Source organism: Leptidea sinapis, chromosome 2 (assembly GCF_905404315.1).
Source record: "Leptidea sinapis chromosome 2, ilLepSina1.1, whole genome shotgun sequence".
Taxonomy (NCBI): domain Eukaryota; kingdom Metazoa; phylum Arthropoda; class Insecta; order Lepidoptera; family Pieridae; genus Leptidea; species Leptidea sinapis.
The window spans coordinates 9,697,279-9,769,367 of NC_066266.1; the positions used below are offsets into that span (position 1 = coordinate 9,697,279).

Here is a 72,089-nt window from a genome sequence, read left to right on the forward strand (position 1 = left end):
CTACCGACTAAAAACCTCCTCTGTGCTCTGAAGGCTTTTACAGCGAAGCCGGGCGGGGGCCTTGGAGGCCGAAAATGTAGCTCACAGGCGCGGGGCGTCTCGGAAGGAGCCTCGAACCTCGGACCGCCTTCTCACTAGGCTGGATGGAGAGATGATCACTAACGATCTAATATATCTGTTAGTCCAGTGGACTCTAGGTTTGAAGAGACTTCGCACTCGCCGGCGAGTGCGGTGATATATGTATGTAAATATGTGTTAGTGCGTGACTATTTGTGTGTAGTGTTATTGTAGGTGTGTATACATGACTACTCACTAAATATTGATTATTATTACACATTGGTATTTTTTTTTCGAGAGGATTAAATTACATTTACCTATTGAAGACCCCGAAACGGGGCCCATATGTCAGGCTCGGGTGTAAACACCCTCTACCGACTTAAAACCTCCACTGTGCTGATAGCCCTGAAGGCTTTTACAGCGAAGCCGGGCGGGGGCCTTGGAGGCCGAAAATGTAGCTCACAGGCGCGGGGCGTCTCGGACGGAGACTCGAACCTCGGACCGCCTGCTCACTAGGCTGGATGGAGAGAAGATCACTAACGATCTAATATATCTGTTCGTTCAGTGGACTCTTGGTTTGACGAGACTTCGCACTCGCCGGCGAGTGCGGTGATATATTATGTATGTAAGTATGTGTGAGTGTGTGACTATTTGTGTGTGGTGTTATTGTAAGTGTGTGATTTATGATGTGAGTGTGAGTGGTGTTAAACGATTACAGGACGAGGACTATCTCGTCGGGCTTCTATCAAAGTGTGTATTATATTAGGTTGTGGCCGCTGGAAATCGTCAAAGTGACGAGTGGCAGCGGTTTGATGCACACGGCCGCGCCTACGTCTTCGAGGGCGGTGTGGTTGGTTTGGTGTCGGTGTTGGTGATGGTGCTGGTGTCGCGTTCGCGATCGTAATATAGTCGTCCGGGTCGACTAGTACGTGTCGAGGTCGCCTCTGTTTGTTCAGACTGTGGTCTAGAGGAGCGTAAGCACATGCTTCCCTCACCAAGATATTAGGGTGCTCGGCCACCTTATCAAAGTAGCGTCGCGATATCTCGTTGAAATATTGAGCGATGGTCGGCAGCTCAAGATCGCGATTGAGATCTATGTTACGGACGAACCACGGTGCTCCGGTGGCCGTGCGCGTGAATCTATTCTGAACCACTTGCAAACGCCGCAAGTGGCTCGGCGGCGCGTGGGCAAACACGATGCTTGCGTACGACATAATGGGATGTACGATGGTCTTGTACAATGTCACCTTGTGTCTGAGCGGTAGTTTGCTTCGCTTGCACACAAGTGGATACAGGCGGCTAAGGACAAACCGCGCTCTATTGCAAACCGTGCTGATATGTTTTGCGAAGTTCTTGTTACTGTTGAACGTAACACCTAAATATTTATAATGTTGGACCCACGGAATAAGGGTCCCATATAATTTAACAATAGGTATAGGGGACAAAGATTTTATTTTATTAGTATTACCAAAGAGTACCGCTGCGCTCTTTGAGGGATTGACTTCAATCCGCCATTTTCTGAACCAGTCTCCTAGTTCATTGACGGCGGCCTGAAGCACTCTTATATGACTCGCGAGGCGCCCCCTGGCGCCATAATAAAGAGCCGTGTCGTCCGCGTATTGTGTGATTTGCACTTTCTGAGGCTTTGGGAGGTCACTCGTGAAGAGTGAGAAGAGGGTCGGGGACAGAACTGAGCCCTGAGGCACTCCCGACCTGATGGGTCGGGGCGTGGATAACGTGCCTTCTACTCAATAGCGGAAGCTTCCATCAGTAAGGTAGGCTCGTATGATGCGTACGAGCCTGTCTGGTATACCCAGTTCATACAGCTTAAAGATTAAGCCGTTATGCCATACCTTGTCGAAAGCTTTCGCTACATCGAGAAATACGGCCGCTGTAACTGTACGGTATTGGATTCGTTTGAGAATATACTCAGTGAGTCGGTGGGCTTGTTGGGGACATGAGTGAGCAGTCCTGAAACCAAACTGATGGTCGGGTATCATGTTCTGCTCCGCGATATAATATTTGAGGCGCGCGAGAATCAGACGTTCGTATAGTTTACCTAAAGAGTTAATTAAACTAATGGGTCTATAACTACTGTATGGATTCTTTCCATTGTTCGGGGAACGCGCAATGAAATAGCAGTATATTAAAAACGGTTACTAATAAATTAATGAGTGTGGGAGGCAGGATTTTAAGAACCCTGTTATTTATAGAGTCGGCCCCGGGGCCTTTTTGGAGTGAAGCTCCCTAATAATTCCTTTCACCTCTATACTAGAGGTTGGTTGTATTGGCTCGCCTGATGGGCTAACAGAGATGCGACTTTCAACTTCACAGTTTACTTCATTAACATGGGCTGGGTCGATAGCTGCGTTCGGGGTGCACTGACTCTCGAGACTGTCGGCAAGGCACTCCGCTTGTCCTCGTCATCGAGGGCCGGCAGCAGTCCCGGTCTGTCCAAAGGAGGCATTACTGTAGGCGGTTCCTGTTTGAACGCGCGAGGCAGCTTCCAGAACGCCACGTGCGTCGGCTTCAGGTCGCTGAGCAAGCTGTCCCAACGATCGCCGCGGAGTTCCGCAATCCATTCCTTTACCACTCGCTGTAGATGGCGGAGGTGACGCCTATTCTCGAGTGTTTGATACCTATCATATGCTCTAGTGGCTCTGCGCTTCTCAGTGAGCAGCTCTCTGACTTCAGTAGTAGCCGATGCGGTTGCATTGTAGGCACCTGCCTGGTGCAGGCCTCCATCTTGTAGTGGATGTGAGATGTCACACAGGATAGCACTCTGGGCTACGTCAACCGAGTCAATGACGTCAGGTATTGAATCCAGGTGCTCGGGCGTTGTGGTCTCGAGTTCCTTCTCCAACCGTTGCCAGTCGATCACTGTGTTAGTGGGTGACTGGTAATTAACGGACGGGCCTAGGTTTATAATGACCGGCCGGTGGTCTGAGTCTAGATCGTGAACTACTTCTATTGAATTTACATTAAGTGTTACATTTTTAAATAAAGCAACATCAAGTATGTCGGGTCTGTGTTCTACGTTATGTGGGTATCGAGTTGGCTCGGAACTAATTGTAGTGATATCAGCGAATTGAAACCAAAATCATTTTGATTTTATTACTTTGCACTGACACCTGTGTTTGCTACGAAGCATTACAATGGTAAACATTTGTAGAGCAAAACAGCCCATGTATCTCTTCCAGCTCACCTTTAAATTGAAATAACGCTAATTCATTCCGCTAGGTGGCGGTAAGGGTCGTTATTCTGCTAAATTATGTTAAAATCAAACTTTATTCGTTAATCTGCTTTTGTGTTAAAATAAAACTTGATGCACGACGATTATTGAAGGGTGTTCAATTTATTCTCTTTTTACCTTAAAAATATATACCTTATAACTTTTTATTCCTCGTGCTATTTTGCGTTTGTAGAAGGAACAATTATAGTTATACTAGCTGACCCAGCAAACGTTGTATTGCCGATATTAAAATCGCGATACAAAAGTAACTGTTGATCGTAGAAGGGTGAAAATTAGAAGTCGTATGTATTTTTTAATGCTGACTCATAATCAAACAAATTTACAAAATTATGTCAAAAAATATTTAAAAAAAAGCTTTAGCGTGGACCACCCTTAACATTTAGGGGGATGAAAAATAGATGTTGTCCGATTCTCAGACCTACCCAATATGCACTCAAAATTTCATGAGAATCGGTCAAGCCGTTTCGAAGGAGTTTAACTACAAACACCGCGACATAAGTACTTCAGTTATGATTTATAAGGCCGAACCTTAATTGTACCGAACCATAAGCAATGAACAAGAATTACTGATATTTTGATAATTTTACTGGTCGACTGGTGGTTTTTGACAATTTATTGTATCCTCATTATTATTTCAACTAACTGTTATCTAAGCGATAATAGAATATGCAATCACTTGCTAGAAGTATTTTTTTTAATTCAATAATTTCCGTATAGCTGTTCTATCCCTTCTTTCTTGCTGCAGTTATGTTAAGTCTAGGCACATGTTCCCATTCCATCGCATATTGACTTCTTACTGAATTTTGTGCATCATATAATTTTTGACCAGCGCATATATATTCCTTTATCGCGATGAATACTGCAATGTAAAAGTAATATGAGTTTGTACAAACTTTTTAACTGTAGACTTTTAAACTCGTAATAGTATATTTTATTTTATCGGTGTGGTTACCGACTAGTTTCGGACCATTCGTAAGTCCTTCATCAGGGTGAGTGTAGTTTTGCGATAACGTCTCGTTTGTTACCGCGGACTTGTGATCGTAATGCGCGGCTGGACATGACAAGCGCGGGTTGCACCGGTGGTGATGACGAGCACGGTATCACTGACACTATGTCACTATTAGTGTCCACGGGTACACACAATTGTACTCACATTGTCCACTACGTCGGCACTATAGGTCTTATTGCGAGACGCGTTTTGTAACACTGGTTTCCAAGTTGGTTGCAGAGCGTTGTCTCTATTAAAATTAGGTTGACGGTCAATTTCTATGGCTTCCAGCAGATTGCGAGACACAAAGGTTTTACTGCGAGCCAATACTTTTCATTTGTGCTCAGTGAGCCTGGTTTTTACGTTGCGTCCCGTTTCACCAATGTAGCTTTTGCCGCACTCGCATGGAATTTCGTAGACGCCAGGACTCTCCGGACTACTAGTCGGTACCCACCCACACCGATAAAACGTGAGTAAAGCCGTATTAATAAATAAGTTAATAATGACTCACGAATGTTTAAATAACGTAAAAGTATACTTACGTGTTTTTTTTTCATTGCTGCTAATACTCCACCCATACCATTGCAAAACAGTTGCTGTGGTATGGGTAAAGTATTTTTAAAAAATTAACCTCGAGGTCATTTAAACACAATTTATCGAATAAGTGACATGGTCTTCAAATAAACATGATACTAGTGATCATTAAATTAAGATGCTACTGGGGACATTTTAACGGAAATTATACGGTAGTCATTTAATCAACATGTACTTGGATCATAGAATTATGATGCTACTACTACCGTGGTCTTTTAATTAGGATGATACAAGGTTTATGATCACTGACCTGTATAAATACCACTTGAGAGGCTGTTCCATATGTTTATATTTGTGCCTGTATGAAGCGCCACTCGCGAGCGTTTAGAGAACTAATTTTGACGTATAATACAAATGGCTGCGAAGAAACGTACAATACAGTGAAGTATTTTTGCATTTTGAATTCATTTCGTTCGTTTTCCGTGTTATTTATACTTCAAGAATCAACGTAGTAAAGTACACAATAGTTTTTTTGTAAATAGTTTCCCACCATCAATCGATGTTTGCTGAGTTTGTCATCACTAGTTTTACTACCGCAGACTCTCGCTACATGGCCTACAGCGCCAAAATGGCGAATATCAAACAGGCACAAAAGCACTTTGACAGCCGTCAGTCCAGTGGTATATATAGTAGCGGACAGTGGTTGTCATATTAAAATGGTACTGCAAGAGTCATTTATATAGAATGGTACTGGGTCGTTTGATTAAAATAATACTAGGGTTATCAAAGTAAGACGGTAGTGCGGTCATCAGATTAGATTGATACTGGCTTCATACAATCAAGGAGATGGGGTTATCAAAGAGGTACTGGGTCAGATAGATTAAGATTATACTAGGGTCATCCATTCAACAATCTGAAAATAATAACCAGTGCGAGGCTCCTTTGCACAGGTTGCCGGCTAGATTATGTGTACCACAACGGCGCCTATTGCTGCAGTGAAGCAGTAATGTGTTAGCATTACTGTGTTTTGGTCTGAAGGAAGCCGTAGCTAGTGAAATTACTGGGCAAATGTCTCAAGGTGACGAGCGCAATTGTAGTGCCGCTCAGAATTTTTGGGCTTTTCAAGAATTCGGAACGGCACTGCATGGTAATGGCCAGGGCGAATCAATTACCATCAGCTGAACGTCCTGCTCGTCTCGTCCCCTAATTTTCATTATAAAAATGCATAAAATGTACAAGTAAAAAAATTCAATCAGAATTTTGTAGTAGGTCTAACTTACGTCCTTTTCTATTGCAGTTGGCTCTATATAGAATACACAAATCTTCAAATTCAGCCAACACTGAATTTTTTTTATCGAAGCCACACACTCTATCACCGCCAGGTGTACATGTCTTCTCTTTGAAGCAATAGAACTGAGCAAACCTCTCTCTTGTTATTGGGTCATCGTATGGCTAAAGGGATAAAGAGTCTTTATACTTTACAGACATATAATTACGCCTCTTTCCCGTAGGGGTAGGCAGAGACCACTTCTTTCCACTTGCTACGATCCTTACATACTTGTTTCGCTTCGTCCACTTTCATTATTCCTTTCATAAATGCTCTTCGGTTTAGGGTACTCTTGACTTGGGCATTTTTCAAGATGTCCCTGATTTGATATCAAAACGTCCGCCTAGGTCCTACTCCTTCCAACACTTTCATTCACACTGACCTTATACACTTTCTTCGTCAATCGTTCTTCATTCATTCTCTCGACATGGCAAAACCATCTAAGCGTACCTTTCTCAATTGTTGTTACAACATCTTCTTTCAGACCACAATGTTTTCTTATCCTGTCACTCAGTTTTACTCCTATCATACTTCTCAGCGCTCTCATCTCATTGCTGCATGCTCTCTGCAATTATTCTGCTTTCATGTTTCTTCTGCCATACCCAACTTTCACTTCCTTTAAACTTTATACCTTAAAACGCTTTTATTAGCTTCATACGTATGTTAGTATCTATGTACGTCAAAGAGCATCATGTAAATCTTATCATAAATCCTTAAACGAGCAACTTTTGTATATAAATATATATAATCTGAATCTCCGAAAACAGCTCCAACGACTCTAAAGAAATTTAGTAGTTTCGGGGCCGAAAAATTGATCTAGCTAGTGTAATAATGAGAAACTGCTACAATAACATTAGAATACAAAGGTAAATTTCGCCATTATATAAAGGAATAAAATAGCTCAGATGGGACATTGGGTGATCCGGAAAGCAGAAGACCCCGGTTCTAATCCAGATGTCGTATATCCACAATAACACACTAATGACCGAAACACAATTATGCTTCACAGCAGAAAAAGGCGTCGTTGTGGTGTAGCCGCCCACATTCTAGCCGCTATTGCAACGGAGCCTCCCACTGGTTGTCTTTATTAGAAGAAGGTACACCTTCGGTGATCACTTATCACTGGGCAATAAAGGATCTAATTGGTTATCATCTTATAGTTCCTTGTTTCGATCTAATTTCAAATTGAATACATAATTATTACATACCTAACACATATTACCAACAATAAACATACTCACATCAACATCGCCTTTAAGACAAATTCCGTTTATTATAAAGGTATAGAAGTACGAAAGTGCTAAAAAAACAAGTATAGTGTCAAGTAAAATACAAATAAATTAACTTAAAGCTATCTAATAACTAGCTTGTAATGATAGAAACCTACTGTAAGTGTTCTGTTCCAATTTTCTTTCGTGTTCTATGGTTATATTCTATGTTTCTATTGGCGGGCACAAAAAATACCTACATACGGCCGTTCGTAATATTCAGTCTATCTTCGATTGTGGCCTACTTGAGATAAAAATCGTAAATATCGTTGACTTTTCTATGCCAATAAACTTATATACGGTAACTCATCTTATCCGTAAACGCTGTCTGTCAATGGGAGGACGTATGACCAGCGATAGAAGTTTGTATGGAAATTGCAATTCATGCGTCCTAATATAAGGCGATAAGAATGACTTATCGGGTATATTGGGAAAGCTTCAGAGTATTGACAGTCTTCTTAGTCGGACACTTTTGTCAGAGTGGTCGTGGTTGCGCTGACGAGGTACATGGTGGAGTGTTAGGTGGGTCAACATCCTTTCTGAGGGTAGATCTCCTGGCGATGTGCTTCCATTTCTGACGGTTAGAGGCGTTGCGAGTACACTGGACTATGGTGGACTCAGTAGCCTTTGTGATGGCGTCTATCCAGCGGGTTGGCGATCGACCGCGTGCTCTCTTGCCTTCCACCTGGCCCTGAACTACCAGTCTCTCCATCGAGTTCTCATTTCTAGAGACGTGACCAAAGAACTTCAGTATTCTTAGTTGCACAATTGACGATAGTCTGTCTTTAATACGAAGCTCTTTGAGGATGGATACATTGGTGCGAAATGCCGTCCACGGGATCTTTAGGAGGCGTCTCCAGCACCACATCTCTAATGCATCGATTTTACAGCGGTCCTGCAGTCTCAGAGACCAAGTTTCAAGTTTCGGCTCCATAGAGAAAGATTGGAAACACAAGGCATTTCATCAATCTGACTTTAGTCTTCTTGGTAATCCTCCTGTCCCTCCAAATCTTTCCCAGTTGTTCCACTGCAGACCTGGTGATGGCGCACCGTCGTCTGATCTCGTCGCCACATCCTCCAGTACTTGATATAGTAGATATTGTATTGACAGTAGAAGATAGTAATTTATCTCTATCTCAAGATAGTATATTGGGAAAAGCCGTTACATTGTCCAGTATAATCATCGGCACTATGAGCGGACTCAGGCCATCCGCCAAAACGGAGAGGAGAGGAGACGTATTTGAAAACCAATCAGAATTCGTTATTTCCGCATCTCCTCTCCTTTAAGCTTCGGTGGAAATAGATCAAGAGGAGAAAAGAGATGTCTTATTTGTCTATAGAATTTTGTACTGCGTCAAGTGATCTCTTTTTTTTATGAAAACAAACGAGATAAGCCGATCGTTCAGCTGATGGTAATTGATACGCCCTGCCCATTACAATGCAGTGCCGCTCAGGATTCATGAAAGACCCAAAAATTTTGAGCGGCACTACAACTGCGCTCGTCACCTTGAGACATTAGATGTTAAGTCTCATTTGCCCACTATCTACGGCGCCCTTCAGACCGGTACACAGTAATGCTTACACTTTACTGCTTCACAGTAGAAATAGGCGCCGTTGTGGTACCCATAATCTAGCCGGCATGCTGTGCAAAGGAGCCTCCCACTGGTGGTGGCCACGCGCGCCCCTTTCCCTGCTGTCTTCTCCCCGCGCCTCGCATACCTGAAAGGGTTGTTATAAAGAACATTTCACATCTCCTCTCCGCTTTGGTGCAAACCAGCCGTTATTGATGTCGGATTTTATAATATTTTCAGTTAAGTTTGTTTGTTTTTTCTTGCTCAAGCAAATTAAAATATAACTTTTGTAACGACATTACGTCTTCTTTCTCCCACAGCTCACATCTTCGCTATTCAGAGCTCACATCTCCTCCCCGCTAGACCTATGAATAGTCCGAAACTAGTAGGTACCAACATCGGGAGTAAAGTTGATTTAAATAAATAAAGTTAATAATGTCCCACGAAAATTGTAATAATTAAACAAATAAATTACTTTAAAACACACCCATAATTTTTTTTTTCATATAAAGACTCATCTATTTACGAATAAAAATAATTTAATATCTGATTTAAATAATATTTTCAAATGTATAACCACAAACAGTAACACACCCAACTTCCTTTAATATAAAAAGACTTGTCTACTTACAAATAAAAAATGATGTTATATGTGATTTAAATAACATTTTCAAATAAATAATTTATAATCACAAACGGTAATAATAAATCACAAGTTAAGTTTAATTAAAAATATCAATATTCAATGCATCTACTCATGTTTGTTGCAGTAAAACCTGAAACATATTAATTATAATTCGTTTTAGTATGAAAACAATATTGGCAAAATATTGTGTTAGTAAGCGCGTTTCCTCAATCAGTTTTTTAGTTAGTCATTCGAATGTTTATTTTTAACTAAAGCAGAATTTTTAAAATTCGAATCAATTATTTCATATTACTAATTATGACAGTAATCACGACCATCCTGCTTACTAAGTATCGTGACACAAACAATGAATTCAATATCTAAGACTATAAGTCGTCGTGACAGCTGTGAACACTTCGAAAAAAATAGCGGCTTACAGTTAGCCTCTATTTTCAGCAACACACGTATAATAAAACCATGTGACACGTATTGCGAGTGTAAGACGTAGCTGTCACTTTTTATTACGGTTTAAAATGTATGTATGTTTGTCTGTGTATTGAACAATATTGACCCAATATCTTACCGTATCTTCGTAAACAATTAACTTTATACATAGCACACGTATTAACGAAATATTTCCTCGCTTTGTTGCGCAAATCTCTTCCACATACAACAGTTCCTGTGTTTGTGCAATGCTTTGCTCTCCAGCACCAGTATTTGTTGATAATGGATGCCACATCCGAGAATTCAGAGCGTGCTGTTTTCTGTTTATTAAAAAAAAAAAATCTTTGCCAATTATTTTTTTATGTTATCAATGTAAACTAATTCTAAAGCTTTTTCTAGTTCACGTGATTGAGCAGATTTGAACATTATTATGTCGAAGGGAGCTCGTGTATATTACAAACACAAATTGTAAATTGATTCAATTTAGCAGCATGCATTCATGCATGTGTTTCAGTTTAAAAGGAGCTGTAACTAGTGAAAATATTGTTACTAGTGAAAATATTTTAATAAGAAATAAAACATATTTTAATCTAAAATTATCAATTCCTCCTCCCATAGATTGATTTAAATATATATCAAATAACGAGTCATATATATACATTATATAGATAACAGCAGAGGTATACCATAACCGGAAATCACGTCAAAATGCAAAATTTCATCCGCATTATGTTGACCTCTGGCATTATACACCCTCGTGTCTTACGAGAAATCCCTCGCCTCGCACAACCACTTTGTCGAATCAATTACCGGCTACTGTTTTCTCAATACACCAATACCCACCACGTGACCCTCTTGCCCGTTTGCCCCTTCGTATACAAAAAATATCAGTTATTGAAAATACTAGTGGTAACCCCAGTTGTCCAATTAACACACATGCTATTCCTGAACCCCTTACACCTTTATCCTAGCAACTTAGCCGGTGCAACTTAAGAATAAGCCGCGAGCCGCGACATCTATAGCTGCATGGCGAAAACACAGATTCGTAAAGTAACCGCACAACACCGGAACATTTAATTATAAATCCAGGAAATCCTAGTATTCCTGTTGATATGCCGCGGTGAGATAATAGTGATTTCATCGTTAAGTGTCCTCCGAAATATATATTTTGCCAGCACGCTCAGGCGAATTTAGAAGAACCCAGAATCTTGCAGAAAAGGTGAGTACCGGCTATTCCCTTATTCCAACGATTCCTGTTCTGTTCACCAGAGTACCTTTATAAATACATTCCACTTTAAATTCCCTGGCGCAACGAAAAAAAACTTCATCAACATTTCATCGAGTTTAATAAAAAACTAATTTATAATACTTTCTTCTTTTTTCGCATTTGTACTATTCTGGTCATTGATTGGTAAAGGGCTGGTTTCTCTTTCGTTCCGTTCTAGTGACGATTCTTCGGAGCTAAGTGGAGGCAATGAATCACATTTTTCATTATCCGTTACTCGATATGCTAAAATTAAACATAACAATAATTCTCTATAACTGTTAATAACTGTTAATTATCTCGTAATGATTATGAAATTACATTTTTTTATGATAGAGGAGGATAAACGAGCGTACGGTAACCTGTTGATAAGTGATCACCGCTGCCTTTTTTATGAAAATAAGTGACGAGACGAGCCGGACGTTCAGCTGATGGTAATTGATACGCCTGCCCATAACAATGCAGTGCCGCTCAGGATTCTTGAAAGATCCAAAAATTCTGAGTGGCACTACAACTGCGCTCGTCACGTTAACACATAAGTTGTTAAGTCTCATTTACCCAGTAATTTCACTAGCTACGGCGCCCTTCAGACCGAAATACAGTAATGCTTACACATTACTGCTTCGCGGCAGAAATAGGCGCCGTTCTGGTACCCATAATCTAGCCGGCATCCTGTGCAAAGGATGCTCCCACTGCCTTCATTATCTTTCAATACCAGAAGAATCACAGAAGCGTTGGCCTCTTAAAAAGGAGTACGCACTTTTTTGAAGGTACCAATGTCAAATCGCGTTGGAAACACTTCACAAGGAAGTTCATCCTACGTCTCGGTAGTACGTGGAAGAAAGTTTCTGAAAAACCGCACTGCAATGGAATGCCTGACATCCAGATGGTGAGGATGATATTCTAATTTGTAGGGTGTAGTAGATGGAATTTGACGGCAGGAATCAGGTGAAGCAGCTCTTCGGCACACTCCCCGTGATAAATGTGATGGAAGACACACAAAGTAGCGCAGTGATCTTACATTTTTATTGTTCAATAAAAATTATCTATCTAGATCATGTTATCAGGGTAACAGGAAATGCCAGATAAACTAAAATAATAATAAAAAAAGTGTGTGTGTGCTTATGTGTGCACGCAACAAGTTATACTTCTTTGGTCTAACGAAGCAAAAATCATTAAAATGATTTATTCCTCATGCTATTCTACGTTTTAAGAAAGAACAATTTTGTAAAAATCGCTTTTAAAAATTGCAAAGATGGCTTTGATGCATGAATTATTAAATAATGAATACGGCTGTATGGGCTTGAACCCTTTGCCAATAATGGTCGAAGAAACCAATAAAAACTAACGAATGACGGAAACGTCAGAAAATTTTGTGTTACAGTGATGCGCGCACATCTTAAATTTTTACCCTCATTATTTTTTCATAACGCGCCTAAAGAGGTATAACTTAAAAAAATTACTTTTACACAAAATCTAATGTAAAAACACAGTTACAATCAGCGTTTTAATCCTTCAGAATATTTAATTCTGTTTTATTTAAACGTGAAACACTCGCGATATTAAAAAAAAATACAATTACAAAACTTTCGAGTGTCCCTAGGCGTACTACTTTTTTTTCCATGAACAACAATCCATGATGATTTCGTTTAAGTCATTAATGATATTACTTATGGAAATAATTGAAATAAAAAAGTATTATTATTATTTTATGATTTAATTTGACGACCGATATTGCCGAATGGTTCACTAACCAGGGTCACTACCCTGACTACTAAGATAGAGGTCCCGGTTTCAAATCCCGGTGGGTGCAATCATTTATATGTCGAATATGGAAGTTTGATTCCGAGTCATGTATATATATATATATATATGTGTATTTATGTATGTTTAAGTAAGTATATTGTGTTAAATTTATCGTTGTCTTGTACCCATAGTACATGCAGGGCGCAGGCTTTGTCTAGTTTGGGGCAAGATAATATGCTAAAAAATGTGTCAATATTATCATTATTAATTACTTAATTTTTGCATACTATAAAGTAAAAAACATTACCGGTTTTGTGCAAGCAATTATATTCCTTAAGGTCACATGAATCAATAAATCTCCGTACTTCCCTCTTATCAGTAACACCACATTTCTCAACGTTATTGTGAATACATACTCTTGCGGAATAACAAACCTTAAAAAAATTATAAAAATAAGAAAAAGAAGTGAGAATGACTGGTGAGATACTAATTATAATGGAGTGCTACAACCATTTAATATTATTTCACTAAATTTACAATTAAGAGTTCGATTTTATCATATTAATATTCGAAGTAATTTTATTATTATATTTTAACTTTACAGTTTACAGTATATGCAGTATACACCTTATAAATTATATGTTATTTATTTTATGAATAGATACTACATAGATTAGATTCACGTGATATAAAGTGAAAACTGTTGCCATTTAAAATCGGCATAAAGCAGTGCTCTTACCGCCGTTCCCAATATACTATCTACAGATTAAGATAGATTGCTACCTCATACTGTCAGTAATTAGCTATCCATCTTTTGAAGCTGACCCAATATTCCCAATTAGAGATTCTAATTGCCAGTTCAGTGTAGATAAGCTGCCTATCTGCCCTCCCATGCGTTCGAGCTAACGGAAAATAACGGAGGGAATTTAGGGAGGAATTCGTCATCTCAATATTTTTTCTTTTCTATCAAAAGTTTTTTTTTACAACAAAAATACTAAATATAATAATTCAACTTACTTTATGTTATGTTTAAATATAAACAAAATATACAGATGTTATGACAAACGAACGTTTTTCTAATGACAGTAATTCTTGATATTCGACATTGACGTTTCATGTTAATTTGTCGGATACTTTTTGCATTGTAGACGATAATTTTTGGAGCATGTGATCAAACAGCAAGATTACACATTTTGACTTAATATCGAAAAAGAACCCTTAATTTTTAATTTAAACTTCTCACGTCAAAAGTTCAGCTTTTTTTTTAAAAAAGTGGGTGGGCTTTTTATTCATTCAAATCTTTACTTTTTGATAAAAATATAAATAAATTATATATATTTTTATCAAAAAGTAGAGGAAAATATTCGCCAAAGTTATAAGTTTTTATATTTTTGTGTAGATACTTTATAAAGTTATTTAGATAGTAAGTAAACAAGGAATATGTCTTATTTTAATAATGTTATTAAGTACTTGTAATTTAATTATATAATTTATATAATTGCCTTTAATGTTATTTATTTTTTAATCGTGATATTTTACATTGAAATTAATAAAATACAAAATACTTACTGATGTTATGTGATCACAGTGTCTTTCTTGTTTCTTTTTTACAAAGTTTTACTATGCAAAAAAAATGTTCACGAGTTTATGTTGTGTTTTTATGAATTATTGACAAAATTGAAAAAATTTAAAAAATAATAACGGATTGTAGAGCGATTCGTATTAACAACTTAGATCGTTAGAAAACTACGTATTAACATAAATCTCAATAATTTTTTAACCTCTATTAATATAGAAATTATAATGAAGATCTTGACCATGTGACCGGCCATGTGCCATGTGTGTGCGCCGCTGTTGTAATACTCTAGTGAAGTGGCGAGCGAGTATATACGTGGGTAATACTGAGAATGTTTAGAACTGGCCAGTTAGAAACATTGCTAATGAAAACTTTTTTGAATTTCAATTTTAAAACTCTTTAATAACCTAATGTAGTATATTGCATTCATTTGTAATTTGTTTTTGTGAATTGGCGGAAAATATAAAACTCTTGTTACACGTGAACATGAACCTAACGCGAGAAAATGTTTGGTCAATGATTTGCTATGACTTTCATTGTGGGCTTACTCAACTACAAAGCTATGATAGGCTGAGATTAGCATTTCTTAATGAAGCCCCATCTCGTGCCACTATTTACCATTGGTTTAACGAGCTTAAGCGTGGACGTAGCAATCTCAATGAAGATCCGCGTGAGGGACGTCCTTTAACAGTGACTACTGAAGAAAACATCAGTGCTGTGCGACGCATGATAGAGGAAGTGAAGAGAGTGAACTATCAGCAGATACGGGCAAGCCTAGGCAAGTGCATGAGTCAAGTTCAAAAATATTACACGAACATTTAGGCGTCAGGAAGCTTTGTACCCGATGGATTCCCCATAATTTAGCCGACGACCAGAAACACCTTCGCTTGGACTGGTGTCGCCAAATGTTAGATAAGTTCAACGGCGGTGACTCAAATGCTGTATTTGACATCGTCACAGGTGATGAAAGCTGGATATATTGCTATGAACCTCAAACCAAAAGATAATCAGCTCAGTGGGTGTTTCCTTTCGAGGATCGGCCAACTAAGGTTTACCTTAGAAAGAAAGAAGTCAAGGAAAAAAGATGATTGCCTCATCCTTTGGTCGGAAAGGTCATTTCGCGACAGTTGTGCTAGACGATGGAAGGACAATTGCTGCAGACTGGTATGTCAATCGCTGTTTGCCTGTTGTCTTGGAAAAAATTCGACAGCAGCGCCCTCGAAGCAGGGTCCTCCTCCACCACGACAATGCTTCAGCGCACTCCGTAAAACGGACTGTTGAATATTTGCCAATGGAGGTGTCGAGATAATGAGTCATCCGCCATACAGTCCTGACCTGCGAATTTTACTTATTCCCAAGAACTAAAGATAAAATTCGACTCGGCATCGGGTTCACTTGTCATTTGTGTTCCCAACTACGATCAATTTCTTCAGGCTCTCATTACCCCTTCGCATTATGTAGCCAAAATACGAAAGAATTCGTTGGTGGGATATCGTGGACAGACAGGTTTATCTTAAGCTGCTTAGAGGATCGACACATTTGTTCGCTTGGTCCAAGGTGTCCTCAACATACGCCTGCAATATCACATCTCCAAGACATCAATCCTCTGCCCCTCTCAAGCCCGTATCGTCCAGAACTCCGCGCCATACAGAAAAATTAATGGAAAAATATTGAGATTTATGTCTGATGTTAAGTGATAACCGCCGCCCACATTCTTTTGCAATAGCAGAGGAATCACAGGAGTGTTGCTGGCCTTCAAGGAAGGTGTACGCGCTTTTTTGGAAGTATCCATGTTGTATCGTCCTGGAAGTTCATTCCTTAGCTATTTACTTAGCAATGTTCAAAGTCAAAGTCAAAAAATCTTTATTCACTGTAAAACTTTATAAGTTATTTAGTGCAAGTCAGGATGAAGTACAAAAATTACAATAGCATTCAAATGAGTATAACAATATTCATTAACAAAATTTAGAACATTAATTCCAATTATCTTTATCATTCAAATAATCTTTCACATTATAATAGGCCTTAGATGTTAATTTATTTTTTACGATACATTTAAATTTTTTAATAGGTAATATTTTAATTTCATTTGGGAGTTTATTATAAAATATAACACAATCCATTTTAAAGTAGATGTTAGTAGTAGTAGTAGATGGAATTGCGAGTTTATGTTTGTTTCGAGTATTGACACTGTGTGACACTATTCTTTACAAATTGGCTAATATTTTTATGAGCGTATAGGAGGTTCTCGTATATGCACTGACAGTGTACTGTCATAATATTTATTTCACTAAACTTTAGTCAGCAAACAGTTTAATGTATAATATTTATTTTGGTATGGTAAATCATTGACGTAAACCAGGAACAAAAAAGGACCCAAGATTGAGCCCTGCGGTACACCCATCGATATGATAGAGCTAGTTGATCTTTTTCCATTAATGTCTACTCTTTAAATCCTACTACGCAAGTACGATTTTATTAAATCTAGTGAAACATCTCTAACCCCATAGTGGTAAAATTTTTGAAAGTAAGGTTTCATGATGGACGCAGTCGAATGCCTTGGATAAATCACAAAACATTCCTAACGCATCACATGAATCCTCCCAAGCATCCAAAATATTTCTTATTAACTCGATACTAGCATCTGTGGTTGAAAGACCTGGAGTAAAACCATATTGTTTATTATGCATGAGGTTATTATTGTAAAAATGGTTACTTAATTGCGTTAACATATTTTTTTAGAAAATCTTGCTAAAGGTTGGTAGTACTGATATGGGTCTAAAATTGGTGGGGTCAGCTTTATCTCCCGACTTAAATACAGGAGTGATCTTGCTCTGTTTCATTAGGTTTGGAAATAAACCGCAATCTACACACTTATTGAAAATAAAAGCTAAGTCTTTGGCTACAATTTCTATTACAGATTTCACTACGTTAACAGAGATTCCCCAGAGATCTTTAGTTTTTTTAACGCTAATTAGTCTTAACGTTTTAATAATCTCTATGCGATCAACATGCTTAAATTTAAAGATTTATTACACAAAGATACGTTTTTCTGTAGCAGTTTCATTGCAGATATAGGTGAGGAATTTAGATATTTTATCGTAGAGACTGGTATATCAGTAAAAACTTTTCAAATGTATCTGCAATTTCAGAATCGGTTTTTATGTTTCTGTTACCAATCTTTAATTTGAATTCAATATTTCTCTTATTAGTTTTTCCGATCTCCTCATTTATAATTTTCCAAGTTGTTTTTATTTTGTCATTGCTATTTTTAATATTTAAACTTATGTTGTGAGACTTAGCTAATTTACAATCGTTCTTGAATTCTTTAGAATATAACCTTACATAATTTAAAATTTTGCACTTGTATTTAATCGCCTCTCTTCATATAAGTTATACAATGTTTGTCTACATTTGTGTAAATCGACGGAAACCCAGTCATTAAAAGATAAAGTATTTTTTGGAATAAATGATTTTGAAATGAGAATAGAGTTACACAGTTTAGTAAATGATTCAAAAAATATGATGTACATTGCATTGGCATCTAAGTTAAGTTGAGGTAGGAATAGAGAATTGGAACTGAGGCAATTTTTCAATTGATTTAAACGATAATTTGTTACAGGAGTACATTTAACTTGTTTTTTCAGAATAGATCTGATGTCTTTAATTTTTAATAGTTGACCAAAATGGTCCGAGTCTAATTTACTAATAATACATTTGTTTATTGGGATAATGTCAGTGAATATATTGTCAATACACGTGGCGCTAGACGCAGATATTCTAGTAGGCTTTTGATGTACTAAAGTTATTATTCCTCTTTTTTTGCTAATTCTAATATTACATAAATTGTTATTTGTTTAGATGTTGCTAGAGGATAATTCCGTTGTCTTAAATAATTTATTTTGTAGCGTATTAATGCTAGAGACATCCTCTGTTGTCTTTTTTAATTTATTTAAATTATTTAAATTACTTGGAATAACTTCCAATGTGAGATTGTCACGAATCTCTTTAGAACAAATAGTGTGCATTTTCTGGTTAGCCAAATTCCTGGCTGTTATACTAAAATAATAAGACAGTGACACAGCTACTTGTCGTTTATAAAAGTCTGAGAGGTCGTAACTACCTTTTCTCAAATATAAATTATTTTAACATAATTGTTGGTGTCGATCAGGTGAATTAGTTTATTATTATTTAAAATAGTATGCAATGTTAAATTTAAATTATATCTAAGTCCGTTTTCAGCTTGTGGTAGGCTTTTGCTGTACGGGAATGTAAACATTACAATTTTATTAATATTTAGTGAACATAGTCAATAGTGTCTCAACATATTTGATAAGGTCACGTTTGTTCATGTCTCCTCTATTTCCAAACCATATTATTAATTTTGTTACATGTGTTAAATTTGAACTTAATATTCTTGGAATAATATCATGAAAACTGGTGTTTGGGAAGCAATTATTTATTACTGTGTGTTCTATTTTACTGTGCAGTAGTTTGCCAAAATTTTTCCCTACTTCATCACAAAATATTACAGTTTTATAATTATTTTTTTTACGCATAGTTGTAGTGTTGGTTCATTACATTAAGTTTTGCTGTCTTCAACATGTAAAACCAATTTTATAACAAATTACGCTATTTTCTGTTAGATGGCGCTGCTTCACACTGCTATAAGAAATTACTACGCGCATTATATATTCGTTGATAATTGATCTAGAATGTATCTTTGATTAATGCCACGTTACAACATCGAACATTTAAATATTGTTTTTTTGCAGGGTTAACTTCTATCTATGATAGAAGAACCTTCCTTTTATTAATGAATTGTCAGCTGTAATCTGAGGTGTTTCATTGAAGGTTTTTAAATTAATTTGATTTAACTGTGTTTTGTCAATGGTCAGGTCAACTGGTTTTGAAAAATCGGTAAAAAAAAGGAAGTTCATTCCTATTTACTTAGCAATGTTCATTACATTAAGCTTTGCTATCTTCAACATGTAGAACCAATCATATTATAACAATTTACGCTATTTGCTGTTAGATGGTTGCTTCACACCGCTATAAGAAATTAGTACGCGCATTTTATTATATTCGTTGATAATTGATCTAGAAACTAGTAAATTAATCTTTACCTTAGAAGAGAGCTCGACTGCCTTTGTGTGCTGAGTCTGCTGACGTTTCGCGACTCGCACCGGCGCTCGGGCCCCTCTAGCGTTTCAGTATACTGCGATACTTTCTGCTGAAACATTCTTTTTGACCACGATTGGTGTTCTGGGTCAACACGACACCTCCTCCGGTCTAGGTCAGGTCTGCCTCCAGAGGTAAGCACTGGGAACGAAGCTGGTGGGGTGCTCGCGTGCCAGCACCTCCATTTGGGCCGCGCTTAAGGCAATGCAAAAACAAAAAAAAACCCGTATGAACAACCAACCGTCATGCCGAATCGCTCCCCACGGAGAGGAGCGCTAAAGTAGACATACGCGGCCTGCCGGCGAACACAGAGCCGGCATTAGTGGAGGCAGAGCAGCGCAAGCTCGGGTACGTCCCAGAGCACGTGCGCACGATCCCCGTTCCGCCCTCGAGCGAGCCGGTGACGACTGGTCCGGCATGCACCGCCTCTGCCGCCAACTTTCCGGGAAGCCCACCTCGATTAGACCCCTCATGGCCAGTGACAGAACCCCACGTTATCGAGCTGAGGATCGAGCGGAGATATTCGCGGACCACCTTGAGACGCAGTTTATACCCAACCCGACTGCGGATGTGCAGCACGTAGAGACCATCGAGTGACATGTGAAGAACTACTTCGAGTTGCCGATAACGCCGACAGAAGATCCCGTCGTGTTCTCCCCCGGACAAGTTCACAGGATGATTCGACGAACTACACTGCGCAAAGCCCCCGGCCCCGATCGAGTCACCAACGAAGCCCTGCGTCACCTACCTCCGCGAGCAATCGCGACGCTGACGCTCTGTCCACGGAGCGCCCCATCCGAGCCGGTGTGCCCCAGGGAAGCTGCCTGTCGCCCGTCTGCTACAGCAGATACACGGACGACATCCCAGTAGCCCACGGCGCCATTTTAGCGCTCGAAGCGGCGTTTATTACCACCTCGCTGAATGCCCCGCATGCAGCGCTGAAGATGCAGCGAGTACTGGACGCGCTTCCCACCTGGCTGAAGGACTGGTCAACGTGGCGAAGACTCAGGCGATTTCCATCGGGCGGGCGCGCTTATTGCCGCCCCCGGTGTCACTCATGGGCGAGACCGTCCAATGGTCCCCGAAGGCTAAATACCCTGGGTGTGACCATCGACAGGACCCTCTCGATGCGGCCCCATGTGAAGAACGTGGTCGCCCAGACGCGCGCCGCACGGAACCTTCTCCGCCCCGTGCTGGCGTCTCACCTGCCTTTCCGTACGAAGGTGTGCGTATACAAGGCGTACGTTCGCTCGCGACTCACAAATGCGGCCTCCGCATGGTTCGCACTGACAAGCGAGACGGGTCGCAAGTTGCTGCGAGCGCAGCAGATGCTGGCGCTTTGCACCATTTCTGGAGCACCACGCTTCGTACGGAATCAGGTCATCTCCAGTGACCTGCGCATGGAGAGCCTGGACGACTTCATTCGTCGCCTGAGTACCTCTATGTTCGCGCGCGCCGATGGTGCGCGATACCAGCATCAGCCCAGGCATCGCGCCATACCATCGACGACCGCCGGACATAAGAGGACTACCACGTGACGACTGCTTCCTCGCCGCTGGCTGGTGGGCGCTTACCGGTACACTACTGGCGGACTCGACCTCGCTGAGCGGCGGGCGCAAGCCAACCATGGACCTACCACCCTGCCGCAGTCCGCAGATTGCTCGCGACACTACGCGAGCTCTATCGCACTGCAGCAGGACACCACCGGACATTACACCATGGACCAACCGGTCCCACCCAGTGCCCCGTCTGTAGTGACAGGCGGCGACTATATCACTGAAAGGGCCATCGCCCTGAACAGTTACTCCGAGGCCCGTGAGGGCTACGCGGAAGACCCAGATGGTGGCTTTACCTTAACAAAGTTCATAAACATACCGAATTATTTATTTTGAAGGGTTAACTTCTATTCTATGATAGAAGAACCTTATTATTATTTGTAATTTGTTATTCGTTAGGCGTCAGGTGTATCATTGAAGGTTTTTAAATTAATATAATTTAACTGTTTTATGTCAATGGTCAACAGGTTGAAAAAACTGTTAAATCGTCAACGGGTTTTGAAAAATCGGTTATTGCATTTATTAATAATTTAGGTTTTAATTAGGTTCATACTTCATATTATATTAATAACATTTCTAAATTTAATTTATACGTAGTACTTATTTGGTCAATATAATATCAAGTCAAAGGTTTAGTTTGCAAATTCGTCACCTGTTTTGAATTAAGCTGTTTTAGTGAGGCATTAAATTTCTTCATTTATTGAGAGTTACGGGCGAAGACGTTGATTTAATTTATTAGCTTATTATAAACAGTTAATTCGTTAACAAATATAAAACCGTTAATAAAAACAGTTTATTGATTTAACGACCACCTCTAGTTAAGATATTTTTTATGTCTAGATAGAGCCTCTTGTAATTACTTATTAGGAAACCGATAAAAACAGGCCAGGAATATTAGTTTAGTGTGCGTGACAAGGTCCGTCTTATACTTGCGATTTGTATGTCACTTTGTATTAGTGTGCGTGAATTGCTCAAAAGAGGTCATTGTGAAATCGATTTTTTTGACGTTTTCACATTAATTCTGAGTAATTCTGGATTGTCAGTGAATAAATAGTGTTAAGTAACACTGAGTGTGTATTTTGATCGTAGTCCTTCTGATTGAAAACAAGAGGAGAGAACACGGTACTACCCCCGAGGTGCCAATCAGACATATTATGTCTGCTCGCGGGGGGCGCGCAGAGATGTTTTTTTCGTTAAATATATACTGAGTAAAACATGCTACACGATATACCACAAGAAAGGTAATTTAACAGACTATAAAAGTAAAAATATTTAATTTTAAAACTTTAACTGTGTAAAATACGACAAGCCGTCAAAATGCGGTCAGCCATAAAAATTATCTGTAGCAGTCGATTTAAATATTCTTTTTTGTATTATCTATGATTTTTTAGTAACTATTCTATTACTAATTAGTAACTTTGAAGTATGTTTTAGTTATAAAATATTATTACATTCATTAGTAATAATCGAAATGTAATCTGTAGGTAAATCTAAAAAAATCATAAAAAATGCATGACAGCCCCACTTTAAACGAAATTTGTTTAAATTACGCAGTATCTATTGTTTATGTTATCTAACAAAGCGCTAGCTTGTTTAATAACAAAAGCATTGACGTTCGTTTTTATAAACAAGCTGAAACACTTCAAAAGCAATAAATTTTATTGTGTAACCCGAGCCCGTTGAACTTGGCGTCGGTAACGCGCGGCGGCTTAAGGCGACACTAATTGCCAGCGACCTTGAGCGATATGAGTTCACGGCTGCCGGCCCGCCATCTATGTAACAAAGCCAATATTTTCAAAATTCTTGGGTGGAAAACAGTTCATATGCTTACAATCCTCGTTATTCACTACTAATCTGAATAAATGAACCTACACAAAAAAGTACAAGCTATACGAATAACTTTTCTGAGAGAAGTACCAAAAAATGCGTCACACCATGCCAAAAAACTTGTTTAACTTCAAAGAAAAGTGGTAGTTCAAAAAGGCTCGGCAGTGTTAACTATAACCAACAGCAAGCATTAGCAACCTACAAATAAGACTTAAGGATATGTGTAACAGGATTAAGTAGTGTTCATAGCTCGAAATGCTATACTTTCACCACAAAACTTGTCTAAAAACACCATGTTCGCGTGTTTTCTGCTTACTATTCGCCTTCAGACTGGCCATAGCGCCATGCACTTTCTGGGCATAGCGCCCAACGGACGGGTTGTGTCACTACACAACGCTCTGTCAATATATTCCCGCTAAAAAATCCCGCTCTGTCTGTCTCCGTCTCTGTAGTAATTTAATAAAACAAGTACCTATTGAGTCTTTTCAAGTATTTTTATCTATTTATTCCTTCAATTTCGTTAAAAAAATTCAAACAATATCAAACAATATATGCAATTAAGAAAATCAATCAAACAAAAAAATGCAAACGTGTTGCATACAATGAGGTGGGGAGCACTGGGAGCGTCACTGGCGGCCATATTGGCGGTCGAGTGTGTGAGACTCCATACATCTCTATAGTAATCAACGGTGGCTCGACCAGTGTGGCGGCGCGACCAGGAACATTCTGTGCCCACGTCCGCGCTGGTCGCGCCACCAAATTGGTTGTGCAACCAAAGGGACACCAGTTGAGTAACTCTAAATAGAGCTGTATATATTTTGTTGATAGCGGCGACTGGTTGCGTCAACCGCTAAGCAATAAATTAATATTTATTTTTAATGTTATTATTCTCTTTAAATATGATCGAACGTCTTTGAGTATAATGAGTTTCTCACCAGTCATGTTTTTTTTTTATGAAAATACTGGACGAGACGAGCAACGTTCAGCTGTTGGTAATTGATACGCCCTGCCCATTACAATGCAGTGCCGCTCGGGATTATTGAAAAACCCAAAAATTCTGAGAGGCACCACAACTGCGCTCGTCACCTGGAGACATAAGTTATCAAGTCAGTAATTTCACTAGCTACGGCGCCCTTCAGACCGAAACACGGTAAAGCTTACACATTACTACCTCACGGCAGATATAGGCGGCATTGTGGTACCACATGGATGCCCGCTAGTTTATGTGTACACATAAACTAGCCGGCATACTGTGCAAAGGAGCCTCCCACTGGTATGTCTGTATAAATATACAATAAATATGAGACAAGTTTATTTATTGATCAGTTTAATAATATAGAGATTTTACTTATCTTAATAATTATTAGAAAAACTTTATCACATTACATCTTACTATTATAAATGTGTCAGTAATGCTCTCGGTCGCTTGGTTCTATTTCACGGCTTAGTTCACAAACCGATTTAAAGGCTTAGTGCGGTCATAATCTAAGCTACAATTATTTCCCAAAATCTTTGAAGAATTCCCAACGGGAAGTCATTGGAGAACATCAGATAGGAGAAACAAACTAAAGTAAAAAAAAACTCTTCAAAAGTAATTCTTCTCACAGGCTTCCTCGTGATCCACAACATTTCACTTCTTCTCACTAAAACACAACTTTTCCGAAGTGGTAAATAGTAAACACATATTAAAGGGATTATGAAAATTTTCAAACCAAAATATAACTTATATGAAAGGAATAGCAAATAAGGGTACTTATCAATTTTTTTATTATAATAATTGGATTTATTATTATAATTGAATAAATGTTAATTAATATTTAACTTTGCCTAAACTAACACTTAATCTGTCTCATTAATAAACCTAATGTTAAGATACTCCAGGTTTAAAATTACTTCTCCCTGTCATGAAATTCTGTAGCGACAAAAGAAAGACAAAAAGCCCTTAATCTATATATAAAAATGAATTGCTGTTCGTTAGTCTCGCTAAAACTCGAGAACGGCTTGACCGATTTGGCTAATTATGGTCTTGAATCATTTGTGGAAGTCCAGGGAAGGTTTAAAAGGTGAATAAATATGAAAATGCTCAGAATTAAATAAAAAGCAACATTTTAGTTTTCCCTTTGATGTGTTCCCCGTGCGTCGTTCAGAAATCAAATTGAAAGAATAGTTCAAAATGAATAACTGATTAGAATTTTTATATCTTTCTAACTTTCTCAGGAGGTAAAAAAATAAACTTAATTTTAGCTAACTATAGTTGGTAGATTTACTACAGTTGTTAACTATCTATCAGATTATTTTTATGTAGATTGATAAATCTTAAGATTTGTCACAAATTAAAATTCATAAAAAAAAACATTATTTTATTTATTATATACAGTACAACGTCTGTCGGGTCAGCTGGTTTGGAATAATTTTACTTCGCCTTTCTAATTAACAGAAGTATTGCGATCTTATCTGTTCTTTAATGTTTCAAAATAAAAGCATGAGCAGGTACTTACTTGACTCGTAGTGCTGCTAATGAGACAGAAGAGACCTGAAGGTAAATAAAAAAAAGTGAAGTGCCAGTCACACTCGTAGACAAAGAGGTCCGTACCAATGTACAAGATATAACAACATTACTTATAAAAAAAATATCGCAAGAACTATATTCTGTAAATATTGTAAATTTGGACGTCGCGAAATTGGCAAATCATTACAAAATATTGTGTAGTTTTATGAAATCAAGATGCAAGTGAAACTGTTTTAGGATTGTAGTAGAGGCATTAAGTGAAAATTTTCAGAACATTAATCGATTTACCGCCTTATTCATAATAGTCTGCTAACTTAAAGCAATGCTAATCTCACTCTGTCTTCTTCAATTGTCCTAAGTCAGAATGAGAAAAAACACTTCTTAGCGGTTGTTTAAAGTTAGCGGACCATTATGAATAAGGGGGTTAGAGTCTAAGATTAATGATTGGTCTCCGCTGCGCGGTGCTACAACTAGATACCGCAGACGTAGTCGCAAAATGCGGCAACTTATACAATAGGGTGTACTCGAGCCAGTCTCCAACAATTTGTGACGTTGACGTGTCACATGTCCTGTTAAACTTTGCTAATAATTGAAATTAAAATGACGAGTCGCACAATGAAAATAATACTACAAAAAATAAGAAAGACACTGTAATCACAAATCATCAGTAAGTATTTTGTATTTTATTAATTTCAATATAAAATAACACGTAGTATATGTTACAAAATATGAAAGACGCCTTTGAGTGTCAAGAATCCGGGTCCATTTTTGGGCTAAGCAAGAGTTTTTAACATGTTATCGTATTTTATTTATCATATAACTTCATACCATAAAAACTTAGATGATTTATACGTGATGAAAACAGGCCAGGCTTATTACTTTAGTATGCGTGACAAGCTACGTTTTACACTCGCGATTTGTATGTCACTTTGTGTTAATGTGCGTGCATTGCTCAAATAAGAGATTAACAGTCGAACTCAATTTTTTTTCAACTTTTTCGCAGCTGTCATATTCTGTCCAAATCTATAAATTATCTAAGAATAAAAACATCTCGAATGTAAAGTAAAATTATATATAAAACAATTTACGAACCAATTGTTGCAACAGCGAAATGGGTTTGCATTTTTTAACTCAATTCCGTTAGTACGAATGTTCGAAGCAATAACTGAAAATGAAATTGAACCATTTTAAATTTATAACTTCATAGGAAATATTAAAGTTGTAAAGGATATGTTGAAATTCGATATAAAACCATTTGTTTTTTTGTTGATAATGACAGTCTTGTTAGAGAGTAGATCTACAAAGAAGCGAAAGAAATTTGTTAGTTGACAAACTCGTCAAAATATCAAAAAATACACACGGACTAGTAAAAAAAGAAGGACTCCGCGCCGTGATATTAGTAAGTGAAGCACCGTTATGCTAGTGTGTGTGCGGTTACGGGGGGATACTAGTTACACAATTTTTTTCTCCCTTAAATTATCATATATGGCCACAAATACTTATATAGTATCGTTTTTACACTTTATGACAACGCACGACGGCATTTTTAAAATATTTTATTGAGACGCTAACTATCTGTCACAGACGATGACAATTCTCATAATGGCCGCCTATTGGCCTGTAGTAGTGTAAGTGTGTGCGTGGGGCTATGAATTTACGTTAATCGGCTTGTATTGGTGCTACACTGTTATGTAAGGTGGACACGGAGCCCTTATTTTTTTACTAGTCCGTGAAAATACGTTATTTTTACCTGCTTCATGTTTATTATATACTTAAAAGCCTTGTGAAAAAAATTTTTTTGAGTATTAAAATATGGGGTATTGCTGTCATCTCTGGTCTGGCGCACCCCAGTAAAAGCTGCTCCAATTGTCGGGGATCCAGTGCTCTGTGAACGGCTCCATAACCTGGCGTTGCGTAGAGACGTGGCTTTATTTTGTCTTCTACCGCTTTTATGACGGGGAGTGTTCCGAATAGTTGTTTCACGTGATTCCTGCCGCCGAATTCCGCCTTCGAACGACACGCGACAAGTTAGGATATCATCCCCACCATCTAGATGTGTGGCCTTCCTCTACAGTGGGGTTTTCAAGTAACTCTCTTCTACTTCCAAGCTGTGGAATGAGCATCCTCGTGCGGTATTTCCGGGACGATACGACAAGGGTACCTTCAAAATAAGCGCGTACACCTTCCTTAAAGGCCGGCAACATGGGGAGGCGGTGATCACTTAACACCAGGTGACCCGTAAGCACGTTTGTCCTCTCTTCCATGCAAAAGGCGGCTTTTCGAGATATTGATTTTTAATAATACTTCTGCATATTTTTCTGCTTTCTTAGTTAAATTAGTATAATATTATTATGTTGTTAGTATAAATAATCAAAATTTGATCTGTATTTGTTTAACATTTACTTACAAAATAACTTCTTTAATTACACGAATTAAATTTTTAAACAAAATTTATGAACGATCCGGGACTTGAATCCACTCTCGGGTTCCGTCCGAGCGCTCCTCCACTGAGCCAACCGTTCGAGTGAAGTATCGTTCATAAATCTTCGTATATCTTGTTCAACTTGTCTTGGTTGTGGCTCCATATACACGATCTACTTTACAGTTGATAGCCTGCTCAATCCCAATATTTGCATATTAGGAAATTGACTTGAGATGTCGCTCTTTCAAATCTAAACAAATTTTTTTAAGTGATAAATATCAATTATGGGATTAATTCAAATTCCTTCTAATAAAATACTTTTTTAATTTTAGAATCTTTGCTTAGAAGCAGCCATATGTACACATAATGGTAAAAGAAAATGTGGATTTCAACATCACAATAGCGAGGTGAGACGGTTTTTGGACTCGTGTGATATTCTTGAGTTCAACTGTGAGTACGGGACGAGTAAGTTTATTGTCTTCTAACTTGTTAAATATATTCACCAGTGGAAGGGTCCATTGCACAGGATGCCGGCTGGATTATGGGTACCAAAACGGCGCATATTTCTGCCGAACTGAAGCTGAACCAGTAATGTGTAAGCATTATTGTGTTTCAATCTGAAGGGCGCCGTAGCTAGTGAAATTACTGGGCAAATGACACTTAACTTCTTATGTAACGAGTGCTATTGTATTGCCGCTCAGAATTTTTGGGTTTTTCTAGAATCCTGAGCGGCACTGCATTGTAATAGGAATGGCGCGGGCGTATCAAATACAATTAACTGACCGTCCTTCTCGTCTCGTCCCTTCATTTCATAAAAAAATCTCCATAATATTTCCCCTTTACTTAGTCAGTATTATGAACGAATAATATCCAGATGGTGGTATCGGGTACCACCACAGAACCGTTTAAAGAGATAGGTACTTGAAAATCTTTAAGGGCTGTTTCACAATTTCCAAGTAAAGTAGCAGATAGGCTAGATAAATTACTGGCTACATATAAGTTCCCAATATTCAGTCTCCGGTTATGACTTACTTGAGATAAAAATCGTAACTATCGTTGACTTTTCTGTCCCAATAAACTTATCGACGTTAACTCACCTTATCCGTAAACGCTGTCTGTCAATGGGAGGACGTATAGCTAACCAGCGATAGAAGTTTGTATGGAAATTGCAATTCACACGTCCCAATATAAGGCGATAAGAATGAGTATCGGGTATATTGGGACAGCTTCAGATTATTATTGACAACTGAAGGTAGTAATTTATCTCTGTCTGTAGATAGTATATTGGAAACTTTATTGTAAAAGTGTATACATTCCTTCTAAATCATCCATGTTTCTTCCAGAATTCAAGCGTGCCCCACTATGGATGTGTATGGACGTACCACCTCTGTAACTAATGTATTTTATAAGAATATCTTTAAAAAATACTTATGTATTGAATAATACAATAGATAAGAAATTCTTTTATATTTCTAAGTTTACCCTCCGGTTCAGTATATATGTCGCAGTTATATTGTCAAAACCTTGATATTACAATTTCACTATATTATATATATATATATTATAATTTATCGGTAGATTTAATTTCTTACAATTTAACGGTCTGGATTTAGCGGCATTGTAATGTCACGTGTCACAATAAACTATCCATTACTATACTATACCAGCAAAGCCCCTACAGAAAAATCAAAGGCAATATCACAAATTCATATATTTGCCGAAGAATCACATCAAGGCTGTAAAATCACTATCGTATCCAATATTAAGACCGAATACTTTTAAAGACATAAAACCATCATTCAACATAACATTAGAGAACCGACGTCCGAGTGCTGAGTACACAATATTTAACAATAAATCATGGCAAACTTTGAATGTGCGTGGGTGCCCCAACACACTAGATAACACCATGTCATTGCAATGTCGTCGATGCAGTGACAAACATCATGTTGCACATGAATTTCAATGCAAGATTTTAGTGTGATGAACTCTGAAATGAAAAGATCATGGTTAAGTGACGTATGCAGGTATAAACAACGTCATAAATTAAATCTGAACATGCAAGTCAATCTACACAAATGCTACACATTATTAAGGAGAACGAAACTCATCGAGATTCAGCAAACCAAACTTTTACAACTCGTCTTACACAACTTGAACAACAGACACGAGCTTTTAATATTGAAATCCAATGTGTTCCCGAAAACAGTATTTGCAAGAGTGTTTGAGCTACTTAAATGTCCTGTCGTTTTATGGCTGTAGCTTTAACTTTGTTACTGAGCAGCATGGGGTTGTGAAAGCTCGATCAACAGGTACCAACCTTGTTTCCTTTGTGGAAGAGATTACTGAGGCTCTTGATACTGGCCAATCCGTTGACGCAATCTACACCGATTTTAGTAAGGCCTTTAACAAGGTTGATCACTCTAATTTACTTATGAAACTCAAAGGCATAGTTATAGCAGACCCGATGCTGGACTGCTTTAAATCGTATCTTTCCAATCAGTCACCAACTTTTGTTGTTAATGGTTATGCTTCTGAACCGTTTTTTGCCTATTCTGGTATAGCTCAAGGGTCTCATCTTGGATCTTTATTGTTTAACATATCTTTTAACGACATATGTAATGACTTTAGGTATTCTTTATGCTGCTTTCTAATTCCTAATTCTTATGTTTTATTTGCTGACGATCTAATAATTTTTAGACCTGTCTCTACAAATTCAGATGCATTTTTATTTTTTATTATGGTGTCGTAACAACGGCATGATGTTAAATGCTAATAAGTGTCATGTTATTAGATTTTCTAGAAAGAAAACATCTATTTCAACAACATATCACATTGGTGTACGTATTTTGTCTGATGTTCCTCAAATTCGCTATTTAGGAGTTGCGCTAGACAAGTAGAAGCTCCGCTATAATTACCACATATGTAGATAATATTGTTAGCAAGGGTTTTATGACTCTTGTCTTCCTCTTCCGCAACTGTAGGCAATTAAAGAATGCACGCACTAAAATAATTAATTACTTAGCTTTGGTATTTACATAGTATCTTGGAATATTGTAGCATTGTATGGAATACACACTTTGATATTTACTCACAAAGAATCGAAAAGAGATTTCTTTAGCATCTATCTTACGATCATAACCTAGTTAAAACTCTTAGGAGTTACGAGGATAAATTAAATTACTTCAAGCTTCAGTCACTCTCAAATCGAAGACAGCTCCTCGATGTTACTTTCTTAAATGAGTTGGTGAAAGGCGTCATTGATAGTATTTATTTTTAAGTTCAAATAAATATTTGTGCCCCACTAAAGACAATAAATCCGTCGTATTTTATGCCATTCGTAGAAAAAAGCACACGCTCACGACAAGTACGCTATTCTCCGATTTATAGATTGATGTTTAGTTATAATGCTATGGTAATATATAAATTTTAACAAAAGAAATATATTGGTGTCTTAGCGACTATACTGTTAAAAAAGAGAAACATAAAAAAGTATTGATATTTTTTCGGACAATCTTTCGTCATTTAAATGCAATTTATTTCATTTATATTCATAATATAAAAAATTGAAATTTATAGGCAAAAAGTATATTTTATTCAAATAATTATTAAATATTGCTAATTTTAAGTTTTATTTAATTGGGAAATGATGTATGTTTTAATTATTACAAAATGTTATTGATTTCCTAGTAATTTATGTTTTATTAAATTTGAAAAATTCCAATAATTTTTGCATTCATTTCAATTCCTGTTTTTGTGTCTATGTTTTTGAAATGAGAGTAACACCTATAATTAAGCCAACACTTAGCATTTATTATAATAATATTATTATGATTTTATTTGTGTATGTCTTGTTGGTGTTAAATAAATGAATAAAATTTCTAAATTTATGCACTCCATTACATTTATCAACTTTCCTTCCTTGGCCTATTACACAAATATCCGAAATCGACGGAGTTCTATGGCACATTATTTACCCACAGCCGAAAATCAATTGTGCCTTATGGCACGGCACACGTTCCGTTTTAACCCCTGTTTTATTTGTAAGTTAGTTTATTTCCTATAGACTTATTAAACAATGAAATCCGCGGGAATAGATAAGAATTCCTTTCGATAAATTACGTTTACATTTACGCAGTGTTGCATCGTTTGCTGCTTTTTCTTCGTGGGGAGAAACTCAAAATCTGGATGTTGTTATCACAAAATAACATATTAATATCAGCATAATAATCGAAAAAAAATGTTATTCATATTATATAATATTACTAATTACTATGCTTTATTTATTTATTCATAAAATAAAACTATAATATAAAAAAAACCTGAGTAGTGTAGATTTGCTTTTTGGCAGATCCTGGCACCATGAACCCCATAATCTTTGACTTAGTTTGCCTTAGGGATAAACCACCTCTGGCGTAGCAGGAAATGAAAATATACAGTGTCTGTCTCATTAATAAGCGCGATGAAAAATTACTCCAAGTTTAAAAAAAAATACTACTCCCTGTCATGTACTTGTGTAGTACAAAGGTAAGATAAAGACAAAAATTTTGGAATTTGGAACAAATTTAATTCCCGTTTATTAGTAACACAGTTTGTGTTTGCATGCATTGGCGAACTTTAGTGTCAAATTTGCTTCCCACATTTTACTTTCTAAAAAAGCTTAACAGTGTTTGACAATCTGAAATAACATGAAGCTATATCGATACATGTTAAAGTACTCAAACCCCCATTGATGTGATTCCTGGAAGTGACCATTTTATACAAGACAATGAAACAAAACAATAAACAATTCACTAACGCTGTTGTGTGTTAGAACTTGTAGAATAATTAGTCTATCGGCTGGCAACAGGACGAACGATGGAGTCTAAGCTGATTGGTAAGTAGACTATTCAAATTCAAATTCCGACTTTTTAACTATAAGTTATTGGCGCTAAACCAGTACACGATATCAGATACAGCATTTTTTACTTCGTCATATAAAACTTGGCTTCTTTTGACTTACAATATGAATGAAGTGTCAACCGCAAACAATGCTACCTTGTGTTTTTTCTACAAGGTTAGGTGATCATTTATATAAATTAGGAATACAAAGGGTCCAAGAATAGACCCTTGCGGTAACCCCATACTAAGAGGAGTCCCTTGGTGTAATCAACGAGTTAAAAAACCTGTAAATTCTTGATAGAGCTCCTAATAATATAATTTACAGTCCGTCATGTCACATGGAGGGAGAGTACCTACCTTAAATATTAGAGATGTAATATTTTACTGAATGAAGACTTTATTTTAATTTAAAAAACAATTTAAGCTGCATTCATTTGTTTTTAAATAAGTGCCTGGTTGGATCAGGAATCGAACATGATAATGTCAGTGGTATATCGTTACGGCAATAACAGCTTTTCATTAATGTGAACAAATTTTTTCTCCTTCCGTCTTCCTTTCATCTCTGATGCTATGATATATAGCAAAAAATAAGCGTAATGATTAAGCCTTTCGAGCGGTATGATAAAGCTACAGGGTATTTTTTTTCTCGTGTAGCAGATTCGATTCCCGGTTCATTCAGGCAATTATTTAAAAATATTTGAACGCAGTTAATTTTTTATTTATATAAGGTAAAGTCTTCTTTTAGTAAAATGTTACATCTACAATATTTAAGGTACTTCTCCTCCATGTGGCATAACCGTGGAACGCTATTTAAAGCAAATTCCAATCAGAATGACGTCTAGAAAAAATATATCTAAATATATATTACTAACTTATTAATAAGTCAAAAATTATAAATAATTAGGGGATTTTCAAAAAGATCCTCAAATATGAGGATATTCACAGTACATATGTATAGTTAAATATACTTAACAAGAAATAATACTATCTTTTAAAGTTAACAACAAAGGTTGGTGTCAACGAAAAATCATTCCTAATTATTCCATGTTGAAAATATTACTAGACAATTATATCAGTACTTGATAATAATATTTATGTAATATGTATGTCAGCTTTTTTGTGTAAGGATGCTTCGTGAACGTTAATGGTCGTGATTACTGTCACATTTAGTAATTGCATCCAACAAATACAATACAGTAATCATATTTATTATTGTAGATACCGTCATAAGCATTGTTTTGAAAAAATAGAGGACTTACAACAAAGCGAATCACATGAATAATGAAAATAAGTTATCTAATAAATTTAAATGTCTATTAATATCATGTCAACCATCACAAATGATTACTGTTGTTACTTTATAAATATCCGTTACTATAGTTTTGGACAGTTATTAAATAAGACGATATTTTTCAGTGTTGATGATGCTGTCCCTTACTGTGACGATACTGGGGCACGGCCCTCCAAAAGATAGAGACAACGAGGACATTTCAATGGGCCGTAAGGTACAAAAAGTAATGCCAACAGGATAAGTATAATTCAATGACTATCTACACATATACACAAATCACCTCATATAAAAACAAATCTAAAATATGGAACATGCAACAGATTACACCATAATAAGATTCCACTGCTTTATTCTATACATTGCCGCATTCACTCCAGTTGTTTAAAATATTGTTAGTCAATAAACAGCAATGTAAAACATTTATTCAATAAAGTTACGTATGTTGAATTTAGAACCTGATTTGAACAGTGACAATTGACACACAGCTTATGATAAAAGTGGGCACACTTTTGTCGTTCCGCTATCAAACTGCGAATGATATGTCTTTAGTATACAACGTCATTGGTATCATTGAATAATACCTTTATAGTAATAATCAATAGTTGTATTTTGCGCTAAACGAGTCTTTCACTGATAGTAGCCGATGTCTAAGCCCTGCACGTGGTTCTCCAGTACTGGAGGTCAGCAGTCAGCTTTTAAACTTCTCCTTCTCCATGGCTAAGCGGAGTAGTTCATGGACTGTATTGTAGCCAGTTTACTCCCTTATATTTCTTTATCCTTATGCATATATTTCAGGATTCTAAAAACCAAACCAGTAATTTGGTGCGGAATCGCAAATGACAAAAATGCTAAATCTCATTAGCCTCTTAATTTTTCTAGATGCACACTGAGTTGAAGAATGCTTGGGGTCAAAAATGGCTCTGGAGAGGTTCCCAGTCAGCCAAATTCTGGTCCAAAGGGACATCCCACTACCACTACCGTTATCATTTGTTTTTTTTTTATGATAATAAGGGACGATACGAGCAGGACGTTCAGCTGATGGTAATTGATACGCCATTCCCATTACAACGCAGTGCCGCTCAGGATGTTCAAAAAACCCAAAAGTTCTGAGCGGCAATACAATTGCGCTCGTCACCTTGAGACAAGATGTTAAGCCTCATTTGCCCAGTAATTTCACTAGCTACGGCGCCCTTCAGACCGAAACACAGTAATGCTTACACATTACTGCTTCACGGCAGAAATAGGCGCCGTTGTGGTCATATCTATCCGGCTACCCATAATCATAATCTGGCCGGCTTCCTGTACAAAGGAGCCACCCACTGGTAAATGGTAAATGTTTATATTGTCGAAATGAGCACTCAAATCTGTACGTCTATTGTACTCCCTACATGTGCTCGGACGCACGCCCTAGTGTATGCTAGTTGTAAAGGATTAGGAGAATCGGGCGAACGTTTAGAGAAATCATTAAATTATTATATTTATTATATATATTAATTATCATAATTTGTATCTAAATCTCATCCTCCAGGCCATTATGAGACGCAGTATCCTCGATTTATATGTTCTCTAAAATGAAAGAATCCACTTATCTGTTATAAGAATAGTAACACAATCATGGTGCCACATAGGTAGGTAAGTAGTAGTAGTAGGTATATTAAATCAAGACGTATTCTTGTTATTTTCAGCTTGAAGAACAGGATTGTTTATATCGTTTTCGCATTTTATACTTTGTACTCTTCCGTTATCTGTCTATCTTGCTAATATCTTGCCCTTAGTATACAATACAAACTTTAACCCCCTTATTCATAATAGTCTGCTAACTTTTGACCTAAGTCAGAATGAGAAAAAACACTCCTAAGCGGCTGTTTAAAGTTAGCGGACCATTATGAATAAGGGGGTTAAAGTTCCGTGTCCTTTAACGCGGAAAGTTCCATAAGTAATAATGGAATGGAATGAAATCCAGGAACGTAATATGACACCTCCGTTACATATGGAACAACGACGAAATCCACACGACCTTATTCAATTTCTCGCCTTATTTTGTTTTAAAAAATCGCTTTTTTACTTTGAACTCATACTAGAGTAAAAGTCGGTTAAAATCTTTACAAATTCAAACAATTACATTGGGATGTATACATACAATACAATGTATACATACAATACAAAAGTTAACTAAAAAGGGTTGGGGGACTTCAGACATTATCGGGCGCCGACGTGATAGTGAAGTGCGCAGAATTTTTGTTTTTTAGAATGTTACGCAATATTTGGTAAGTTGATATTTTTATAATACACAAGCTGACCCGACAGACATTGTTCTGTTCATTTTCAATTTCGTAAAAATTCTTAGCTGACCTCTACTTGGCACTTTACCAATAAACGTGCTATAAAGTTATATCTGAGAATGAATCAAGAGTGTGCAAAATGTTTACCAATAGACATCTTGCTTATGATTAGTTAATTCGAACGTATAACATTTCCCGCGTTTATTTGCAAGACTGCCTGAAAACTTCAAAATTGATACTGATATTGTTGTATGGACAGTGTTGTCAACGATATGGTAAAATTTAACATATTTTTGGTTTATTCATGGTATAACATTACAACTAGTTAAATTTTATGTTCGCTAGACTATAACACTACTAATATATAGGTGTTTATGACTCTTGTTATAAACACCTATAACTCCGACTTGAGAGAGCGTCCGTTCAATTTCATTCATTCTGTTTTTTATAAAAAAAAATTTTTTTGAAATGTGTTAATATATTTTCATTTTTACTTGAAAAACTATTGCAAAATATATTTCAGCAGTTATTTAGCTTCAGTAAGCACTTTGCTATGGCACATTTATTGTCATTTTTAAACGTAACTACGTAGTTTAGCGCGCGAGATGCTTACAAACAGTTTCGATGCGAGCGAACAACTAACACAGGCTTTAGACACAGTCGTGAAAAATATAAGTTCTTCGAGTGAAATTATGATATCTGCTATCACAAAAATACTGTATTTCTTATAGAGACTGTCTTATTATCAATTTGCGGTGTTGGTTAAGCAGTCTTACTGAACATACATTAACACATAAATAATTTTTCAGTTCGCCGATAGGTGGCGCAACTTAAATTGATAAGAGAAATTAGAAGGCGCTATGTATATTTGACTGACGATAGTGTAGTGACACAAGGCAGTTCGCTGTAGATAAGAAATTTACCCTTTAATGTCTATATCAGACTCCTGTCTGTAGGACATATTTTTGGCGGGCGACCTGTTAACACCTCGGTGTTTTCAGAGCTCTTTCTAATAATCCAAAACAATTATCTAACAGACATATCTATTAATGTATCAGAAATGAGGTAGTTAATAGTTTTTTGCTCGTAAAGATAAATTTATGCTGAATACTGATAAAGTATTTTAATAAAAGTTTACAAGATATTCGATATGGTCTTATTAAATTATGTATGTTTAAAGCATTTAGTTATAACTATTAAAATCAATTTAAACTTAAATATTAGTCTTGTTTTATCACTAGTTATTTGCTGTCCCGCCATAGCTTAATTTTGTGTCCAAACTCCAATGGCTACTTTAATTTTGGGGTGTCAATACTCAGACTTAAAGACGAATTTTTGTATTGATAAAGTATAAATTGTTTAGGAAGATCATAACATAATAAAAAAATCATTTATCTTAAAAAATCTATGTAGGTATTATATTTTTTTGTATATTTCTTTCATGTTGTAACTCTTAAATGTCCTACTAGAGTAGTTCTTTTTTTAGGAGGCTCTGTTAAAGTCGATATATTTTGAAAATGTTGAATTCATAGTTCGCCAAAAAGTGTTATTTCAAAGAAAATTTTGTGCAGTTATATTATTATTTTTGATTGTTGACCGACTTCAAAAAGGAGGAGGTACTCAATTCGATTGGTATTTTTTTATGTATGTAGGTACACCGATTATGCTGAGATTTATAAACCGATTTACGTGATTCTTCTTAAGTTTGATGCGGAATAGATGCTATAAAAAATTCTCATAGTTTGGCCCAGTAGTTTTCATTTTATGATAACTGTTCGTGGATGATGTAATTTTATTTTGTGTACAGCTTTTTTAGAAGTTTTCATTTAGGTTGATTGTACAGGATGGTTTCTTGAGGAGTGCGGTGACGGCCAAGTTGGAAACAACGAGACTTGGAGGAAAGTCGTGAAAGGAGTCATGCCCTCGATTTATTACTAACCAATAACTGCATATTTAGTTTTTTAAAATTTGTTGAACTTTTGACGGAAATCGACCCGAAGGATTTTTCAAAAAAAGTTACATCCTGTATTATTGGAACAATGGACTCTGTTGCTAATAAGGATCAAAGATCCAAAGATCTTCACGACGATCGGTCCTCATCCAACGTATTCCGGCGATCTTCACCAGGTTGTCGGTCCATCTTGTGGGGGGCTACTACTGCGTCTTCCGGTAGATGGTTGCCATTCGAGGACTTTACTGCCCCAACGGCCATCTGTCCGTCGAACTATGTGCCCTGCCCACTGCCACTTCAGTTTCGCAATTCGCAATGATACAGTATTAAACCTAAAACTAATATTAAATTAATGTTACACTATGAAACTTATTTGGCAATTGTTAAATAATACGGCGATTTTTACTTTAGTAAAAATTATTATAAAATTATATATAAATTAACTAAGGTATATTAAATCAACTTCATCCATCTCATGGGCACAGTGATTTACTATCAAATCTCCGAGTATACGAACTCGAGTTAAATTTGTTTTCACTCGAATATGAGTTTAACAATTTCACTCGAGTAAAAAATGGCTCGAGAGGCATCACTAATTCTATAGTATATTATGTAATAAATAGTACATTCACTCGAGTAAAAAATGGCTCGAGAGGCATCACTAATTCTATAGTATATTATGTAATAAATAGTACATTCACTCGAGTAAAAAATGGCTCGAGAGGCATCACTAATTCTATAGTATATTATGTAATAAATAGTACATTCACTTGAGTAAAAAATGGCTCGAGAGGCATCACTAATTCTATAGTATATTATGTAATAAATAGTACATTCACTCGAGTAAAAAATGGCTCGAGAGGCATCACTAATTCTATAGTATATTATGTAATAAATAGTACATTCACTCGAGTAAAAAATGGCTCGAGAGGCATCACTAATTCTATAGTATATTATGTAATAAATAGTACATTCACTCGAGTAAAAAATGGCTCGAGAGGCATCACTAATTCTATAGTATATTATGTAATAAATAGTACATTCCACGCTCAGGTCATAAGATTGAAACTCAGCAATACCAATCACAAGTTTTTTTTAATAAAATAACACATATTACACAAATTATCTTGCCCCAAACTAATCATTGCCTTGTACTATAGGTACAAGACAACGATATATTTAATACAATATACTTACTTAAACATACACAAATACATATAAACGTACATGACTTGGAAACAAACATTCATATTCACCATATACATGATTGCACTTACCAGGATTCGAACCCGGAATATCTAGCTCAGTAGGGAGGGGCAACCCATTATATGGGGCTATATGGGTTTTCAAATGACTGTTCTATGCATGTGTTATTTTATTCATAAGAGAATGTTTTTCTTCTTAACCAGTCCTTGTGAAATTGTGATGTCAATAAAATGTTATACTTAATCATCAGCCGGAAGACGTCCACTGGTGGACAAAGGCCTCCCCAAAGATTTCTACGACGATCGGTCCTGCACTTCCCTCATCCAACGTATTCCGGCGATCTAGACCAGATCGTTGGTCCATCTTGTGGGGGGCCTACCAACACTGCGTCTTCCGGTACGTGATCGCCATTGAGGTGAGGCAGTAAAGTCCTCGACTTTACTGCCTCACCTCAACGGTCATCTGTCCGTCGGCTGGGACTTTATTATAAAAGTGTATACTTAAAGCTATTATGTATCTTGTATGTAGTGTTATGATCTGAAAGTATGATGCCTGTAAGCTCTACAAAATAAGATAACTTTATCATTTTGATTGTTTTCTCTCTTTAGTATAGTATCTTTGTAACGCTTTAGATTTAATCTGTAATGTTATATTATATTTTCATAAATAAATAAATAAACAAATTTACATTGTGTTGCCAGATGGGAGCGAAATGGTGCAGCATGGCTAAGGTGTGCAATCACGACCGTGTCCCAATCTGTGGCATTAGTCACGCCGGTGACGTCATCGGGTTCCGGGATCTCTGCGATATGTTCGACTATAATTGCATAAGACGCAGAAGTAAGCAATATATTTTTCTCAGTGGGAGGCTCCTTTGCACAGGATGCCAGTTAGATTATGGGTACCACAACGGTGCCTATTTCTGCCGTGAAGCAGTAATATATGACTATAAGGGACGAGACAAGCAGGATGTTCACACGTCTGGCAAATTACAATGCAGTGTCGCTCAGGATCCTGGAAAAACCCAAAATTCTGACCGGCACTACAATTGCGCTCGTCACCTTGAGACATATGATGTTAAGTCTCATTTGCTCAGTAATTTCACTAGCTACGGCGCTGTTCAGACCGTAACACTGTAATGCTTACACATTACTGGTTCACGGCCACATAATCTTGCCTCTTACGACACCGTTTATACCCCGTTTATATATCACAGGGCATTTTATGTATATTTCCATTATTATTTGAGTTTTCACTGATTAATTGGTTTGCTTTATATTTCTCATTCTTTACAGATTACAAACAGACTGGTTGTCCTGAAGACAAATCCATTCTGAGCGTATCGCGTCGACCAACAAATACCTTCTACGATGATTAAAAATTATTTACTGGAAACACATTTTGTATTAGACTTTAAATTTGTATTATTTTATCATCATAATTAAACACGTATTTAGTTTATGCGAAGTTTTATTCTGTTTCTCATCCACATACCTATGTTCTTCTAATGTGTGTTCAGAGATCACAGATCACTCAGATAGAATATAATAATTGTGCTACTATTTTAAAATGAGACTTTTAGGTCATCGCCTCAAATTTTTCGTCCATCTATAACATGCTGCATTACAGCTAGCCGCGAAGTAGAGGTGAAGTTAAATCATTAATTTCAACTAATGCTTATTAAATAAGTCAGATTGGCTGAATAGTTAAGGTGTCATGATTCAGTCAGCGATTTCAGTTTCCAAGAGGGAACGTGGGTTCGAATCTCATACCTGACAAAGGTTTTGTATTGCGTTATATTTTTTATCTACGCCCAGATTCTATAACAGTTTGATTCTTGCTAACATTAAAACACCCAATGTCCTAATAATTATTACATCATCCAAACGAGTGTTGCAATGAAATTCAGTACAACATTACAATACTTGTTTCAGAATCTTTTATAGAACATTCATAATGTAAGTTGATAATTTGGTATTAAAACACTTGTGTGATACTATTATCATCCCACGTATGATAAACCCACATTCGTGTTTTAATACACAAACAGTTGCATAAATAACTTATACAGTAGGCCTGTTCGGCCTGTAACAAAACGGGTATAGGTACGAAGCGACTTAATGTGAAAAAGTTAAATTTCGTATTCTTTCAATTTAATTTAATATTCTTTATTGCATTAACATTTTAAACAAAAATACATGAGCAGCCTAACACTGCTTAACTACAGCATGCAACATTAAAAAGCATTTTAACAAACTATTATAAAATGGTCATAATCCTATCAGCTAAAATGTCAAATGTCCATTATTAAAAGGCATAAAAGGCATTTATTTTCTCAAAATTGATTCCTTTAGAATTCTTTTTGATGTCATTTCTTATACTACTAGATACTACTACCGCTTCGGAAACAAATGGCGCTCTGAGAGAGAAGAAGCGGCGCAAGAAACTCTCCCAGCATTCTTTTGCGCTCTTTTCAATAAAAATATACAATATTGTACAGTCGCTATAAAATAATCACAATCTAGTCCCAGGCTGTCCGATCATTTAGATATTCAGCAGTGGAGTAATAGGATTTACGACAGAGCCATTTTTTTATAAAACATTTAAATTTATTTATAGATAATGCCTGAACAGTGGCTGGGACTTTATTGTAGAAGTGTATACATTTACCCTTAAAGCTATTATGTATCGTATGAAGCCTACTAGAATCAGTTACAAGAATTAGGTATTATAATTATTATATTATGTCAAAAATCTAAATAAACAATATGCAACAATTAAAAATTTTCCCTAAGGTAATCACAGATCGTATAATCTTTATTATGTCTTATCTATCAAAAACATTTTTAACTTTTTTTTTACATCGGGAAATATATTCTTGTAACACAAATCGACGGTTCGAAGCGCTAAGAGCTGAGATTTTTTAGTTATGATGTTTTCCTCTACTGTCACTAGATGGCACTCATTCGAGGCCATACAACAGTCAACTAATAATCTCAATAAGTTAACTTTTAAGCGATTGAATTGGTAAAAAATCTCACACTTGGCACTCTGTTTCCATTGTAATGAAGTTACGATCCGATTTAGGAAAATTATACGATGCGTATTCTCGTAACCAGTTAGAACATCAATTGTTGGGAGATGCTTATTTTGCAAAAGTTTCAAGTTTGAAGAAGAAAGAAAGAAAAAACATTTATTTCAACACACACACAAATAACAAAATGAAGCAACTTAAAAATATACAAATATAAAAACGTGTGGTGTTTAAAAAAGGAGCCACTCAGCATGTTTTTCAACACAAGTATGTTGCAACGCTGCGCTGATCTTCTAAGACCCCCGCGTGACAACTGAACGACACCTCGCCTGAAATAAAGTATTAAGTACTATACCAACTAAACTTAAAAACAAGAACAAACATAAAAACAGCAATTATAATTATTAATAACACTAATAATGACAAATAACAAAATAAAACAAAACAAAAAGCTCCTAGTCTCTTTGAATGCAAGTAAGGCTCGAATATGACTTAGATATTCATTTAATAGAATATATGATTTCATTTTTAATTTAAGAGAGTTAACAGATAAGGAGGCTTTGAAAGGTGGCGGTAAAGGTTTGGTTGAGTTAACCTTAAAACATTATCTAATCGGATATAGATAACCCTTTAAATAGTAGTAGAAATATTTCAGTTATTAACCGACTTCAAAAAGGAGGAGGTTATCAATTCGATCGGTATTTTTTTTATGTATGTACACCGATTACTCTGAGATTTATTTTCCAATTAACATACTTTAATTCTTTTGTTTGATGCGAAATAGATGCCATTTGGTCCCATAAGAATTTTACATAGTTTGGCCCAGTAGTTTTCATTTTATGGACATTTATATGAAAATTTTCGTCTACCTGGATGACACAATTGTTTTCTGTGTACGGCTTTTTTTGAGTTTTCATTCAGATTGGTTATATATGATTATTAACTGACACTAAAAATTAAAAAATTAAATATAAACTACGTTTAAAAAAACCGACTTCAAAAACTGAAAAGTATCAAATAACTAAAAATTTAATATAAAACACCTCTTATGCAAACCTTCACCTTTAATATTAATAAAATACTATTTATATTTGTATGTGCAACATATTGATAGCTTTTAAGGCGTTGCCAAGCCATATGTAATAAACCTACACTCGCCACACGTGACTTTGAGCGGGATTGCTTCGTCTAGAACAAAACAACCCAAGCGGACAGACACGCGTGGCCAGACAACGTAAGTAATTACAGTAAGTAAGCTGTTTATAATATTAAGTTTTATTTTGTTAAGGGCTTGGCACTGACTTAAAACCTATCAGTAGGAGGCACAAACTCCTAAAAAGGCCGTAAACAAAATTCAATTATATCATTGCAAGTAAAACTATTGCGAGAGAGGTAACCTAGTTCCGCTCGATTCCTCAAGGCCATTGGCTTAGGCCCGAGCCTTAAACGGATGCGTCGAAAACAAATCTTCGGTAGTAATATTGCGACTAAAATAAGCCAAAACAACTTAAAATATAGTTTTGTAATATCAAATAATAATCTATTACTTAATAGTCTTTAAAAAATAATTTTAATTTACATGTTATTTAAGAATTAGAAGCACCTATTTGTTGCAGCAGATTCTTATCATCACACAACAGTGTTACTTATCTTTCATAGAGATATGTGAAGACGTGGTATATATATATATATATATATATATATATATATACCTACCCAGTAGCACAAACCTTATACCACTTTTTTTTGTGTCGGTAAAAAAACTTCGATTATCCGACTCAAGAGAATTGTCCTCTTTATCACGAGAAATGTTTCGATTAGAAGTGTGTATGTTTAGGTAGTTCGTCATTTTTCATTATGCATAACATTCAGTTGACTTCAAAAATAGGAAGAGCTTCTCAAAGTTAGGATATCATCCCCACCATCTGGATGTGTGGCGGTCCACCACAGTGCGGTTTTCAAGGAGCTTTCTTCCACGTACTACAAAGCTGTGGAATGAGCTTCCTTGTGCGGTGTTTCCGGGACGATACGACATGGGTACCTTCACAAAAAGGGCGTACACCTTCCTTAAAGGCCGGCAATGCTCCTGTGATTCTTCTGATGCTGCAAGAGATTTTGGGGCGGCGGTGATCACTTAACACCGGGTGACCCGTACGCTCGTGTGTCCTCCTATTCCATAAAAAAAAAACAGTTTATTTGAGAATTAGAGAGGTAATGTTTTTTGTATGTTTGTTACCTCATAGATTAATTAGAATTATATTTTTCGTTTAAAAGGATATATTCATACAGGATACACACACACACACACACACGCACACTCACCAAACCACACACGCACAAATATCATGTCTTATTATAAATATTGTAAATCCATTATTAGATGTAAGTCCTACAAAATAGTATTATTATAACCTAATTTAAGTTCTGTGGATTTTGTGATGTTTAAAATAAATAAATAAATAAATTCCCGAATTGATCCGGTAACCGGTTGGAACTTATAAAAGTAAATATTCATTACATATAATATCAATGGCACGCCATACAAAAATTGCTAGTGTTTCCATTAATACTTTATATAATATGTTGCTTTTGCAGTTATTTTATGTTAAAATTAGCACAATGACCTAGACACTACTACAACTTGAGACCTTAGTACAATAGATTTTTTATTACGGCTACTATTAGATGCTTGTGTGCGTGGCATCTTGACACTCAATGGCATCTTTCAAATTTTTAAGCGACTTCAAAAAGGAGGAGGTTATCAATTCGATCGGTTTTTTTTTATGTATGTGCACCGATTACTCTGGGAATTATTATCCGTTTTAAGTAATTTCTTTAGTTCGCTGCAGAATAGATGCCATTTGGTCCCATAAAAATTTTAGATAGTTTGGCCCAGTAGTTTTCATTTTATGAACATTTTTTATGTAATTTTTTGTTTATCTCTACGGCTTTTTTTCAGTCAGGTTGATTATATATTATATTTATAAACTGACACTTAAATGTAAAAAAAAAACTACGTTTAACTTACACCCTTATCGCATGATGCATGGTAAAGAACAGCAATACTTGAATAAAATATAAAAAGATAAGTTTATTTCGATAAAATTTTATAGAAATGTACTTGCATGCACTTGTTGAGTAGCAAGATATTTTTATTGTTTACAATAATTATCCTAACATAAGTTACATCGATTCAAAGGTAAATGAACCATACGTCATAATATTATTATGATTCATTTTCAATTGTATATTTTTCACAACACATAAAAAAGTAATACCTAATTGTATTTAAATCAGTAAATTCTGATTATCGATTATAAGGAATCCCTTCGTTGGACATATTTTTATTGCGGCTACAATCCGAAACGGTACAATAAGTCATTTGTATTTTTTTAAAAGGTAATAATTATGCTTCACTTGACATCAAATGACTGGTATCACTTCAGCCTCGAGTAGGTACTAGGTACTACCTATTTTGTACACAATAACCCACATCCCACTCGATTGAGACAGTACGAAGTCTGCCGGGTCAGCTAGTATATTATAAAAATCAGCTTTTACACTATGACGTAAAAAAAATTATAATTTCATGAACATTAAGGGTGTCTGGCAAGGGGTTGGAACTATCAAAAGTGTCTAGCTAATGCGGAAACATCATCTACTTATTACCTAAGTATTATAATATACACAAACGGTGTATGGTGTATGGTGTCAACGAAAAATCATTCTTAATTATTGCATGTTGAAAATATTACTAGACAATTATATCAGTACTTGATAATAATATTTATGTAATATGTATGTCAGCTTTTTTGTGTAAGGATGCTTCGTGAACGTTAATGGTCGTGATTACTGTCACATTTAGTAATTGCATCCAACAAATACAATACAGTAATCATATTTATTATTGTAGATACCGTCATAAGCATTGTTTTGAAAAAATAGAGGACTTACAACAAAGCGAATCACATGAATAATGAAAATAAGTTATCTAATAAATTTAAATGTCTATTAATATCATGTCAACCATCACAAATGATTACTGTTGTTACTTTATAAATATACGTTACTATAGTTTTGGACAGTTATTAAATAAGACGATATTTTTCAGTGTTGATGATGCTGTCCCTTACTGTGACGATACTGGGGCACGGCCCTCCAAAAGATAGAGACAACGAGGACATTTCAATGGGCCGTAAGGTACAAAAAGTAATGCCAACAGGATAAGTATAATTGATGACTATCTACACATATACACAAATCACCTCATATAAAAACAAATCTAAAATATGGAACATGCAACAGATTACACCATAATAAGATTCCACTGCTTTATTCTATACATTGCCGCATTCACTCCAGTTGTTTAAAATATTGTTGGTCAATAAACAGCAATGTAAAACATTTATTCAATAAAGTTACGTATGTTGAATTTAGAACCTGATTTGAACAGTGACAATTGACACACAGCTTATGATAAAAGTGGGCACACTTTTGTATTGCTACATAGTAGCCGATGTCTAAGCCCTGCACGTGGTTCTCCAGTACTGGAGGTCAGCAGTCAGCTTTTAAACTTCTCCTTCTCCATGGCTAAGCGGAGTAGTTCATGGACTGTATTGTAGCCAGTTTACTCCCTTATATTTCTTTATCCTTATGCATATATATCAGGATTCTAAAAACCAAACCAGTAATTTGGTGCGGAATCGCAAATGACAAAATGCTAAATCTCATTAGCCTCTTAATTTTTCTAGCTACGATGCACACTGAGTTGAAGAATGCTTGGGGTCAAAAATGGCGCTGGAGAGGTTCAAATTCTGGTCCAAAGGGACATCCCACTACCACTACCGTTATCATTTGTTTTTTTTTTATGATAATAAGGGACGATACGAGCAGGACGTTCAGCTGATGGTAATTGATACGCCATGCCCATTACAACGCAGTGCCGCTCAGGATTCTCAAAAAACCCAAAAATTCTGAGCGGCAATACAATTGCGCTCGTCACCTTGAGACAAGATGTTAAGCCTCATTTGCCCAGTAATTTCACTAGCTACGGCGCCCTTCAGACCGAAACACAGTAATGCTTACACATTACTGCTTCACGGCAGAAATAGGCGCCGTTGTGGTCATATCTATCCGGCTACCCATAATCATAATCTGGCCGGCTTCCTGTACAAAGGAGCCACCCACTGGTAAATGGTAAATGTTTATATTGTCGAAATGAGCACTCAAATCTGTACGTCTATTGTACTCCCTACATGTGCTCGGACGCACGCCCTAGTGTATGCTAGTTGTAAAGGATTAGGAGAATCGGGCGAACGTTTAGAGAAATCATTAAATTATTATATTTATTATATATATTAATTATCATAATTTGTATCTAAATCTCATCCTCCAGGCCATTATGAGACGCAGTATCCTCGATTTATATGTTCTCTAAAATGAAAGAATCCACTTATCTGTTATAAGAATAGTAACGCAATCATGGTGCCACATAGGTAGGTAAGTAGTAGTAGTAGGTATATTAAATCAGGACGTATTCTTGTTATTTTCAGCTTGAAGAACAGGATTGTTTATATCGTTTATTATCTTCCGTTATCTGTCTATCTTGCTAATATCTTGCCCTTAGTATACAATACAAACTTTAACCCCCTTATTCATAATAGTCTGCTAACTTTTGACCTAAGTCAGAATGAGAAAAAACACTCCTAAGCGGCTGTTTAAAGTTAGCGGACCATTATGAATAAGGGGGTTAAAGTTCCGTGTCCTTTAACGCGGAAAGTTCCATAAGTAATAATGGAATGGAATGGAATCCAGGAACGTAATATGACACCTCCGTTACATATGGAACAACGACGAAATCCACACGACCTTATTCAATTTCTCGCCTTATTTTGTTTTAAGGAATCGCTTTTTTACTTTGAACTCATACTAGAGTAAAAGTCCGTTAAAATCTTTACAAATTCAAACAATTACATTGGGATGTATACATACAATACAATGTATACATACAATACAAAAGTTAACTAAAAAGGGTTGGGGGACTTCAGACATTATCGGGCGCCGACGTGATAGTGAAGTGCGCAGAATTTTTGTTTTTTAGACTGTTACGCAATATTTGGTAAGTTGATATTTTTATAATACACAAGCTGACCCGACAGACATTGTTCTGTTCATTTTCAATTTCGTAAAAATTCTAAGCTGACCTCTACTTGGCACTTTACCAATAAACGTGCTATAAAGTTATATCTGAGAATGAATCAAGAGTGTGCAAAATGTTTACCAATAGACATCTTGCTTATGATTAGTTAATTCGAACGTATAACATTTCCCGCGTTTATTTGCAAGACTGCTTGAAAACTTCAAAATTGATACTGATATTGTTGTATGGACAGTGTTGTCAACGATATGGTAAAATTTAACATATTCTTGGTTTATTCATGGTATAACATTACAACTAGTTAAATTGTATGTTCGCTAGACTATAACACTACTAATATATAGGTAGTTCTTGTTATTATAACTCCGACTTGAGAGAGCGTCCGTTCAATTTCATTCATTCTGTTTTTTATAAACAAAATTTTTTTTTGAAATGTGTTAAAATATTTTCATTTTTACTTGAAAAACTATTGCAAAATATATTTCAGCAGTTATTTAGCTTCAGTAAGCACTTTGCTATGGCACATTTATTGTCATTTTTAAACGTAACTACGTAGTTTAGCGCGCGAGATGCTTACAAACAGTTTCGATGCGAGCGAACAACTAACACAGGCTTTAGACACAGTCGTGAAAAATATAAGTTCTTCGAGTGAAATTATGATATCTGCTATCACAAAAATACTGTATTTCTTATAGAGACTGTCTTATTATCAATTTGCGGTGTTGGTTAAGCAGTCTTACTGAACATACATTAACACATAAATAATTTTTCAGTTCGCCGATAGGTGGCGCAACTTAAATTGATAAGAGAAATTAGAAGGCGCTATGTATATTTGACTGACGATAGTGTAGTGACACAAGGCAGTTCGCTGTAGATAAGAAATTTACCCTTTAATGTCTATATCAGACTCCTGTCTATAGGACATATTTTTGGCGGGCGACCTGTTAACACCTCGGTGTTTTCAGAGCTCTTTCTAATAATCCAAAATAATTATCTAACAGACATGTCTATTATTGTATCAGAAATGAGGTAGTTAATAGTTTTTTGCTCGTAAAGATAAATTTATGCTGAATACTGATAAAGTATTTTAATAAAAGTTTACAAGATATTCGATATGGTCTTATTAAATTATGTATGTTTAAAGCACTTAGTTATAACTATTAAAATCAATTTAAACTTAAATATTAGTCTTGTTTTATCACTAGTTATTTGCTGTCCCGCCATAGCTTAATATTGTGTCCAAACTCCAATGGCTACTTTAATTTTGGGGTGTCAATACTCGAGACTTAAAGACGAATTTTTGTATTGATAAAGTATAAATTGTTTAGGAAGATCATTACATAATAAAAAAATCATTTATCTTAAAAAATCTATGTAGGTATTATATTTTTTTGTATATTTCTTTCATGTTGTAACTCTTAAATGTCCTACTAGAGTAGTTCTTTTTTTAGGAGGCTCTGTTAAAGTCGATATATTTTGAAAATGTTGAATTCATAGTTCGCCAAAAAGTGTTATTTCAAAGAAAATTTTGTGCAGTTATATTATTATTTTTGATTGTTGACCGACTTCAAAAAGGAGGAGGTACTCAATTCGATTGGTATTTTTTTATGTATGTAGGTACACCGATTATGCTGAGATTTATAAACCGATTTACGTGATTCTTCTTAAGTTTGATGCGGAATAGATGCTATAAAAAATTCTCATAGTTTGGCCCAGTAGTTTTCATTTTATGATAACTGTTCGTGGATGATGTAATTTTATTTTGTGTACAGCTTTTTTAGGAGTTTTCATTTAGGTTGATTGTACAGGATGGTTTCTTGAGGAGTGCGGTGACGGCCAAGTTGGAAACAACGAGACTTGGAGGAAAGTCGTGAAAGGAATCATGCCCTCGATTTATTACTAACCAATAACTGCATATTTAGTTTTTTAAAATTTGTTGATCTTTTGATGGAAATCGACCCGAAGGATTTTTCAAAAAAAGTTACATCCTGTATTATTGGAACAATGGACTCTGTTGCTAATAAGGATCAAAGATCCAAAGATCTTCACTCATCCAACGTATTCCGGCGATCTTCACCAGGTTGTCGGTCTATCTTGTAGGGGGCTACTACTGCGTCTTCCGGTAGATGGTTGCCATTCGAGGACTTTACTGCCCCAACGGCCATCTGTCCGTCGAACTATGTGCCCTGCCCACTGCCACTTCAGTTTCGCAATTCGCAATGATACAGTATTAAACCTAAAACTAATATTAAATTAATGTTACACTATTAAACTTATTTGGCAATTGTTAAATAATACGGCGATTTTTACTTTAGTATAAATTATTATAAAATTATATATAAATTAACTAAGGTATATTAAATCAACTTCATCCATCTCATGGGCACAGTGATTTACTATCAAATCTCCGAGTATACGAACTCGAGTTAATTTGTTTTCACTCGAATATGAGTTTAACAATTTCACTCGAGTAAAAAATGGCTCGAGAGGCATCACTAATTCAATAGTATATTATGTAATAAATAGTACATTCCACGCATAGGTCATAAGATTGAAACTCAGCAATACCAATCACAAGTTTTTTTTAAATAAAATAACACATATTACACAAATTATCTTGCCCCAAACTAATCATTGCCTTGTACTATAGGTACAAGACAACGATATATTTAATACAATATACTTACTTAAACATACACAAATACATATAAACGTACATGACTTGGAAACAAACATTCATATTCACCATATAAATGATTGCACTTACCAGGATTCGAACCCGGAATATCTAGCTCAGTAGGGAGGGGCAACCCATTATATGGGGTTATATGGGTTTTCAAATGACTGTATCTATGCATGTGTTATTTTATTCATAAGAGAATGTTTTTCTTCTTAACCAGTCCTTGTGAAATTGTGATGTCAATAAAATCTTATACTTAATCATCAGCCGGAAGACGTCCACTGGTGGACAAAGGCCTCCCCAAAGATTTCCACGACGATCGGTCCTGCACTTCCCTCATCCAACGTATTCCGGCGATCTAGACCAGATCGTTGGTCCATCTTGTGGGGGGCCTACCAACACTGCGTCTTCCGGTACGTGATCGCCATTCGAGGACTTTACTGCCTCACCTCAACGGTCATCTGTCCGTCGGCTGGGACTTTATTATAAAATTGTATACATTTACCCTTAAAGCTATTATGTATCTTGTATATAGTGTTATGATCTGAAAGTATGATGCCTGTAGGCTCTACAAAATAAGATAACTTTATCATTTTGATTGTTTTCTCTCTTTAGTATAGTATCTTTGTAACGCTTTAGATTTAATCTGTAATGTTATATTATATTTTCATAAATAAATAAATAAACAAATTTACATTGTGTTGCCAGATGGGAGCGAAATGGTGCAGCATGGCTAAGGTGTGCAATCACGACCGTGTCCCAATCTGTGGCATCAGTCACGCCGGTGACGTCATCGGGTTCCGGGATCTCTGCGATATGTTCGACTATAATTGCATAAGACGCAGAAGTAAGCAATATATTTTTCCCAGTGGGAGGCTCCTTTGCACAGGATGCCAGCTAGATTATGGGTAGATTATGGGTACAACGGTGCCTATTTTGACTATAAGCGATGAGACAAACAGGATGTTCACACGTCTTGCAAATTACAATGCAGTGTCGCTCAGGATCCTGGAAAAACCCAAAATTCTGACCGGCACTACAATTGCGCTCGTCACCTTGAGACATATGATGTTACGTCTCATTTGCTCAGTAATTTCACTAGCTACGGCGCTCTTCAGACCGTAACACTGTAATGCTTACACATTACTGGTTCACGGCCACATAATCTATCCTCTTACGACACAGTTTATACCCCGTTTATATCTCACAGGGCATTTTATGTATATTTCCATTATTATTTGAGTTTTCACTGATTAATTGGTTTGCTTTATATTTCTCATTCTTTACAGATTACAAGCAGACTGGTTGTCCTGAAGACAAATCCATTCTGAGCGTATCGCGTCGACCAACAAGTACCTTCTACGATGATTAAAAATTATTTACTGGAAACACATTTTGTATTAGACTTTAAATTTGTATTATTTTATCATCATAATTAAACACGTATTTAATTTATGCGAAGTTTTATTCTGTTTCTCATCCACATGCCTTTGTTCTTCTAGTGTGTGTTCAGATCATAGATCACTCAGATAGAATATTTTAATTGTGTTACTATTTCATCGCCTCAAATTTTTCGTCCATCTATAACATGTTGCATTACAGCTAGCCGCGAAGTAGAGGTGAAGTTTAATCATTAATTTCAACTAATGCTTATTAAATAAGTCAGATTGGCTGAATAGTTAAGGTGTCATGATTCAGTCAGTGATTTCAGTTTCCAAGAGGGAACGTGGGTTCGAATCTCATACCTGACAAAGGTTTTGTATTGCGTTATATTTTTTATCTACGCCCAGATTCTATAACAGTTAGCTTCTTGCTAACATTAAAACACCCAATGTCCTAATAATCATTACATCATCCAAACGAATGTTGTAATGAAATTTAGTACAACATTACAATACTTGTTTCAGAATCTTTTATAGAACATTCATAATGTAAGTTGATAATTTGGTATCAAAACACTTGTGTGATACTATTATCATCCCTCGTGTGATAAGCCCACATTCGTGTTTTAATACACAAACAGTTGCATAAATAACTAATACAGTAGGCCTGTTCTCGTAACAAAACGGGTATAGGTACGAAGCGACTTAATGTGAAAAAGTTAAATTTCGTATTCTTTCAATTTAATTTAATTTTCTTTATTGCATTAACATTTAAAAAAAATACGTGAGCAGCCTAACACTGCTTAACTACAGCATGCAACATTAAAAAGCATTTTAATAAACTATTATAAAATGGTCATAATGCTATCAGCTAAAATGTCTAATGTCCATTATTAAAAGGCATAAAAGGCATTTATTTTCACAAAATTGATTCCTTTAGAATTCTTTTTGATGTCATTTCTTATACTACTAGATACAACTACCGCTTCGGAAACAAATGGCGCTCTGAGAGAGAAGAAGCGGCGCAAGAAACTCTCCCAGCATTCTTTTGCGCTCTTTTCAATAAAAATATACAATATTGTACAGTCGCTATAAAATAATCACAATCTAGTCCCAGGCTGTCCGATCATTTAGATATTCAGCAGTGGAGTAATAGGATTTACGACAGAGCCATTTTTTTATAAAACATTTAAATTTATTTATAGATAATGCCTGAACAGTGGCTGGGACTTTATTGTAGAAGTGTATACATTTACCCTTAAAGCTATTATGTATCGTATGAAGCCTACTAGAATCAGTTACAAGAATTAGGTATTATAATTATTATTATTATTATTATTATTGACATAATTATTATAATTATTGACATAATGTCAAAAATCTAAATAAACAATATGCAACAATTAAAAATTTTCCCTAAGGTAATCACAGATCGTATAATCTTTATTATGTCTTATCTATCAAAAACATTTTTAACTTTTTTTTTACATCGGGAAATATATTCTTGTAACACAAATCGACGGTTCGAAGCGCTAAGAGCTGAGATTTTTTAGTTATGATGTTTTCCTCTACTGTCACTAGATGGCACTCATTCGAGGCCATACAACAGTCAACTAATAATCTCAATCAGTTAACTTTTAAGCGATTGAATTGGTAAAAAATCTCACACTTGGCACTCTGTTTCCATTGTAATGAAGTTACGATCCGTTTTAGGAAAATTATACGATGCGTATTCTCGTAACCAGTTAGAACGCCAATTGTTGGGAGATGCTTATTTTGCAAAAGTTTCACGTTTGAAGAAGAAAGAAAGAAAAAACATTTATTTCAGCACACACACAAATAACAAAATGAAGCAACTTAAAAATATACAAATATAAAAACGTGTGGTGTTTAAAAAAGGAGCCACTCAGCATGTTTTTCAACACAAGTATGTTGCAACGCTGCGCTGAACTTCTAAGACCCCCGCGTGACAACTGAACGACACCTCGCCTGAATTAAAGTATTAAGTATTATACCAACTAAACTTAAAAACAAGAACAAACATAAAAACAGCAATTATAATTATTAATAACACTAATAATGACAAATAACAAAATAAAACAAAACAAAAAGCTCCTAGTCTCTTTGAATGCAAGTAAGGCTCGAATATGACTTAGATATTCATTTAATAGAATATATGATTTCATTTTTAATTTAAGAGAGTTAACAGATAAGGAGGCTTTGAAAGGTGGCGGTAAAGGTTTGGTTGAGTTAACCTTAAAACATTATATAATCGGATATAGATAACCCTTTAAATAGTAGTAGAAATATTTCAGTTTTTAACCGACTTCAAAAAGGAGGAGGTTATCAATTAGATCGGTATTTTTTTATGTATGTACACCGATTACTCTGAGATTTATTTTCCAATTAACATACTTTAATTCTTTTGTTTGATGCGAAATAGATGCCATTTGGTCCCATAAGAATTTTACATAGTTTGGCCCAGTAGTTTTCATTTTATGAACATTTATATGAAAATTTTCGTCTACCTGGATGACACAATTGTTTTCTGTGTACGGCTTTTTTTGAGTTTTCATTCAGGTTGATTATATATGATTATTAACTGACACTAATAAGTAAAAAATTAAATATAAACTTCGTTTAAAAAAACCGACTTCAAAAACTGAAAAGTATCAAATAAATAGGGTGCCTCAGTTGGCAAAGTAAAAGACTTTTTAGAGTACATGAAGAAATACTGGCTCAAACATGAAAGTTTCATTGCAGAATGGAACGTTTACGGTCACACGAAACGACACAGAACAAATAATGTTTGCCAAAGTTGGCACTATTCACTTAACAAAATAATTAACAAAAATTAGGAGACAGTTAATAAATTATTAAACGTTTAAACTAACGTTTTAACTAATTTTATATCTTAATAAAATAGTGTAGTTAAAACCGAGGTGTGAAGACGAGGAAAAAACAATTTCTATTCTTAACCATTCGTTATCTAAACTATCGAGAATGTCGATATCATGAGAATTGAAATAGACACATCACTTATATCAATTACCAACAGGGTGTAGTAAAACCCTTGGTGTGACCACGAGGAATAAAAATTACTCTTAGTCACACTGGTGTGACAAACTGGTGTGACCACGAGTCGTGAATGCAAATGACTGGTATCACTTCAGCCTCGAGTAGGTACTAGGTACTATCTATTTTGTACACAATAACCCACATCCCACTCGATTGAGACGGTACGAAGTCTGCCGGGTCAGCTAGTATATTATAAAAATCAGCTTTTACACTATGACGTAAGAAAATTATAATTTCATGAACATTAAGGGTGTCTGGCAAGGGGTTGGAACTATCAAAAGTGTCTGGCTAATGAGGAAACATCATCTACTTATTACCTAAGTATTATAATATACACAAACGGGCTCTTATTCTATAATTCCAAGCTAGCCCGGCAGAACAAACATGCCCCCGGCCCCAAATGTTAACGATGTGAGATAAAAGATTTTATATAAATATATAAGTGATATTAATAGTAATATCACTGTTCAAAAATAAATTCCACAACATTTAACAAACATATTGCATTGTGACTAGTTCAATCAAAAAAATTTGTGTGATAAAACTGATACAAATATTGTCAGCGTGATAAATATTACTGCTAGTGCCATCTATCACCCCCGTGACTGACGGCCACGGAACAGAAAAATCTAATGGAAGTGGGATGTGGGTTATTGTGTGCAAAGTAGGTAGTACCTAGTACCTACTCGAGGCTGAAGTGATACCAGTCATTTGATGTCAAGTGAAGCATAATTATTACCTTTTAAAAAAATACAAATGTCTTATTGTGATATATGACGTAAGTAAAATTATAATTTCGTGACCATTAAGGGTGTCTGGCAAGGGGTTTTCACGACGTATGGCAATGAATAACGTGATTTTTAATAATATTCTGAAGGTAATACCGAAAAATCGCACTTTATTCTTTGATGTATTTATGTATGATGTATGTAGAAAAAAGCTCTATGGATATTTATAGACCTAAAAAAAGCGTTCGACACTGTAAGTCATGAAATACTCTTGGAAAAACTAGCAAATCTAGGAATAACGGGCTATGCACAAAGCATGTTTAAATCTTATTTGTCAAACCGTAGTCAGAAAGTGAAAATTGGAGAATATAAGATAAAGCCGAAACCTGTTAATTTTGGCGTTCCTCAAGGATCAATATTAGGTCCAATGCTATTTCTGATCTATATTAATAGCATAAATGAAATAGGTTTAACAGGAAACATAACTTTATACGCTGACGATACATGTTTATTTTACTATGGTAGCTCAATACACACAATTATTACAGATGCACAAAATGATTTGATTTTACTCAATAAATGGTTTCAATATAATTTACTTACTATAAATACCTTAAAAACAAACTACATTATATAAGATAAATAATGTTGAAATAAAAAGGAGTGATAAGGAAAAATATCTAGGACTCATTCTTGATTGTAACCTTACTTGGAAACCACATATTGACAAAGTCAGAAATAAGCTTGCCTCTCTCACTGGACTATTACGGAGTATAAGACGATGTCTTCCACAAAAAGTGCGTTACCTTATCTATAACACACTTGTTAAGCCCCACATTGATTATATGGTAGAACTCTGGGGCTCGGCAGCTAAAACCAATATAAATATAGTGCAAAGAGCCCAAAATAAAATGATAAAGGTACTATTTAATTATAATTATTTAACGCCAACTGAAAAACTTTACAAAAAAATAAAATTACTAAATGTTACTCAAACATATATTTATAATACTTGTTTATTAGTAAGAAAAATTATAACGAAAAATATACATACACAAATAAGTTTCACCAAAAAAGTGCAAGTTCAAAAAAATATTTTAAGAAACGCAAATAATTTAATATGTCGAGCACCAAGAACTAATTACGGTAAGAAAAATATTATGTACGAAGGACTACAATTATATAATAAGCTCCCCAGTGACATAAAAAATACACAATCTTTACAAACCTATAAAAAAACTCCTGAAACATTACATATTGAACAATTATCAAAATAATAAATAATAATCCTATATTCCACTATATTAGATGTAAACCTACATATATTATTAATTAATATGTGTACAATACTATAATACTAATAACAACATTATAATTTAATACTAATAACATACGCAACTAATAAATTCAAAACTTACCGAACTATACATATATATTTACTATACATATCTACTTTAAATGCTATCCCTACTCTTCTACATGACATAAAATACATAAAATATAAAAAAAAAATTACATAAAACTATACTTACCCCAACGTGCCATGCCGTATCTAGTAGCTCTTAATGCGTGTGTTGATCATAATGTTTACGCGGTTTTTTCATTTCTACCCACTTTGTTTCGTAGACACTCGCAGTACTACGAATAAGATACCTACTTTTTATATTGTTTTCTCATGTAAGTGAATATGTTCTGTTCTTATTGAGAATAAAGTTCTTTAACCATTATATGTATTTAGATCGGTATTTTACACACCTTCAGTACCGTTTACCTGACAAATTTTTACATTTTTTTAAATTGAAACTATTTAGATCGATTTCTCGGCCCCGTAACTACCTGTATACAAAATTTCATTTAAATCGTTGAAGCCGTTTCCGAGATTCAGATTATATATATACAAGAATTGGTCGTTTAAATATATAAGATATACTCACTTTGGCTCCATCAACATGTGCAAAACAATTTCTCAAAAACATGGCGAGTAAAAGAAACACATAAAATATTACGTTTTGTAACATCTCAACATCATGTGTAACATTTTATTTACATTTTGTTACAAGTGATTTTGTGATAAAATGTATATTGAATGCAATATTATTTGATCGATTTAATAGTCTTCATTTATTTATACAGAAATAAAAAATCTACTAGAACAATCAAACTAAAACTAAAAAAATTACAAAATATTATATAATAACTAAAATATAAAATGGACTCCATTTACGCAAGTTTCCGAAGATACTGGCAGCGTTCCCCCTTTGAATAGCTAGACTAATTCTTTGTCCGAGGTAGCTGTCAGCTCTTCGGTCTTCTGTGATGTAGACTTACCTTTTTGCTATTTCCTTAAAAGCCTTATAGCGCTAGGAACCCACGGACTAAGGGTCTCGACACCGAATGGGATAAAATTATAGCATATTCGGAACCTACATACATAATAGCTTTAAGGGTAAATGTATACACTTCTATAATAAAGTCCCAGCCACTGCTCAGGCATTATCTATAAATAAATTTAAATGTTTTATAAAAAATGGCTCTGTCGGAAATCCTATTACTCCACAGCTGAATATCTAAATGATCGGACAGCCTGGGACTAGATTGTGATTATTTTATAGCGATAGAAATGACTGTAGAATATTGTATATTTTTATTGAAAAGAGCGCAAAAAAGTATGCTGCGAGAGTTTCTTGCGCCGCTTCTTCTCTCTCAGAGCGCCATTTGTTTCCGAAGCGGTAGTAGTATCTAGTATATTATAAATATATATATAGTATCTAGTATCTCAAAAAGAATTCTAAAGGAATCCATTTTGAGAAAATAAATGCCTTTTATATATTACTAGCTGACCCAGCAAACGTTGTATTGCCGATATTAAAATCGCGATACAAAAGTAACTGTTGATCGTAGATGGGTGAAAATTTTAAGTTGTATGTATTTTTTAATGCTGACTCATAATCAAACAAATTTAAAAAAAAATGTCAAAAAAATTAAAAATAAAATTCGTGTGGACCACCCTTAACATTTAGGGGGATGAAAAATAGATGTTGGCCGATTCTCAGACCTACTCAATATGCTCACAAAATTTCATGAGAATCGGTCAAGCCGTTTCGGAGGAGTACGGGAACGAACATTGTGACACGAGAATTTTATATATAAGATATATGTTTAATCTGGACATAAATACTACATACATAATAAAATATTACGTTTGAATTTAGAATGTTTCATTTATATAAGATTGTTCATTGAGTTTTCTCATTTTGGCGCCAATACATTGCACAATATTTTGCGATATTAAAATGGAGTGGGGGGATAATAAGAACCGAATCGCTGTGATTGTATTACACAAAGTAGGTATGGAGCCAAATGCAATTTTTAAAACTCTCCATACACTTAGTATTATATAGTAACATGTTTGTGTACCGGGCTTATGCTTAGGTACAATGAGACCTCCTGTTTTTGTGACAGAAACTTATCTGGCCATCCACGTAGTGTCCGTACGAAGAAGGGGGTCCGAAAACAAAACATTTTATCTCGGGAGATGAAGATAGCACCAACATGTCGCGTATTTTAAAAGATCACGGACTTGTAGCCTATAAGTGATGTACTGATCATTTCTGAACTGTTAATTGAAAAAAGAATAGGGTAGTAAAATCAAAAACTACGTCATCGTCAGAGCTGAACACTGGCCGTCGTTTAGTCCCGATCTGCATTATGATTTGTGGTGAGTTTTAGAGAATACGGCTTGCTCTAAACGCTATGATAATTGGAGTCCCTAAAACAATCCGTACAATTGGCAGTGAAGAATTTTCCTATGGATAGAGTGCGTGCTTCTATTGATCCTTGATTGGCCTCAACGTTTAAAAGACTGTATTGCAGCCAGTGGAGACCACTTTGAATAAGCTTTTTATAATTTAAATTATTTTTATATTTATGTATTAAACCAAAACACAGTAAAAGTAATAAATGTTATTTGCAATAGAAAATTAAATTTTCTTTATTTCAGTTCAATTATAAGAGACTAGGTATACATGTATATGAATATTTTGTTTTACGGAAAAGGAGGATAAACGAGCGTACGAGTCACCTGTTGTTAAGTGATCACCGCCGCCCACATTCTCTTGTAACACCAGAGAAATCACAGGAGCGCAACGAACGGCCTTTTTTAAGGTACCCATGTCGTATCGTCCCGGAAACACCGCACAAGGAAGTTCATTCCACACCTTTGTAGTACGTGGAAGAAAGCTCCTTGTGAACCGCACTGTGGAGGACCACCACACATCCAGATGGTGGGTATGATATTCTAACTTGTGGCGTGTCATGCGAAGTTCAAATTCGACGGCAGGAATCAGGTGAATCAGCTCTTCGGAACAGTCCCCGTCATAAATGTGGTACAAGACACACAATGAAGCGATTTCTCTACGCAACGCCAAGTGATCCAGCCGTTCACAGAGCACTGGGTGTCCGACAATTCGAACTGCTCTGCGCTGCACGCGGTCAAATCGATCGAGTTGATACTGGGGTGTGCCAAACCAGAGATGACAGCAATACTACATATGTGGCCGGACCTGCGCTTTGTAGAGCGCTAGAATGTGCGCCTTGAAGTATTGCCGTTCTCTATTTATGACGCGCAGTTTCTTCGAATCCAATTTGGCTTTGCTCTCCAGATCTCCGCGGAATTGGCAATCGCTCGAGATTTCGAGACCCAGTATTCGGATACTAGGCGACGCTGTAAGGGAAGTATTGTCGAAGAGCGGTGATACGACAAATGGGGTTTTATTAGTGGTAAACGCGCAAACTTAAGTCTTCTGGGGTTTAAATTGGACAAGGTTCAATTTACCCTATTCCGCGACCTTCTCAAGAGAGGACTCGATAAAAGACACAGTTTCTCAAGAATGTAATGCATGTTAGAAAAAAACATTATTGAATTTAAGTAAAATTGTGTTCCGAATTGATTCAATTCGAAAAGAAAGAGTGAATTCTACGTACCGTGTAATAAATGGGTTAGCTCGGGTTAAGAGCTCCTTCGATCAATTCATTCGATTCTACAATAAAATTACCAGACAGTATACTTCACAGAACAGTTTAAAGAGTAAACTGTTCTGTGGCCAGTGGCGGATTTACCAGCAGGCTGAGTAGGCTGGAGCCTAGGGCGGCAAATTTTAAGGAGCGGTAAATTTAGTTCATATATTTAATTCGATTTACAAATTGTAAAAAAATTATACACACACAAAATACGATTTTCGAAAATTGGAGAGAAATTAAAATATTTCACAAAAATCGAAATATAGTCCTATATACAATGCTAAATAATAAATATCTCTACATAAACAATTGCTAAACACTTTATTAATTAAAATAACAATTTCTCGTTATATCCGGTATGAGTCTATCTATGATAACGAGAAATGTGTTAACCCTGAAATAATATCGAATCGCTATTGCGTTATTCTAAAAATTTATGATCTAACACAGTACCATAGTTCTCAATGATACTAACCATACGGGAAAAGTTGATGTAACGAGGATGATGGAGCACAAATCATAAAGTTGGAAATTTATTTTATGGACTAAGATATCAAAATTTTGAGGCGGCAAAAATTGAATAGCCTGCGGGCGGCAAATCTGTAAATCCGCCACTGTCTGTGGCATACTTGGACTCATTGAGCACAAATTAAAAAAATATATTAAAGGTTCTCTGAGAAAGAAGGCTTATTATAGAATAGTAGATTATATAGAGGATAATACATGGTTCTTGTAAACCGCAAAGAAAGTTAATATGCTTTCAAATATAGGGATGGCAAAGTCCCTTTACGAAACGATGTCGCTTCATGACGGTTACCAAGTATTGTTGTAATATAATATACTCCCTATGGTTACTTAATATAATATTTCTATTCTATGTTTAAAGAAAATATCCGTCAAGAAAAAAAACTTATTTATAATCATAAAATAATCTTGTAAAGTTCCAGTACTTCTACCCAAAGCGTTGACAAGCTCAGTCATAGGTGCAAAAACAATGTTAAAATAAACGTTTCAGTTTAACAAAATAGTTATATATAAGTAGGTTAAGTCATTTTATATTGTTCGATCAATGTGCAAATTATGATGTGGATATAAGACACCGCTAAAGTTATATTTTCTAACTACCCTTGTCTTGTAGAAGTGACAGCTGTCAACACCCACCGGCTTGTACGGGCAACACAGACACGAGTCGAAAGTCCGCGTCCGAACACTGCGAAGAAGAGGTGCTGTCACTTTGCACTCTGAAAACCCCATTGTTGTATTGTTGCATCTTACGTAACAACTTTGATTCATATCCTTAGTTTAACTTATAGATATATTGCTGTCACCGTTCAATGACAAGATTATCTATCCATAGTTATGACCAATATAGTTATAGTCCAATGCTATTTGTCAATAGGTTATTGAAATGTAAGTAAGCGTAAAAGAATAGATTTGTGTACCTCTAGTAAGTTAAACTAAGGATATATAGGTTATTGAAAACGGCCGTTAATCTCATTTTAACGTCCGTGACAAACTTCTACTTAGCTACGAGTGCCGTGCATCGAGCTACAAGTTAATGTGCTGGATCCGAGGCAGGGAGAGGAGAGGAAATTTAAGGTGACTATTATATCTTTGGCCTGATTTTGCACATTGGCTCAAAGAGGACTCACATTAATTTCTCAATTATAAAATAATCAAATACAGTCCATTTAAATAAATATTTATATCGAATTACCAGCGCCATTTGTTTTTCACAACATATATATTATACAGTTAAAGTCAAGTAATATACAATCAAATTATGTCCATGCAATGATATTTATTAAAAAACATAGCGCCATATAACCAAGTAAAATAACAAGTCCAAAGATTAAGTCAAGTAATAAAATGTAAACAATATTGACAAAAATAAATTATTTAAATATGGCATGCCAAATTCAATTACCATCTAACATAATATGTAGGTATGTCATTAACAATCATTTCAAATTTGTCAGCAAATAACAAAGAGTACGTAAATACTAACAGTTGAAATTCAGTTTGGTATGAAATATGCAGTGACTTGACATAAGTTTGAAATAGTAGTAATTACAGTATGGCGATTGGCGACGAAGTATAATCCGGCTAGGTTTGAAAGCGACCAGTTGCATAAAACGTAGTGGATTTCGGCTGTCTCCGTTTTTTACAAGATCATAGTCTGTCAATCTATCAATGACTGCACGTTTCATACAATCGAGTAAATCGCTTTTTTTTTAGAGAGAGAGTTCAATTGTAATTACTATTTTAATCTTCAATCACTGCACGTTTCCCGCCTCTTATTGCGTAGTATTTACGACATTTTTGTTTAAATTTTAATAAGATACATATTACCTGCATAAATCAAAATTAACATAATGTAAAATAAGGGACGAGAAGAGTTTCAGCTGATGGTAGTTGACACGCCCTACCTATCACAATGCAGTGCCGCTCAGGCTACTTGAAAACCCAAAAATTCTGAGCGGCACTACAGTTGCGCTCGTCACCTTGAGACATAAAGTGTTAAGTATCAGTTGCCCAGCAATTTTACTAGCTACGGCGCCCTTCACACATAGACACAGTAATGTTTACACATTACTGCTTCACGGCAGAAATAGGCGCCGTTTTTTTTTTTTTTTTTTTAATGGAATAGGAGGACAAACGAGCGTACGGGTCACCTGGTGTTAAGTGATCACCGCCGCCCACACTCTCCTGCAACACCAGAGGAATCACAAGAGCGTTGCCGGCCTTTAAGGAAGGTGTACGCGCTTTTCTTGAAGGTACCCGTGTCGTATTGTCCCGGAAACACCGCACAAGGAAGCTCATTCCACAGCTTCGTGGTACGAGGAAGAAAGCTCCTTGAAAACCGCACTGTGGAGGACCGCCACACATCCAGATGGTGGGGATGATATCGTAACTTGTGGCGTGTCGTGCGAAGGTGAAATTCGGCGGCAGGAATCAGGTTGAACAGCTCTTCGGAACACTCCCCGTGATAAATGCAGCGGTAGAAGACACACAATGAAGCGACGTCTCTACGCAACGCCAAGTGATCCAGCCGTTCACAGAGTACTGGGTCCCCGACAATTCGAGCTGCTCTGCGTTGCACGCGGTCAAATGGATCGAGCTGATACTGGGGTGCGCCAGACCAGAGATGACAGCAATACTCCATGTGAGGCCGGACCTGCGCTTTGTAGAGCGCTAGAATGTGGGCCGGCTTGAAGTATTGCCGTGCTCTATTTATGACGCCCAGTTTCTTTGAAGCCAGTTTGGCTTTGCCCTCCAGATGGCCACGGAATTGGCAATTGCTCGAGATTTCGAGACCCAGTATTCCGATACTAGGCGAGGCTTTAAGGGAAGTGTTCTCGAAGAGCGGTGATACGGCAAATGGGGTTTTTTTAGTGGTAAACGCGCAAACTTGAGTCTTCTGGGGGTTAAATTGGACAAGGTTCAACTTACCCCATTCCGCGACCTTCTCGAGAGAGGACTCGATAGAAGACACAAGTTTCACCCGGCACTGGTCGACGTTTTCCCGAGAGAGACCTGCATGGCCCGTGTATACGGCATCACCAGTGCTGTCGTATGCATAGCAATGCATGTTGGCGGTGTCCAACATATCATTGATATGCAGAAGAAACAGCGTGGGAGATAGCACACAGCCTTGGGGCACTCCAGCGTTCACGGGCTTGGGATTCGAGCAATAACCGTCGATAACGACCTGTATGCTGCGCCCAGTGAGGAAGCTGGAGGTCCACTTGCATAAGCTCTCGGGAAGCCCAAATGATGGAAGTTTTGCGAGGAGCGCCTTGTGCCATACACGATCAAAGGCCTTCACTATATCCAGACCAACTGCCAGGCCTTCCCCCTTGCTTTCAATAGCCGCCGTCCATCTGTGTGTTAGGTATACCAGAAGATCGCCAGTCGACCGACCATGGCGAAAGCCGTGCTGCCGGTCGTTGATCAACTGGTGACCCTCAAGGTATACCAAGAGCTGGCGGTTAATTATGCTCTCCATAATTTTGGAGAGTAGGGAGGTAATAGCAATAGGCCTATAGTTTGCCGGATCCGAACTGTCTCCTTTTTTTCGGATCGGATGGACAAGGGCTGACTTCCATGAATCAGGGACTACGCCTTTTGAATAAGAGTGCCGGAATAAACGCGTTAGCACCGGCGTCAACTCAGGGGCACACGTTCTAAGCACGATTGGAGAAATGCCATCCGGCCCGCTCGACTTCCTGACGTCCAACGAAAACAGAGCTCGCCTAACAGTTTTCTGTCGGAACTGTACTTCAGGCATGGAGCTCTGACACCGCGGGATGGTCGGCGGTGTTTTTCCGTTGTCGTCAAGAGTCGAGTTGGAGGAAAAAAGAGTGCACAGGAGATCGGCTTTCTCTTTTGCCGTATGGGCCAGGGTGTCATTCCTCATGTGCAACGGCGGCATGGACGGCTGGTTGAAGTTACCAAGAGCAGCTTTCGACAACGACCAGAACTTGCGTGTTCCGGTCGGGTAACTGGAAAGCTGCTCGCCAATTTTGACGACGTGCTTCGATTTCGCACGGGCGATTTGCCGCTTAAAAAATCTGGAGGCACGGTTATATTTCCTCTTCAGAACTTTGCAGTTCAGATCCTTTGAGCCCAGCGCCGCAACCCAAGTTCGATACGCCTGTTTTTTGCAGTCAGATGCTGCTTTAACTGACGCATCGAACCAGGGCTGTGATCTGCCACCGATCGGTACTACAGAGCTTGGTATAAAAATATCCATGCCCTGCAGTATCACATCGGCTACTGCAACGGCGCAGGCACTAGGATCATCTGAAAGGAAACAAACCCTGCCCCAAGGGTAGGATGTAAAAAAGGAACGCATCCTATCCCAATCTGCTGACTTGTAGTGCCAAACGCGGCGGGTCGCTGGTGGTCTGCGACGTTGGCGTCGGATAGGCACTACACTCCTGACCAGGCAATGGTCGGACGTTCCGAGAGGGGCGTCGACAGAGACCTGGTAACCATCGGGATGTGTAGTCAGCAGAAGATCTAATAAGGACGGCATGTGGCTATCCACATCCGGGAGCCGCGTCGGCGACTCAACCAATTGGGACAGACCATACGCCAATGCAAAATTATGCACAGATCGCCCTGCGTAGTCTGTGGTACGTGATCCAAGCCATTCGGCATTGTGCCCGTTGAAATCACCCAAGACTACGATTTCAGCGGAGGGGATCTGAGCAAGCACGTCATCAAATGCCGCATGAACGCAGCCCATGAGGTGATCCGTTTCTGCGTTACCATTATGGGACCTGTAGACACACGCATAGATGCGGACGCGGTCCTCTAAATCTACGCGGAGCCAGAGAATAGACAGGCCCCTACCCTCAAAATTGCCGAGACGGCGACAGCAGATATCCTCCCTAACGTACACACATACCCCGGCATGAGGCATGAAATTATGCTCAATTTTGTACCCGGGGTACGTTAAATATGACGTATCGCTAGGTCGAGATATCTGCGTCTCCGTAAGGAAACACAAGGCCGGCTGCGCCGTCTCAAAGTGGTGGTGGACGGCGTTTAAGTTGGAGTGAATTCCCCGGATGTTACAAAAGTCCACATTAAGCGTGGACCGGGGTGCCGTGGTGTTGCTGCCCTGTTTGTCCTGTGACATACGTGGTACTGTGCCCTCCCCAGAATACGAGGGGCAGCCCGAGCGCGAATGCTCGGGGAGGGCCGTTGTGGTACCCATAATCTAGCCGGCTTCCTGTGCAAAGGAGCCTCCCACTGGCAATATCGTGGTAGTTATATCGTGACCCATCCTGTTAAATATAACTTGTGCTAGATAAAAATGGATTATTTGTTTGTTACCTTTGAACGGAGATAATATTGCTTGGAATGGAGCGGATATTCGTTTCCACCTCTTTGATAAGTTGTCCTGACAATAAATAATGTAAATTCATCTTTGTGTTTGTATTTTACTTTTACATGTATATCTATACATATAAATAAAATTGGTGTATCTGTTTTTAATATTGAAATAACCGTTTTTTACTACATGTAAGTATACTTTTTTTTCGCTTATGTGAATATATATGGTTCATACACCAAAGTAACATTTTGAGTTAATTCCTTATGAATCGATTTTCATATAAGGCGCCCGGTTTTTCACATAAAATATGGAGAGTAAAACCTACTCATCAAATGGCATAGTAACGTTTTTGGTGCGCTTCATTTTCTTGTATTTTGAAACTTTATTATATTATTCAAATTGATTTATTATTATACTTTCATAAAGTTAAGTGAAAAATCTATAAATTATGGAAGAAAATGGTGTAAATAATAGTACCGGAAAATCTGATAAGCACGTGGGTACTAAGTTAATATTCTTACATTAATATGACATGTATTGTATATATATATATATGTGTGTTTTGTATTAATTAAATATCTAATTATCAATATAGTACATAAAAATTATGTGAGCTATGCACATAATTATATGTTTAATTCAATATGGAGAGTATATATAGCGCATTTCACGCCAAATAGACAATTTTTAACGTAACATTAGTATGTAAAATAATTTTTATTTTATCTTTATATATATAATTCTTGTGTGCGTGTGTATGTCACTGAGCTCCTCCTAGACGGCTGGACCGATTCTAATGAAACTTTCTGTGTGTATTCAGGTGGATTCGAGAATGGTTTAGATTCACAATCGAACTACCTCCTAAACGGCTGGATCGATTTTGATGATATTTTTGTGTGTTCCAGTGAATTTGAGATTGGTGTGTGTCTTCAGGTGGATTCGAAAATGGTTTAGATTCACAATTAAACTACCTCCTAAACGGCTGGACTGATTTTGATGACTTTTTTGTTTGTTTCAGTGAATTTGAGATTGGTTTAGATTCTCAATTCCGTCCATATAATATAATTCTCCTGCTCATGTGTATGTTAGTGAACTCCTCCTAACGGCTGGACCGATTTTTCAAATTTAAGACGTGTGTACAGGACAACGTCTGTTGGGTCCACTAGTTAATATATATATAATTTTTTTAAAGTTTTTATGATTTATTTTCTATTAACTATTTTTGTAGTATCAGTTATGATAATTAATGATTCGATAATATAATTATAATGATGTAAGATATACTTAAATGTAAAATAATTTATATATAAAATTTCACCGAATTTTCATTAATGCGTTTATTTACCCTTACATATGATGTCGATCTTTTTTAATTAATACGCTTTTAAGAAAATTTGTTGTATTACTTTGGGGAAATCCATAAATATACAAATGATTTAAGTTTTAAACAATTCGACACGTGTTTCGCCTCTACACGAGGCATCCTCAGGACTTGTTGTCTCGCCAAAATCTGGCACGAGACTGAGTCTCGGCGAGACACGTGTCGAATTGTCTTAAAAACAAATATTGGCGGAATGAACACTAAAGAAAACTTAAATCATTTGTATATAATACGCTTTTATTAGCTTCTGCTGTTTGTCTGTTTGCAACCGACTCCATTGGACTTGATTTTGTTTAATACCTGTTCTTGAGGAGTAAACTCCAGTCATGCGTCGGAGCTGACACACACACTTTTTTTTACAATTTTTGTGTGTTTGTTTCGTGGTAATCTCTGAAATGGCTGGACCGCTTATGACGGGTCTTTTATTGGAAGGTAGCTAATGCAATAAGAAGTTACATAGGCTACGTTTATTTTAGAAAAAATATTTTGTTTTAGACAAATAAAGTAATGTTGCAATGTCCAAGAGATGGTCTAACTCTAAAAATAATTTATGTGGCATAACATCGTTTGCCGGGTCAGCTAGTTTATATATATATATATATATAAATCCATCCTGATGTTTGTTTCCAGTGAACTCCTAAATTAATGTACGGATTTAAATGGGGATTACTTCATCGAGTGCAGTTTAGTCTAACTTGAGAGATAGGATAGTTTTTATTTCCATTGGGGACCCATAATATATTTTTATTTCCAATATTGATTTAGTGTGGACATTTTTCTATGAGAGAATTTATTGACGCACGGTTTGACAGTAAAAAATTGAGTTTAGAACTAACCTCTACTTTGAGAAATTCACGCACAAAGCAAGACTTAGTTTGTCACGCACACTAAACTAATATTCCTGGCCTGTTTTTATCGGTTGTCTAACAGCAAGAGACTGTCAAATTATCAATTTGCGGTGTTGGTTAAGCAGTCTTACTGAACATACATTAACACATAAATAATTTTTCAGTTCGCCGATAGGTGGCGCAACTTAAATTGATAAGAGAAATTAGAAGGCGCTATGTATATTTGACTGACGATAGTGTAGTCACACAAGGCAGTTCGCTGTAGTTAAGAAATTTACCCTTTAATGTCTATATCAGACTCCTGTCTATAGGACATATTTTTGACGGGCGACCTGTTAACACCTCGGTGTTTTCAGAGCTCTTTCTAATAATATAAAATCATTATCCAACAGAATTTTTTTTTTATGTATCAGATGTGAGGTAGGTAATAGTTTTTTGCTCGTAAAGATTAATTTATGCTGAATACTGATAAAGTATTTTAATAAAGTTTATTCGATATGGTCTTATTAAATTTTATGTGTTTAAAGCATTTAGTTATAATTATTATAAATCGATCATTTTGGCTCTGTATAAATCGAGTGCATGACTCCTTTCACAAATTTCCTCTAAGTCTCGTAGTTTCCGACTTGGCCATCACCGCCCTTCTCAAAAAACCACCCTGTATATTCGCAATGCAAATAATTCACTCAAATGACATTTTCATTACATATGACAATTCATACAATGAGTAACTAATTTTATATGGCCAAACAACATTTGCCGTGTCAGCACTTGTAAAATAGAAAATACTTTTTTAATGATGCCACACCTTGGGAATGGGGCGAACCACGTCAGATTAATTAATATTAAATTCGAAAAAAAAAAGGAAAGGCGCTGTTCTTCTCGGGTTCCGTCCACTTGAGAGTTAAACAAGACATACCAAGATTTACGACCCATGCGTCACTCGAACGGTTCGGTTCTCGAGCGCTCTTAACTGAACCAACCGTCCAAGTCTCGCATAGATCCTACATCTTAGTACGTATTTATATTTTGGTTACAAATTTAATTATTATAATAATTAATCCCAGAAATTTGGAATATCACTTTATATATTTATCCTACTTTGAATAATAATATTTGTTTTATAATTAGAATATCTTTTGAATTTTCATTGTTTTACATTTCAAACAGTACTTCATACTGCATACCACTGTATGTATACCATAGTAACTAGATCTACACTTCCACTAAACCATTGTTTTAACAACCAACCAGTATACATCCTTCTATTGTCATTGGATTAGACAAAGCACACTTCATTCCATTAAGTATAATTTGCTAAGTACAGCTTGATCGTAACTTTCCATTTATTTCTTACCAGAAGGTATTTTCCAATATTATAAGCAGATCTAAGTGTTCAGTATTGTTAACATTGTTAATTATGAATCAAGTTATTGTTGTTATATCTGTAAATATACTATTTTTGTGTGTTAACGCTCACTTAGTAAGCGATAAGGCACATTTGGTAAACATTACTATTATGCTATATCTAATTAAGTTTTTATTTAGTTATTATTAATAAAAAAAGATTTCATAGTCAGTGCTTTGGTCATAGTACAGATAAGATGTCATCATTTTGCCAGTGATGAAATACGGTATGCAGACGTCTCTCTCTAGTCGTTCCCTCATGACTTAGGATCGTGGTCATCAACAAGTGGTCCACGCTTGGAGTGAACTATTTGTTTCCATCGCCTTCTGTCCATCGCGGCCCTGATGACGGAGCTAAACCTCGGGGACCTGGAGTCTTTTATTTGTTCGGTCCATCTGGTAGGAGATCGGCCTCGGGCTCGCTTGCCATTTGTGTTCCCAACTAATAAATTAATTAATTTGTCCAGGCTATCATTACCCCTTCGCATTATGTGGCCAAAATACTAAAGAATTCGTTAGTGGCATATCGTGGATAGACGGGTTTTATCTTGAGCTATGAGAGGATCGACACATTTGTTCGCTTGACTGTCCAAGGTATGCAGATGTGGTCGCTTTATTATAGTCCATATGAGGAAGCTCATGATCGCACAGAAGGCACTATAGAGGGTTATGCTCGGAGCTTTCCTGTGAGATCGAATCAGAAGTGAGGAGAATCGTAGGAGAACCAAAGCCACCGACATAGCCCAAATGGTTGCGAAACTGAAGTGG

At 36.4% G+C, this 72,089-nt stretch overlaps 4 long non-coding RNA genes across 4 annotated transcripts; 2 read left to right on the forward strand and 2 right to left on the reverse strand.

Moving 5' to 3' along the window:
* Positions 1 to 3,595: 3,595 nt before the first annotated feature.
* On the reverse strand, positions 3,596 to 10,381 carry LOC126972085 (uncharacterized). Its single transcript, XR_007731045.1, has 5 exons — positions 10,207 to 10,381; positions 9,630 to 9,774; positions 7,401 to 7,459; positions 6,113 to 6,284; positions 3,596 to 4,169 (listed from the first exon to the last, which is right to left on the reverse strand). It is a non-coding gene; the product is annotated as an uncharacterized LOC126972085 (long non-coding RNA).
* Positions 10,382 to 11,396: 1,015 nt separating this feature from the next.
* On the reverse strand, positions 11,397 to 26,900 carry LOC126972054 (uncharacterized). The gene is made up of 4 exons (XR_007731037.1): positions 26,819 to 26,900; positions 25,716 to 25,750; positions 13,385 to 13,511; positions 11,397 to 11,577 (listed from the first exon to the last, which is right to left on the reverse strand). It is a non-coding gene; the product is annotated as an uncharacterized LOC126972054 (long non-coding RNA).
* A 99-nt stretch (positions 26,901 to 26,999) lies between these two features.
* On the forward strand, positions 27,000 to 31,916 carry LOC126972068 (uncharacterized). Its single transcript, XR_007731039.1, has 3 exons — positions 27,000 to 27,125; positions 28,481 to 28,613; positions 29,492 to 31,916. It is a non-coding gene; the product is annotated as an uncharacterized LOC126972068 (long non-coding RNA).
* Positions 31,917 to 32,982: 1,066 nt separating this feature from the next.
* Positions 32,983 to 53,085, forward strand: LOC126972061 (uncharacterized). The gene is made up of 4 exons (XR_007731038.1): positions 32,983 to 33,024; positions 34,446 to 34,534; positions 40,461 to 40,599; positions 52,920 to 53,085. It is a non-coding gene; the product is annotated as an uncharacterized LOC126972061 (long non-coding RNA).
* The last annotated feature ends 19,004 nt before the right edge of the window (positions 53,086 to 72,089 follow it).